This window comes from Schistocerca cancellata, chromosome 9 (assembly GCF_023864275.1).
Source record: "Schistocerca cancellata isolate TAMUIC-IGC-003103 chromosome 9, iqSchCanc2.1, whole genome shotgun sequence".
NCBI classification, from domain to species: domain Eukaryota; kingdom Metazoa; phylum Arthropoda; class Insecta; order Orthoptera; family Acrididae; genus Schistocerca; species Schistocerca cancellata.
The window spans coordinates 320,245,263-320,317,351 of record NC_064634.1 but is presented as its reverse complement, the minus strand read 5'-3'; positions in this window follow the sequence as shown (position 1 = coordinate 320,317,351).

Sequence of the window (72,089 nt, the reverse complement as noted above, 5' to 3'; positions counted from 1 at the left end):
GGGTAAAGTTGAAAATTTGCGCAGGACCAGGATTTGAACCCAAGTTCCCTGCTTGATCACTGTGTCATCCGTACACAGCAGTCGCTGCAACTGCTCTTCATTGTGGCATGCCTTCCAGCAGATCCAAATTCTCAACTTATCCACACACTATTGATGTAATGCCTCTTGCCCATTAACCTGATTAGTCGAGACAGTTTGCCGATTCCCGTAAGAGTTCGAGCATGGTGTGCATCTGCACTGAAGTCATCACTGGTCGTCCTCGCCTTAATTATATATATACTATGTGATCAAAAGTATCTGGACACCTGGCTGAAAGTGACATACAAGTTCGTGGCGCCTAACATCGGTAATGCTGGAATATCGTGTTCACCCACCCTTAGCCTTGATGACAGTTTCCACTCTCGCAGGCATACGTTCAATCAGGTGCTGGAAGGTTTCTTGGGGAATGGCACCCCATTCTTCACGGAGTGTTGCATTGAGGAGGGGTATCGTTGTCGGTCGGTGAGGCCTGGCAAGAAGTCGGCGTTCCAAAACATCCCAAAGGTGTTCTATAGTATTCACGTCAGGACTCTGTGCAGGCCAGTTCATTACAGGGATGCTATTGTCGTGTAACCACTTCACCACAGGCCATGCATTATGAACAGGTGCTCGATCGTGTTGAAAGATGCAGTCGCCATCCCCGAACTGCTCTTCAACAGTGGGAAGCAAGAAGGAAAGAAGGTGCTTAAAACATCAGTCTAGGCCTGTGCTGTGATAGTACCAAGCAACAGAACAAGTAGTGCAAGCCCCCTCCATGAAAAACACTACCACACCATAACACCGCCTCCGAATTTTACTGTTGGCACTACACACGCTGGCAGATGACGTTCATACCCACACCCTGCCATCTGATGGCCACATTGTGTACCGTGATTCGCCACTCCACACAACATTTTTCCACTGTTCAGTCAACCAATGTTTACGCTCCTTACACCAACCGAGGCGTCGTTTGGCATTTACCGGCATGATGTGTAGCTCATGAGCAGCCGCTCTACCATGAAAGTTTTCCCAGCTCCCGCCTAACTGTCGTAGTAGCTGCAGTGGATCCTGTTACAGTTTGGAATTCCTGTGTGAAGGTCTGGATAGATGTCTGCCTATTACACGTGACAACCCTCTTCAACTGTCGGCAGTCTCTGTCAGTCAACAGAAGAGATTTGTGACTTTTGTGCTGTACGTGTCCCTCACATTTCCACTTCACTATCGCATCGGAAACAGTGGACCTAAGGATGTTTAGGAGTGTGGAAATCTGGCGTGCAGACGTATGACACAAGTGACACCCAGTCACCTGACCAAGTCCTTGAGTTCCGCTGAGCGCCCCGTTCTACTCTCTCACGATGGCTAATGACTACTGAGGTCGCTTATATGGAGTGCCTGGCAGTAGATGGCAGCACAATGCACCTAATATGAAAAACATGTTTTTGTGGTTGTCCGGATACTTTTGATCACATAGTGTATGTGGTGTCTGTTCCTTCGCTCACCACGCTCGAAATCTTACGGGTGCCGGCGAAACGCCGCTAGAAATGAGGATAATGAGCAAGGGGGACTACATCAATAGTTTGTGGTTAAGTTGAGAATTTGCGTTTGACGGGAGGCGTACTAGGGACTTCGTGCAGTTGCGGATGGTGCAGTGGTTAGTCCATCTGTCTGGTAATCAGAAGATCTGAGATCAAATCCTGGTCTAGCATAAATTTCCAACTTTCCCCATTGTTTAAACTAATTCCTAGTGACAGCTAATGTCATTAATTCCTTCGTGTCATGGCCATAGTGGCTGCAAGACCAAAATGGTCTATCTTGTTTCAGAAAGAACTGACACCACATACTTATATATATTCACCATAAACATCACCTTTCTTGGCAGGGTTTCTCGCCACCGAGAGGAAACTCAAATGTTCAATTTTGTTTCACGTAATCGAACCAAACGTAAAACCAATACTCGCACACTATAATGAAATCACGTCACGTGTGCGCTGCACGCAAACACCTCCAGCTACGACTTTGTGGAAGTAACAATACATCCTGTAGTTGTTGCGTCTCAAGGTGAACTGACTTAATATAGTACCTTAAAAATTTGAGCACTCTCGCTTCTTTCTTTTTTTCTTTGGACTTTTGTATGTTTCTCGAATTTTTGTCATATTTACGACATTAAACAAATCTGTTTTTAGATTAAAAGCATACTGTACATAGGTAGTCGGTGCAGGTCGGATGTCCGTAAGTTGGTTCCTGATGCAGACTGAAGAGGAATGCAATGTCGTTGCACTGAGCACTCGAATCTTTGTTCCATGACCTGCGGAAGAAGGCCGTGCACTCTCATCGAAAGAAAAGGCTATGAGTAACCATTTAACATTTTGTGACGGCTGCGTTTCAAAACGTGGGTATTACGCAGTGCTGATTCGACTTATCGGGTAGTGAAAATATCTGGCAAAAGTGATAGGAAGACTGAGACACGGCGAGTCTCGCAACGTGGGTCGTTAACTTACATCGCAGCTCTTGTCCGCTGTATTGCTGTCCCTTGTCCCTTCTGTTTTTATCGCGGCTTTGCACTACGTCCCGGAGGACGCCATAAATCAAAGCCGGAATGGCAGGGACGTTACCCCGCTAGGGCACCGTGTTTATCGGTCAGTTTCAGCAAAAATAAAAAACCAAGCAGAAGTCTCTCACCCTCTGTTGCGCCACTTCCAGAAGGAAGTTGCAGGCGGTAAATCGTATGTTTGTTCTCCATCCGATAAAGGATAAAATGAACTTATCATAAACCCCTTATCATTTTTGTAAGTTCATTGGTCTTTTACATCTCGTTTGTCAGCGAAAAGCTCTCAAAGGAAACCCAAGAAAGACTGTAAAGAGTAAGAATATAAAGGAAATAACTCACGTATGCAGATCGTGATGAAGCGCTGAATAGCACCGCCGCTACAGCCGTCTGATTTCCTCATAAAATTTATGTCTTTTGGTACGTCATTTCTAGCTCTCAAGAGATTACAGATAATCAGTAGCTAAAGAAATACAGGTTTAAATCCACTGAGGATTATTTTTTTTATTAAATGGTTGGGCCCAGCTATGGAGCGCAATTGAATATATTTCGCTGACAGCTTACATTTTTCTTCTTCCAAAATCTCTTCATCTTGTCATTGTGGTGTTCCTTACCTTTTTTTTTCTTTATTCAGTTTCGATTCCCCCCGAAGGGGGCGTGCTGGCAGCAGCTGAGTGTGCCGCTCTTCGGCCTACAGGTTTTAAAAAGATAAATATCTACATCTACAAACATACTCCGCAATCCACCATAAGGTGCGTGGCGGAGGGTACCTCGTACCACAACTAGCTTCTTCTCTCCCTGTTCCACTTCCAAACAGAACGAGGGAAAAATGACTGCCTATATGCTTCTGTACGAGCCCTAATCTCTCTTATCTTATCTTTGTGGCCTTTCCGCGAAATATAAGTTGGTGGCAGTAAAATTGTACTGCAGTCAGCCTCAAATGCTGGTTCTCTAAATTTCCTCAGTAGCGATTCACGAAAAGAACGCCTCCTTTCCTCCAGAGACTCCCACCCGTCTTCCTGAAGCATTTCCGTAACACACGCGTGATGATCAAACCTACCAGTAACAAATCTAGCAGCCCCCCTCTGAATTGCTTCTATGTCCTCCCTCAATCCGACCTGATAGAGATCCCAAACGCTCGAGCAGTATTCAAGAATAGATCGTATTAGTGTTTTATAAGCGGTCTCCTTTACAGATGAACCACATCTTCCCAAAATCCTACCAATGAACCGAAGACGACTATCCGCCTTTTCCACAACTGCCATTACGTGTTTGTCCCACTTCATATCGCTCTGAAATGTTACGCCCAAATATTTAATCGACGTGACTGTGTCAAGCGCTACACTACTAATGGAGTATTCAAACATTACAGGATTCTTTTTCCTATTCATCTGCATTAATTTACATTTATCTGTATTTAGAGTTAGCGGCCATTCTTTACACCAATCACAAATCGTGTCCAAGTCATCTTGTATCCTCCTACAGTCACTCAACGACGACACCTTCCCGTACATCACAGCATCATCAGCAAACAGCCGCACATTGCTATCCACCCTATCCAAAAGATCATTTATGTAGATAGTAAACAACAGCGGACCTACCACACTTCCCTGGGGCACTCCAGATGATATCCTCACCTCCGATGAACACTCACCATCGAGGACAACGTACTGGGCTCTATTACTCAAGAAGTCTTCGAGCCACTCACATATTTGGGAACCAATCCCATATGCTCGTACCTTAGTTAGGAGTCTGCAGTGGGGCACCGAGTCAAACGCTTTCCGGAAGTCAAGGAATATGGCATCCGTCTGATACCCTTCATCCATGGTTCGCAAGATATCATGTGAAAAAACGGCGAGTTGCGTTTCGCAGGAGCGATGCTTTCTAGAACCGTGCTGATGCATGGACAGCAACTTCTCTGTCTCAAGGAAATTCATGATATTCCAACTGAGAATATGTTCGAGAATCCTGCAACAAACTGATGTTAAGGATATTGGTCTGTAATTTTGAGGATCCGTCCTTCTACCCTTCTTATATACAGGCGTCACCTGCGCTTTTTTCCAGTCGCTCGGGACTTTACGTTGGGCAAGAGATTCGCGATAAATGCAAGCTAACTAAGGTGCCAATGCAGTAGAGTACTCTCTGTAAAACCGAATTGGAATCCCATCAGGACCTGGCGATTTATTTATTTTCAACCCGTTCAGCTGCTTCACAACCCCAGGGATGTCTATCACTATGTCCTCCATACGGGAATCTATACGAGACTCAAACGGCGGTATGTTTGTACGATCCTCCTGCGTGAAAGTTTTCTCAAATGCTAAATTTAAAATATAAGATAATAAATAATAAAAACAGGCGACAAAATCGAAGACTTAAATGGCAACATGACGGAAAATCGTGGAACTTAAAACATAGAACAAAAGGTTGATCATGCTAATAAAATACGTATGAAGCAGACAGGTAAAATAATAGACAGACAATTTAAAAAAAAACACAGTGACAGTCTGGTTTCTGTTCTCAAGAGACATGAAATTCACACCCAGCGACAGCATGATTTCTGTTCGCAACACTTTGGAAAGACGAGCAACACTGAACATTCACTTGAACACTGCACTAAAAAGTTGGCACAAATATGACATACCACAGTCGAGGGCAGACGGGGGGAACCTGGACAGATGATGGGAAAGAAAGGGAGAGGGGGAAAGGAGAGGAAAAAGGAAGGGGGGAGGGGGGAAAAGAGCCGATGGAGGACGAGGACCCATAAAGAGGAGGGGAGGGGGTGCTGGGCAGACGCGACAGGGAGTGATGAAAGGCAGAGGAGGAAAATACAAAACGACTCAGGAGAAGGGAGGCAGGGAGAGGTTAGATGGGGAGAAAACAGGATTGAAGGGGGGGAAGAGGGATCCCAGGGAAAGGACAGAGGAAATGAGGGGAGGGGGGTGAGGATCAGAGGTAATAGGAGGGATAAATGGAGGGGGAGAGGCCATCATCCAGGAGGGGGAGTTGACAGAAGCCACCTTGGGAAAGGAGATGAAGGGTTTAGAGATGGAGGGAAGGGGGGACACAACAGTGAAGGCATGGCAGAGGGTGGGGATGGGAGAGGAGAGGAGCAATCAGGGGGTGATGGGGATCAAGGCGGCAGGAGGTGTGGAGTATGTGGATATGTTCGAGGAATAGGAGCAGATGGGGAAAGGAATGACGTCGTAGATGATCCGAGTGGGGGATGGGAGGCGTATACAGAAGGCGAGGCGGAGTGCATGGTGCTTGAGGATCTGGAGGGACTTATAGAAATTGGGGGGGGAGTACTTTTTTCTGTCAATGTTCTCTTAAATACAACACCTGGTTTAACTTTAAACTGATGCTTGTCAATTAAAATTTTGAATATAGATCTCTTCTGTAGAATTTTGTTTATAAAAGCCTGTTTCCTGAAGAGCTCTTTTAGTTTCAGGTATCCCGGTGTCTTTAACTTTCAAAATTCTTTTGGTCATTTTACACTCCCGGAAAATGATAAAAGAACACATTGACACAAGTGAATAAGACTTGTTATATTTGCATGGGACACTATGAGAGGGCAGTGCATGCGATGATCAATCGCGCCGCACTGCGGACGCACCAGGAATTGCTTTATCAGCCGTGGAATGTTGCAAGCTGCTCAGCGGTTGTTCACCGGCAGAGGCAGTGGCAGCCAGTTTGCCATTATATGCGGAGCTCCTTGTGTGTCTTCAGCATGCCACGACAGCGTGTATGTGAACCGTTTGTAACTCACGGAGTTTGAGCGAGGGCGTGTAGTGGACCTGCGGGAGGCCGGGTGGACATACCGCAAATTTGCGCAACACGTGGGGCGAGAGGTCTCCACAGGGCATCGATGTTGTCGCCAGTGGTCAGCAGAAGGTGCACATGACCGTCGACCTGGGTCTGGACAGCGGCGACACACAGATATATTTATTTATTTCATTAACAGTACAGAGTAACACACCGCCTTGAAATGTAAGGTAGGTCGGATGCTTCTGAATATAATAGCAAAGACTTGTCATTGTTACAATCTTATTGGTATACAGTTGTTAATGCTTTTTTAACATAATATAAAGAACATAATATATAAAGATTTCTCTGAGATTGCAGCGAATTGAATGCTTAACAATTGTTAAAATGGTTCCATATAATTAGTTACTTCCTAGTTGATGAGAATATAATTTATACGATGCAAATGTCAAAGAAAAATAAAGAAAAGAAAATATAACACAATGAGCGCTGTTAAGAATAATTTGTAATATATAGAGGGAAGTGATATGCTGTATTTGGATGAGTAATACAGTCCAAGTAGCATGTTGGTTAGTAATGGCCTATTTCTATTTCGGATGAGAAGGTCTCGGTACAGCTTCGAGCTATTCTCATCTGAAATGGTTTGCGCTAATGTATGTTTGCACAGATTATACAGATTAAATGCTGATTGAGCACTTCGTACATGGAATACATGATATTTAGCTTCACATGAGAAATACACTTATGTTTGTAACTTGTTGGTTGAAATAGAATATAGTTCATTGCTACTTGAATGCATTATTCCTTAAATAAATTAATACATTGATATACGAAATTCATTGATTATAACTTTGAATAGAGAAGAGCAATACATTACTGCTTGTGTGCGGTATAATTTAAACACTATGCAGGATGCCATTGGGGAGGAGGAGCCTCGGAATACAAGTTCTTCGATCCTTCTCCTCCCAAGCGACATTACCTTATTACTACAGTCTTAGTAAGTGGTGCCGGTGTTTATTTGTTTTATGATTGATGTGTTGTTTATGACTGTGTTGTGGCGTGCAGTATCATACATGTTGGTCCCTTACATGTTGACCGAGCGAGGTGGCGCAGTCGTTAGCACACTGGACTCGCATTCGGGAGGACGACGGTTCAATCCCGCGTCCGGCCATCCCGATTTAGGTTTTCCGTGATTTCCCTAAATCGCTCCAGGCAAATGCCGGGATGGTTCCTTTGAAAGAGTACGGCCGACTTCCTTCCCCGTCCTTCCCTAACCGAATGAGACCGATGACCTCGCAGTTTGGTCTCTTCCCCCAAACAGCCCAACCCCAACCCCTTACATGTTGATCCCTTCTGAGTCATGTTCACTTAGTGTTCCTTCCTCGGTTTCGGAATCTGTGGTTGTGTTTGTGTCCTCCCATTTGGTTTGTTGTGTTGTTTGTGCTTTTCTACGCCTCCTTCCGTATGGCTTTTGGTGCTTGTATTCTTCGTGCAGAGTGTTCGATACAATAACGGCTACGCTATTTATTGTGTTCCTGTCATCGGGATTACGCATTATTCTGGCGATGTCATTCTGTATAGGTCTCACTTGTGGTAGCGTGTTGCACAGCAGTGTGACATGTTCTGGTGTCCGAGTTTCTCCGCACACACATACTTCATCGTTAGTCCCATACGGTTTAAATGTACCGGATACGGCCTGTGGCCTGTCAGGAAATGGACCATCCCCCGGCTTGGGTCGACATGTTTCAGTTGTAGTCTTTCATGTACATCAGGAAAGAAAGATGCACACCAAGACCATCGCATCTTTCGAAGTTCCGTACAGGACAGCACCGTCACTTTACAACAAATTAGGGACACTGTTGCTTTGGGGGTATCATCGAGAAACATTCGCAACCGTCTCCGTGAAGCAGGGCTACGATCCCGCGTGCCGTTAGGGCGTCTTCCGATCACGCCCCAACATCGCTCAGCCCGCCTCCAGTGGCGTCACGATAGTCGTTTATGGAAGGACGAATGGAGACGTGTCGTCTTCTGTGATGAGAGTCGGTGCCAATGACGGTCGAACGCGTGTGTGGCTTGCAACGGGACGCCAAAATCTGAAGTGTGTACGACAGAGGCACACAGGACCAACACCTGTAATCATGGTGTGGGGAGCCATATCCTACACTGGCCGTTATCCACTGGGAGCATTGAACAGTGAACGTTACATTGAAACCATTATTCAAACGGTCTTGCTACCGTTCATGCACCAACAAGGCTGCTTTTCCAGCAGGACAATGCACGTCCACAGGTCTCTCGTGCCACCCAAGGGGCTCTTCAAGGTGTACGCCAACTACCCTGGCCAGCACGATCCCAAGATCTGTCCCCCGATTGAGCATGTTTGGGACCGGACGAAACGTCATCTTGCGCAGTCTGCACGACCGGCACGGAATCTGGCACACTGGGGCACCAGATGGACACTGCTGGCAGGCCATTCCTCAAGTCTACATTCGGCGCCTCTACCATCGTCTTCATGGAGAACTGCAGCCTGCATTGCTGCAAAAGGAGGATCTACACAGCGCCGACAATGCGCACGCTCTGTGGGTATGGCTCTGTCGTTGTGATCGTGTGTTGTATGTCCCCGCCGGCTGGAGTGGCCGTGCGGTTCTAGGCGCTACAGTCTGGAGCCGAGCGACCGCTCCGGTCGCAGGTTCGAATCCTGCCTCGGGCATGGATGTGTGTGATGTCCTTGGGTTAGTTAGGTTTAATTAGTTCTAAGTTCTAGGCGACTGATGACCTCAGAAGTTAAGTCGCATAGTGCTCAGAGCCATTTGAACCATTTTTTGTATGTCCCCAAGAGTGTGTGTATAAAATTTCCCTCTGCTCGGTCGACGAATTCATGGTGTTCTTTTTTCATTTTACAGGAGTTATGGTTCATCCTAGAACGTGGCCATAAAATTTCTGTCTTGTTTTCCTGAAAATATTTTTCACTTTCTCTAAATTTTTGTATAACTTTAGACATCCGACTCACCCAAATTCCGTCAACAGAAACCGGATCAAAATTATTCCTTAGTATTTCATTCTTTTTGTACGTATCTACATCCAATGATTACAGTCTCTGTTGCATATAACGCTTCAGTTTTAACTGCCTAGTTTTTAAATGTAGTGGCATGAGTAGGACTAAAAATCAATGTGTTCACTAATGTTAACTCTGATCATGCATACGTATCCTGTAAATTGACTGGTTACTCATCATTTGGATAAAGAAGTCGTTCAAATAATTTATGGAACACCTAATTAACTAACTAGCTCATGAAAAGGAGAACAACAACAAAATTATTGAAAAAATCTGTTGATTTATCACCAGACATGCTAATGCCACCACTTTACTATACGATTTGCACTTATTATTTTGCTATGCGGTGGCCAGCATTCAGATAAATGTACAGTGAAATGCTTAGTAGGTTTTGACATTGAACAGTAAAAGGAGAGAATCATCTGTAATTGGAATCACAAAGTTACTGGAAGCTTTTAGAGCCCAGAGACAGCTGGAATTTTCAGTTCCAAGGGGAACAGCCGCCAGTGGAAATATAATATAGAGATCTCAGCACAAATGGATCTGGGTATACTTATAAATAGTCAGTGTTCATTACATAGCCATTAACGAACTGATACATATGTCTGGTTCGTATAGGGGGGGGAGGGGGGGGGGGGAGAGGACGGTGGGAATTGGCCGCCACTCCACTGAACTTCACTGGCTCAGCTACTGCAAGTGCGTTGGTACACAGAAACGGTCGCCTCAACAATATATTTTTTGTTATGCTCATTCATTATTCTATCTGATACAAGATTTATTTCTGATAGGTGAACCCTAGCAGTATCAACAGAATTCCTGAATATTTTGTAGTTACGGAAACTACAGCTTAGAGTACGGATTGTTCCTGTAAAGAAATTTCCAAAAATTCTGCAAAATAATCTTAAAAATCCCTTTAATTTTTTTGAAAATGAATCGAAATTCTTCAAAGCTGCATTAACTGTACACAGGTTCGTTTATTAGGTGCTTCTTCACGTGGTAACTTTCCACTTCACAAGGCTAGAGAGAATATACGATCTCTCAACGCTCCAGTTGTGAAGAGATTAATTGCCTAACCTCTTAAAACGTTGATCATCGAATGGGTGAACTTGAAGTTAAGGTGAACATCGAAAGTTGTATTATAATTGGCTCAAGGTTTTAAAAAGTTAACGCCAGCTTGTCCCGCGACCAGTTCGCGTCAGTACATGAGAGACTTCTTCCGCCGGGCAACGGTAACAACAGCCCGTTATAATGGATGACATAAAAGATGGAATCTCAATGGGTTGGTGCGAGAACGGGTTACCGGGTGACAATTAAATTTTCATAGCTCCGTCACCACAGTGAAACAACCGTTTAAAAAAATTAAGAATGACAGTACTGGTAAACCTCTTACGTTATTTGATTTTCAAACAGCTGAGCAAAACTGAACGTACTCAGACATTTCTCTCTTCACTTATTCTGGTCAACAGTAAGCTGACACACCATTTTTTTTCAATGCAGCGTGTGCCAATACTGCCAGCTAAATAAAAGATTCTAACTACTGAAGGCACTAACTACTGATAGGCATAGTTAGCAAATGAAAGATTTTGATAGAGAACATACAATGTATTTACCTTAATAGTGTTCAAAAGTCATTATATATCAAATAAAATGAAATGATAATTAAATGGACCCCTAGCTGCAAAGAGGCGTTGATATACTTCATTCTAGCAAAGCTGCATGGTCATCAACGGTAACTGTTCTTTCGGGAACAGATACTAGCCTTATATATAATATATACTGGGTGATCAAAAAGTCAGTATAAATTTGAAAACTTAGTAAACCACGGAATAATGTAGATAGAGAGGTAAAAATTGACACACATTCTTGGAATGACATGGGGTTTTATTAGAACAAAAAAAAACAAAGTTCACAAAATGTCCGATAGATGGCGCTGGACAGCAAAACGTCAGTAACTGCTCCCGTGACGGGTGAGAGGTACACCGATATGTTATAGAATCGCATCAACCCCAGCCTGGCTGATAAACAGCTGCTGGAACGTACGGTGTTTATGCAGGATGGCGCTCCACGACATACTGCTAGATGCGTCGTTTGGTGATGATCGTGTGCTCAGCCGTCACTTTCGTCATGCTTGGCCTCCCAGGTCCCCAGACCTCAGTCCGTGCGACTATTGGCTTTGGTGTTACCTGAAGTCGCAAGTGTATCGTGATCGACCGACATCTCTAGGGATGCTGAAAGACAACATCCAACGCTAATGCCTCACCATAACTCGGGACATGCTTTACAGACATCCAGATCGTCCGTTATCAAAATTCTACCATCTCTCTCCCCACATCCACCACTGCTGGCAGCTCACCTCCAACTACACAACGCTATGCGCTGTTCACATCCAACTGCCCAACACTACAATAGCAAATATTCCAACAATGCAAACCAGCCACAGAATGCACACAGCACAAACAGAGATTTTCATCCAGAGTGCTACGTGGCGTTACCAAGATAAAAACCTAAACATCCTACTTACAACAGTTTTATTGGTAATCAACGTGAACTACTGTTTTATCCACCAGACGGAGATCTTGCATGTGCTAACTGCACTCTTCTTTCGATGTGGACTGCGTGTTAGGACTACGTTTGATAAGAAATCAACTTTTTAGACTTTGAGTCTATTATAACACAGCTTTGGTATTTTGTTAGAGCACGAATTTTGCGCTTTCGACGTTCAGCTTGTTTTTGCTGTGGTCTTCAGTCCTTAGACTGGTTTGATGCAGCTCTTCATGCTACTCTATCCTGTGCAAGCTTCTTCTTCTCCCAGTACCTACTGCAGCCTACATCCTTCTGAATCTGCTTAGTAGATTTTTACCCTCCACGTTGCTCTCCAATACTAAATTGGTGATCCCTCGATGCCTCAGAACATATCCTACCAACCGATCCCTTCTTTTCGTCAAGTTGTGCCACAAGCTCCTCTTCTCCCTAATTCTATTCAATACCTCCTCATTAGTTAAGTGATCTACCCATCTAATCTTCAGCATTATTCTGTAGCACCACATTTCGAAAGCTTCTATTCTCTTCTTGTCTAAACTATTTATCGTCCATGTTTCACTTCCATACATGGCTACACTCCATGCAAATACTTTCAAAACGACTTCCTGACACTTAAATCTATACTCGATGTTAACAAATTTCTCTTCATCAGGAACGCTTTCCTTGCCATTGCCAGTCTACATTTTATATCCTCTCTACTTCGACCATCATCAGTTATTTTGCTCCCCAAATAGCAAAACTCCTTTACTACTTTAAGTGTCTCATTTCCTAATCTAATTCCCTCGGCATCACCCGACTTAATTCGACTACATTCCATTATCCGTGTTTTGCTTTTGTTGATGTTAATCTTATATCCTCCTTTCAAGACACTGTCCATTCCGTTCAACTGCTCTACCAGCTCCTTTGCTGTATCTGACAGAATTACAATGTCATCGGCGAACCTCGAAGTTTTTATTTCTTCTCCATGGATTTTAATTCCTACTCCAAATTTTTCTTTTGTTTCCTTTACTGCTGGCTCAATATAGAGATTGAATAACATCGGGGATAGGCTACAGCCCTGTCTCACTCCCTTCCCAACCACTGCTTCCCTTTCATACCCCTCGACTCTTATAACTGCCATCTGCTTTCTGTACGAATTGTAAATAGCTTTTCGATCCCTGTATTTTACCCCTGCCACCTTCAGAATGTGAAAGAGAGTATTCCAGCCAACATTGTCAAAAGCTTTCTCCAAGTCTACAAATGCTAGAAACGTAGGTTTGCCTTTTCTTAATCTAGCTTGTAAGGTTTCCATCTGAGCCCTTGATATTCATACAAGTGGTTCTCTTTTCTCCAAAGGTCTCTTTAATTTTCCTGTAGGCAGTATCTATCTTACACCTAGTGAGATAAGCCTCTACATCATTTGTCCTCTAGCCATGCCTGCTTAGCCATTTTGCACTTCCTGTCGATTAATATGTAGTAGCTGCAATTATAAATAACATTGTAGGATATTAAGACCCACTAATCACTAAGGTGGTGGGTTATTCTTGTATAATTATTATGATTGGAAATAAAGGATTTCTTTTTTTTTTTTTATCTCTATGGTTTGGTGCTAGAACCGGTCACCGGATGACAGCTAAATTTTAATAGCTCCGTCACCACAGTTTTATTGGTAATCAACGCGAACTACTGTTTTATCCACCTGACGGAGATCTTGAATGAGCTAACTGCACTCTTCTTTCATTGTGGACTGCATGTTAGGACTACGTTTGATAAGGAATCAACTTTTTAGACCATGAGTCTAACACAGCTTTGGTACTTTATTAGAGCACGAATTTTGTGCTTTAGACGTTTCAGCTTACGGGTGTATAAATTCCGCGTCAAACTTCGCGGTGTGGCGGCAGTAATGAAGAGCCAGAAGCGGACGAGCTGGTGTTATCACTCACGGTAGAGAGTTCTGTTGTTTATTTACGCGGTGTCACTTTGTCGGCGGCGCCCGCGAGCGTGGTGCGGCGGCAGGCCGCGACCTTATCTGCGGCGCTAATCTATTACTGGGGCCGGGCTGGAGGCGCTACGTTGGTGTGTGTGTGTGTGTGTGTGTGTGCGTGCCAGTAATCCGGCGGCAAATTGTTATTGCTATCGGCGTTTTATGACGCGCCGGCGCGCCCGCGGGGAGCCCTAAAACTGGATTGCTTATGGCCCGCGCGGCCGCCCAGACAACTCCCAGATTGCTGTCGCCGGAGGAGGTCGACGGCGGTGTCTCGAGCGCCGCTGACAGCGCCCGCCCGCCTCGTCAACGTGCCACTGACTCGCCGGCGGCCTTCGGGGCGTCTTCCGCCCACTCAAGGCCGGTCCACTCGTCTCCGTCCGTTCTCTCTTGTTTCGGCTCTTGCGACGCTCGCATCAAGTTCAGAGGCGCCTGTGGTGACGAAGGCTGCCCCGCCTACCAGGGGTAGCCACGAAGTTCTAATCAGTTTTTGGAGAAAAGACTGAACCGCGAAATTTAACTTTCAAAATCTTTTCTTAAAGAATGTACTTTGTTTACTAGCGATTCATCAAGAGCATTAAAAACTATGTGAGCGTGGAAGTAGTTGCCAAGAAGTAGCTGATGGAAACAAATTAAATTTCAACCAATGGAAATTTCATTCATAAAAGCCTTGTCGAAAACAGATTTAAAATTTATAAGCAGAAAAGCACCCTCGAAATATCAAGTTACGATTTAACAATGCCAATTTTATTCCTAAAAGCTTTTTCAAAATAGATTTAAAATTATAAGCAGAAAACCACCCTCGAAATATCAAGTAACAATTATTCAGAGGTAGAATAATTTTTTTTTTTTTGTTACAGTAGGAGCCTTCGGGCTGAGAAGCTTCCGCTCCCTTTCAACAACCTCTGAAAGACTACACTGGTGCAAATCTGCAACACACCAGATTACTTTAAACTAAAATTTTTAACACCTCACACAAACACATTAACTGTTGTTGGTGTGGTCTTCAGTCCTGAGACTGGTTTGATGCAGCTCTCCATTCTACTCTATCCTGTGGAAGTTTCTTCTTCTCCCAGTACCTACTGCAACCTGCATCCTCCTGAATCTGCTTAGTGTATTCATCTCTTGGTCTACCTCTACGATTTTTACCCTCCACGATGCCCTCCAATACTAAATTGGTGATCCCTTGATGCCTCAGAACATGCCCTACCAACCGATCCCTTCTTCTAGTCAAGTTGTGCCACAAATTTCTCTTCTCCCCAATCCTATTCAATACCTCCTCATTAGTTATATGATGTACCCATCTAATCTTCAGCATTCTTCTGTAGCACCACATTTCGAAAGCTTCTATTCTCTTCTGGTCCAAACTAGTTATCGTCCATGTTTCACTTCCATACATGGCTACACTCCATACAAATACTTTCAGAAACGACTTCCTGACACTTAAATCAATACTCGATGATAACAAATTTTTCTTGTTCAGAAACGCTTTCCTTGCCACTGCCAGTCTACATTTTATATCCTCTCCACTTGGACCATCATCAGTTATTTTGTTCCCCAGGTAGCAAAACTCCTTTACTACTTTAAGTGTCTCATTGCCTAATCTAATTCCCTCAGCATCACCCGACTTAATTCGACTACATTCCATTATCCTCGTGGTGCTTTTGTTGATGTTCATCTTATACCCTCATACACATTAACTGTGCACCCCATAAGAGGGATGGAAATGGTACAAACACTCACACTAAGAAATTATTTTCCACCAAAAGTGCAATTTGTCTTAAAAAGGCCTCTTACGGTGGAAGAGTGACAACTTTATAAAAATGACTATTTAAATAAAACCCTTGAAATTCAAACTTACATAAAGTGTACAACATGCCCTATATTACACGTATACTGCCTCGTAAGATGATAGGCAAGATAAAAACATATTTCAGGAATTCGGCCTTTACCTTAATTCTACAAATTCGTTAACATAGAAACCGACAAACATGACAGAGGCAGCTATTAACGCATGGCAGACCGACAGACAGACAGACGGACACTAACTGCCTAACAAATGCGGACGAGAGACAAACGAGCAAGCTGGGAACGAAAGACTGACCAACAATACAAGTAGGATTCAACAAGTAACTGAAACAACGTATCACTAATCACTCAGCTTCTAATAACTGCGATTTCTGGCGAATACCAGACTCAGCACCCCCAAAACGCTCTCCCGAACCGTTCGCTGCCAGCCAGTTCAACGGACGCAGGAAGGCACGCCATCTCCCGTCTCACGGCGTCGCAGCTCGCCCCGGCCAGACCGATACCGTGGGTTGACCCCTGTTGCCGGCCGGAGTGGCCGTGCGGTTCTAGGCGCTACTGTTTGGTGCCGAGCGACCGCTACGGTCGCAGGTTCGAATGCTGCCTCGGGCATGGCTGTGTGTTATGTCCTTAGGTTAGTTAGGTTTAATTAGTTCTAAGTTCTAGGCGACTGATGACCTCAGAAGTCAAGTCGCATAGTGCTCAGAGCGATTTAAACCATTTTTTTGACCCCTGTTGCTCTCGTGTCGGCCGCGAAGCCACTACGCCTCGCTATACGGAGCGGCCACCCGGACTCACGTGGCGACCTCACATGTGCCGACGCTCCAGGTGGATAAGTCGTGTCCCAGTCTGCGACCGACCAACGAACAATCCAACCGCCAATGACCGTTGCCAGAGCAACTCGAGCAGACTAGCGGCCTAACGCGCAGACTCAAATGCAGGAACTCAGCGTCGACCGGGCGACCACTAGCTGAGTTCTCTTACGGGCGGAGTAGCCAGACTCTCATTTTCTGGCTTAAAGTTTGATCCAGACAACAGACATACTAGCACGCCGACGACAGACAGACACTAACTGCCGCACAAATGCAAACGAGAGATAGACCAGCAACTGCTGACGCGAGGTTGACCTAGCCTCACTCCGACTGACCGACCTACTAGACTCGCCGAGACTGACACACTGACCCTGGCGAGTTTTTTTCTTTTTTTTCTTTATTGTATTTCAATTCCCCATCGGGGCTGGCTGGCAGCAGTATATGCGCTGCTCTTCAGCCGAAAGACATAGAACAAACAATAGAAGACATTTAAAAATAACAAGGAAAGAATATGGTGAACATAGATATAAAAAAGGGGGAATATCATGGAAGGCAATAGACAAAACAAAAAGGGGTGACCGTAAAATGGAGATAAAAAACTGTGAAAACTGTTTAAAAGTAGCACACACAAAAGGCCACACACTGCGACAATTAAAAGAACACAAGGCACAGTATGACTGGAGCATAAAAGGTATCGACGGATGGCGTAGCACATAACAAACACTGACGGCGAACCTCAAGGCAGTAAACAATTAAAATCACACCTCTTGATGCACAGGAGAAACAGCACTGAACACGACACTGATGTGGCACACTGACGATGATCAAAACAGAGGATCTGCCAGGTGCAAGGAGATGAGGGAGGCTGGAAGAAGGGAGGGAGGGAGGGGAAGAGAGGGAGGTGATGAGTGGGGGGCGCGCTGAAGAGGGCCAGGTAGGGAGGGATGTGGGAAGGAAAGAGGCAAGTATGGGGTGCAGGGTCTCAGGGGAGGGGGGGGGGAAGGAGGAAAATCCGCTCTGGGAGAAGAAGGGAAGAGGAAAAAAGGGGGCCCTGGGGAGGGGAGGGGGAACAAGGCCAGGTTATAGTTGGAAGGAAGGGTAGATGTGACGGCGAAGTTCGTCATCCGGGAGGGGGAGGCGTTGGAAATTGCCCTGATGAAGGAGATGGAGGGTGTGGAGGTGGAAAGAGGGAGGGATACAGCGATAGAGGCGCGGCAACGGGCAGGGGGTGGAGAGGAAGGAGGAAACCAGAGGGTGGGGGGTATCTAGCCTGCGGACAATGTAAAGGATGTGCAGATGTTGGAGGAACAGGCGGAAATGGGGGAAGGGGATCAGTTCATACAGGAGCCGTGTGGGGGAAGGAAGGCGGATATGGAAGGCAAGGTGGAGCGCATGGCGTTCAAGGATTTGGAGGGTCTTGTAAAAGCGGGTGAGGGCGGAGATCCAGGCAACGCTGGCATAACAGAGGATAGGACGGATGAGGGATTTGTAGGTGTGGAGGATAGTAGAAGGGTGCAGTCCCCACGTCCGGCCAGACAGAAGTTTCAGAAGGCGGAGGCGGGAATGGGCTTTCTGCTGGACGGTCTGGAGATGAGGGGTCTAGGTGAGGTGTCGGTCAAGGGTGAGGCCAAGGTATTTCAGGGTGGGGGTACCCTGGAGAGCTTATAGCGTCCCTTAAATGCACGTGAATAGGCAACCTTTCCCCTTTCCCACCGGAGGGAGACACCAAAGCTGCGATTGCCACAGCGGCGCCACCGCCAGAAACGGAGGGCGACTGCTTCACACTACGCGCTGCGGCGCGCTCTTCAAAATAGCAAATTTTAGCACGGCCAAAGATGTTAAGAAATTACTATAATATTTTTTATTGTTTCGCTCTAACAGCTATGACAACGACATTATAAGAAAGACGAAGTAACGATTACTATCTTTACAACGTTTCTCATCGAGACATATACGTTATCTTGCATTTCTAGCTGCTTCTCCCACAAAAATAATGATAAAAATTCAGAAATTCAGGGTCGTCACCAGCCCAAGCCCTTCCTAACCATTTAGAAAAAAAAACGGAGCTGGATATTTATTAGTTTAACTACTTTAATAATTTAATTACAAGTATGCAAATTTCTTTAAGTAACCAGATAAATAGCACTCCATGTCGTGCATGAAGCAACTTGTTTAATTAAGGATTGGAATTCGGAGTAAGTGGGTAAGATCAGCACCTCAGGATTTATCTTTTACGTAGATTATTTATTGTATCTAAATATTTGGTTGCACATCCTAACTACACATGTCTGGTGCCTGACAAGAAATACACTACTGGTCATTGAAATTGCTACACCACGAAGATGACGTGCTACAGACGCGAAATTTAGCGGACAGGAAGAAGATGCTGTGATATGCAAATAATTAGCTTTTCAGAGCATTCACACAAGGTTGGCACCGGTGGCGACACCTACAACGTGCTGACATGAGGAAAGTTTCCAACCGATTTCTCATACACAAATAGCAGTTGAGCGGCGTTTCCTGGTGAAACGTTGTTGTGATGCTTCGTATAAGGAGGAGAAATGCGTACCATCACGTTTCCGACTTTGATAAAGGTCGGATTGTAGCTCATCGCGATAGCGGTTTATCGTATCGCGACATTACTGCTCGCGTTGGTCGAGATCCAATGACTGTTAGCAGAATATGGAATCGGTGGGCTCAGGAGGGTAATACGGAACGCCATGCAGGATCCCAACGGCATTTCTGCATTTCTTCTTGGCGTAGCAATTTTAATGGCCAGTAGTGTATTTAAGTAAGAATTACGTGAGAATGTAACATCACAGTTGAACTACAGCAAGAAGAAACACAGAAAACGGAGGTGAGAGACAATGATACTATCATCTCCTTTGCATTCATACCATAAAAATATCTCAGTGGGATTCGCATTAAGATTCTACGCATGCACTATTCTGGACAGAGGTTTAACCAATGCACGAGGTTGTGCGATAATTATTCAACATACTAACTGCGTCTGCTCTTTGCAAACGGCCGAACTAGAGCACGTGGTGCATTCCGAACCAAACTGTTGTGCTGCTTTGTAGAAAGCGCACGAAAGAACAGATATTCTTGCAGAAATTATAGCTCATTAAACAAGCAAACTGTTAAAATAAAGCCTATTGCGGTGCCGTGGTGGACCAGAAGGGTCATTGAATACCAAATACGTGGCACAAAGTCGACACACAAAGACAAAAGCAACTTCCACAAAATATAAGATTAAAAATCATACTCGCTTCGACACAGTATTACACTCACGTACGGTTGAGGTGACCCTAACCAGCTTTTCCTAATCAGATTTAACGTTTGAAATTCTACTTCATCGTTGTTCAAAATGAACAAAGTAACGTCCACACTTTTAACTCAAACACCCTTAAATCGCCTATTTAAAGCAATATAATTATGGCACATTCAGAAAAATAACTGCCTTCACACGCTTCAGATCTTAAGTATTTCAACAGTTAAACATAACGAAGTCCTAACTCAACCCGCTTCCTGTCACCTGAAATCCCCCCTTAAGAGCTACGATCCGTGCTCACCAAGTGTTCACCGAAGAGTGCCCCTTTCTCTTTCGAGATTACCTAGCTCCCCGTGCAGCGGAAGCTACCAACCTCACACACAAAAACAGCCTTCGACTAAGATGGGTAAACCTCTCTGTTCAGGTATTGGAAACCTTTGGTCATCCTGTGCTCTCCTTCGTACGAGAAGCAACATCGTCTGCTCCCAGCAGACGATGACCAACTCAGCGTTTCCCACATTACAAAACCGAAGCCCCACATTATAACACACATATAATATTCAACAGGCCTTATCTGAGTGTTCAGTCTTTCTCGAAGACTTCATGAATTGAGCTAAAATCAGGTAGTAAAGTGAATAAGTTGTATCGAATTCGACAAGCGTCTTATGAAACGACTTCACAGAGACGTTTCAACGACGCAGGCCAACCGAAACGAAACAAGAGAAGAAAGCAAGGAAGAGAAGCTTACGCTACTTCATTTCCATATGTGAAGTGCGTCAGTGAACGGCTAGGCAACGACGAGGTTTCAAACCGATTTTCCGCAGCAGTCACCGGATGAGGAACCTAAATACTGCAGTACTGTACGAACTACATCGTGAGTGTGCAGCTGCCTACATAGGGGAAACAGGGAGGCCAGTCAGCACACGAGTAGAACACGAATTCTACGTGCAATTAGCACAGCATAATGAATTGGCGATAGCAGAACGTCATCGTGACTGTGGACACCTTACCTTGTTCCAGGAAACCTGTGCGCTGGCGGAAGTAGTGCCACGACAGAATTCGAGAGGCGACTGAGATTATTAAACAGCCAGACAATATCAGTAGAGAGGACGGCTACAAACTTCGGCCGTCCTGGCTGCCGGTTATCTCAGTCCAACGGGCCGCGAACTGCCTCACCAAGCACGATCGCGACAGCCCAAACAAACAGCTACAGAGGGACTGTTAGTGTACTTCCGCGCACACCTGGAGGAAAACGTGCCCCGAGAAACCAAGCTCTGGTCTGCAGACTGTCACCAATCACTGACAAGCCTCTTAGTCCATGAACAGCTTCTTCGCTACCCTCTCCCTTTCGTCATGTCTAGACTATTATCACCCAGGGCCAATAAAGTTTCACAAATATGACGTTTTGACACCGATCGTCTGCAATAAATAGAGGCACATTTCCTTCACCAAAACCAGTCTTGCTCTGAGGAAGGCCGTTGTAATACGGTCGAAAAGTTAGTTTAACAGTTTATAAGTAACAACCGTCCATGCTGAGCTGGCCGAAATGTTTTGCCGCAGTCCACCGTCACATGACACAGTGTTTATGTTTCACTGTGGTGAGACGTGTCATAAGGGCGAAGAACGAAGTGGGAGATCATCTCTAGGTAAGGAAATGAGAATCGTTAAGAAAAGTAGAGACTCTGGTGCTTCAAGAAGGCGTATCACAATCAAGGCTTCAGTGAAAAAGTGAAACTCAATCACGGATCAGTTTTTAACGTCTTGCACATTTTGAACACAACAAAGGTCGCCGCCATCTGGGTTCCGCGACTTCTCACACTCATTCACAAAGCGAGCCGAATCGAGGCAATAGCGGAATTGTTGCAACGGCGTCACGCCAATCCAGATAATCTCCTTAGCCACTTAATCACGATGGACGATTGCTGGATATACCACTATCATCCAGAGACAGAGGAGCAAAACGAACAGTGGGGACATGTGGATTTAATACCGGCGAAAAATTGTTTATTGGGACTGCTACGGTGAGGTGCTAACAAATTATGTTGTGCTAGCTGAGTACCCGATGTTGCCCAGCTATGTATTTATTCTTCTCTTAGTCAATCCCTTGCCCCTCCCTCTGTTCATCTCCTCCTTCACCTTCTCACTGTCCACCACCGTCACCTTCCTCTCTGTCCATTTCCTCCTGCCCCTCTCTCTGTTAATCTGTTCCTCTCCTGTCTCTCTGTCAATTTGCTTCTATCCTTTCTATCCATCTCCTCCTTCCCCCCTCGGTTCATCTTCTTCTGTACCATGTAATTCCATCTCTTCCACCCCTCTCTTTGTCAGTCTCCTCCTTCCCCTCTCTCTGCCATCCCTCCTCCCCCATCCTTTTCATTTTTCTCCTCTCTTTTCTGTGTCTTCTCTCTCCCCTTCTCTTCCTTCTCTCTGTCATTTGCTCCTCGTCTCTCCCTCTGACGATCTCTTCCTCTTTCTATGTCCATTTCCTTCTCCCCACAGTATATTCATCATCTTCTCCCCCTCACTTTCACGCTCTCTTCCTGTCACACTCCCTGTCCATCTCCTCCTTTGTCCTTTCTCTGTCCATCTACTCCTCCTCCTACCTGTGCCTATCTGTTCACTCCATCTCACCGTCTATCCATCTCCTCCTCCTCACTTGTCTCTCCACGTTAACATGCTCATCCCAACAGGACGCTGGTGGTTCTTAACGTAACAGTATTTCTTTCCAAACTCTAACAAATATTTGTACCAGATTTGATTGAAATCGTTCCAGGGTTTTAGGGTTCCTTTGCATGCATACGCACATGCCAAATATATTTCACGTATAGCACTGAAAGACCTAAGTCGAAACAAGGCCCCGGGAGTAGACAACATTCCATTAGATCTACTGACGGGAGAGCCAGTCCTGACAAAACTCTACCGTCTGGTGAGCAAGATTTATGAGACAGGCGAAATTCCCTCAGACTTCAAGAAGATTATAATAATTCCAATCCCAAAGAAAGCAGGTGTTGACAGATGTGAAAATTACCGAACTATCAGTTTAATAAGACACAGCTGCAAAATACTAACGCGAATTCTTTACAGACGAATGGAAAAACTGGCAGAAGCCGACCTCGGGGAAGACCAGTTTGGATTCCGTAGAAATGTTGGAACACGTGAGGCAATACTGACCCTACGACTTATCTTAGAAGAAACATTAAGGAAAGGCAAACCTACGTTTCTAGCATTTCTAGACTTAGAGAAAGCTTTTGACAATGTTGACTGGAATACTCTCTTTCAAATTCTGAAGGTGGTAGGGGTAAAATACAGGGAGCGAAAGGCTATTTACAATTTGTACAGAAATCAGATGGCAGTTATAAGAGTCGAGGGACATGCAAGGAAAGCAGTGGTTGGGAAGGGAGTGAGACAGGGTTGTAGCCTCTCCTCGATGCTATTAATCTGTATATTGAGCAAGCATTAAAGGAAACAAAGGAAAAGTTCCGAGTAGGTATTAAACTCCATGGAGAAGAAATAGAAACTTTGAGGTTCGCTGATGACATTGTAATTCTGTCAGAGACAGCAAAGGACTTGGAAGAGCAGTTCCGAGTAGGTATTAAAATCCATGGAGAAGAAATAAAAACTTTGAGGTTCGTTGATGACATTGTAATTCTGTCAGAGACAGCAAAGGACTTGGAAGAGCAGTTGAACGGAATGGACAGTGCCTTGAAAGGAGGGTATAAGATGAACATCAACAAAAGCAAAACAAGGATAATGGAATGTAGTCGAATTAAGTCGGATGATGCTGAGGGAATTAGACTAGGAAATAGGAAATGAGACACTTAGAGTAGTAAAGGAGTTTTGCTATTTGGGGAGCAAAATAACTGATGATGGTCGAAGTAGAGAGGATATAAAATGTAGACTGGCAATGGCAAGGAAAGCGTTCCTGATGAAGAGTATTTGTTAACATCGAGTATAGATTTAAATGTCAGGAAGTCGCAGGGACGATAAATAGTTTAGACAAGAAGAGAATAGAAGCTTTCGAAATGTGGTGCTACAGAGGAATGTGAACATTAGATGGGTAGATCACATAACTAATGAGGAGGTATTGAATAGAATTGGGGAAAAGAGGAGTCTGTGGCACAACTTGACCAGTAGTAGGGATCGGTTGGTAGGACATGTTCTGACGCATCAAGGGATCACAAATTTAGTACTGGAGGGCAGCGTGGAGGGTAAAAATCGTAGAGGGAGACCAAGAGATGAATACACTATGCAGATTCAGAAGGATGTAGGCTGCAGTAGGTACTGGGAGATCTACATCTACATCTACATTTATACTCAGCAAGCCACCCAACGGCGTGTGGCGGAGGGCACTTTACCTGCCCCTGTCATTACCTTCCTTTTCTGTTCCAGTCGCATATGGTTCGCGGGAAGAACGACTGTCTGAAAGCCTCCGTGCGCGCTAGAATCTCTCTAATTTTACATTCGTGATCTCCTCGGGAGGTATAAGTAGGGGGAAGCAATATATTCGATACCTCATCCAGAAACGCACCCTCTCGAAACCTGGCGAGCAAGCTACACCGCGATGCAGAGCGCCTCTCTTGCAGAGTCTGCCACTTGAGTTTGCTAAACATCTCCGTAACGCTATCACGGTTACCAAATAACCCTGTGACGAAACGCGCCGCTCTTCTTTGGATCTCCTCTATCTCCTCCGTCAACCCGATCTGGTACGGATCCCATACTGATGAGCAATACTCAAGTATAGGTCGAACGAGTGTTTTGTAAGCCACCTCCTTTGTTGATGGACTACATTTTCTAAGGACTCTCCCAATGAACCTCAACCTGGTGCCCACCTTACCAACAATTAATTTTATATGATCATTCCACTTCAAATCGTTCCGCACGCATACTCCCAGATATTTTACAGAAGTTGCTGCTTCCATTGTTTGTTCCGCTATCATATAATCATATAGTAAAGGATCCTACTTTCTATGTATTCACAATACATTACATTTGTCCATGTTAAGGGTCAGTTGCCACTCCCTGCACCAAGTGCCTATCCGCTGCAGATCTTCCTGCATTTCGCTACAATTTTCTAATGCTGCAACTTCTCTGTATACTACAGCATCATCCGCGAAAAGCCGCATGGAACTTCCGACACTATGTACTAGGTCATTTATGTATATTGTGAAAAGCAAGGTTCCCATAACACTCCCTGTGGCACGCCAGAGGTTACTTTAACGTCTGAAGACGTCTCTCCATTGATAACAACATGCTGTGTTCTGTTTACTAAAAACTCTTCAATCCAGCCACACAGCTGGTCTGATATTCCGTAGGCTCTTACTTTGTTTATCAGGCGACAGTGCGGAACTGTATCGAACGCTTTCCGGAAGTCGAGGAAAATAGCATCTACCTGGGAGCCTGTATCTAATATTTTCTGGGCCTCATGAACAAATAAAGCGAGTTGGGTCTCACACGATCGCTGTTTCCGGAATCCATGTTGATTCCTACAGAGTAGATTCTGGGTTTCCAAAAACGACATGATACTCGAGCAAAAAACATGTTCTAAAATTCTACAACAGATCGACGTCAGAGATATAGGTCTATAGTTTTGCGCATCTGCTCGACGGCCCTTCTTGAAGACTGGGACTACCTGTGCTCTTTTCCAATCATTTAGAACCTTAAGTTCCTCTAGAGACTTGCGGTACACGGCTGTTAGAAGGGGGGCAAGTTCTTTCGCGTACTCTGTGTAGAACCGAATTGGTATCCCGTCAGGTCCAGTGGACTTTCCTCTGTTGAGTGATTTCAGTTGCTTTTCTATTCCTTGGACACTTATTTCGGTGAAGAAGCTTGCACAGGATAGAGTAGCATGGAGAGCTGCATCAAACCAGTCTGAGGACTGAAGACCGCAACAACAACATATTTAACGTAGTTCACACTTATTTGTACACACATTTCACTTGTATGTGTGGAGAATTTCTCACTGGGTTTTATTTTCAGGCAATTCAATGTTTTTTTCTAGGTGTATTCAGCGACGTACGTGGAAAAATCAATGAGGATTTGCAGAAAATAAATGCGTGGTGTAATGAACATCCGTCAAGTGTCTGGTTGTGACTATTCGAAATGATCTCAGATGGAACGATCAGATTACACAAGTAACGGGTAAGGCGAAATGTAGAATGCGGTCTATTGGTAGAATCTTGAAGCGATACAGTCCTTCACAAAGGAAATTGGTTACAATACGTTAGTTCATCCAGTCTTAGAGTATTGTTCGTCTGTAGGGGACCCTTACCAGTTGGAACTGATTCAAGAGATTGAGAAGGTCCAAAGAAGAGCGGCAAGATTCGTAACTGGTACATTTAGCCATCTCGAGAGCGTTACAAATCTCATAGAAAGTTTGAAATGGGACACACTTGTAGATAGACGACGCGCTAAACGGAAGGGGTTGCTCACTAAATTCCAAAATCCGATCTTCGCCGAAGATGTAGAGCATATGTTATTACCACCAACTTTCAAATCGCGCAATGATCTCCATTCAAAGATAGGGGAAATTAGAGCTCGTACTGAGGCGTTCAGACAGTCGTTTTTCCCTCGCGCGATTCGCGAGTGGATCAGAGCGGGGGAAATATGACTCTGTCGCGAATAGTACCGTCCGCCACACGCCGCTTGATGGCTAGTGGAGTATATATGTAGAGTAGATGTAGATGCTTTTGCGAAATGTGCTGCGAATAGAGTTAGCAGTACAGAAGTAAAACATTAGAACGTCATGCATGATGCGGCCGTTTTTCACGCATTTCACTATTGAGATATCTCCTGGACTATGTGTTGTACAAGAATATATTTTTGTAGTTACATTCAACGGCAGGTGAGAATACTGCCTGCCAAAGCTGTTACGAATAGATTTAGTAACAACGAAGTAACAAACTTCAACGTCTTGCATGATGCGGTAGCTTTTTACGCAGTGTTTATGATGTTATACAATGATGAACCACTGCCCACCGTAACGCTGGGTGGCGCCTGGTAGCGTTTGTAATCTCCCCACGGAAATTTACCCTCTACCACGCAATAATTAATAATGGTCAACCAAATCATCCACATTTATTCACTTTTGGAAAGTATCTGATCGGATTTCTAGTAATATATGCGCCGACAGCTCGTCGACGCCAAGGTATTTTTCTAGTAAGATTATTCTTTGGAATAACAGAGATACATAGATGTATTCTCCATGGTTATTATAGAGAGAGAAGGAGTACAGCTTCGGAAGTATCTGTTGGAAGATTGTCGGGTTGCTAAAAGAGACATATTTGCTCTTCTTCTCGCTAAAGCGAGCTATTAAAGTTTGTGCCACTAGCGGGTTATTGGTGGATAGAGAAAAACGGTAAACGAAAATTAAGTAAGACTTGGAATCAACAGAAAACGGAACATGTAATGGAGATGGATTGAATATACTATTTTCCTCAGAAATAAGGTTTGTGACCCTTTTATTCTAGAGTGAATGACGAATGAGTTCTCTGTCTGAATCATTGATGATTGCCTTGGCCCTGTAATTAGTGGGGAAGTTTCAGCTGTGACGAAGAGAGCCTGCAGTCACCGAGTTTTGATAAAATCGTCCAAAAAGGCTTCGTCCACATCTGAAATTCTAAATCTGTCGTAAAAATGAACGAATTGTTCAAACGATCGATTTTTCCCAACTGAATGCAGCGCTTAACAATAATAACAAATGTAAAGATCTTTTCCAGCAAACCAGCCGCTGAATATTACGACGAAGGGCTCCACCAGAGATTCTATTGGGCTGATTCCACGTAAATGAAATAATATATTTAAAACTGTACACAGATAATGGACAGAGAGAGAGAGAGAGAGAGAGAGAGAGAGAGAGAGAGAGCGAATGAAATTCGAGAAAATACTCAGAATCCTCCATTAGCATAATTGTTTGCCTGTCTTATCACGGATCAGCCTCAAGATAAAACAGGAGGCCCTAACTGTATTGTACCGATTTGAGTGTGAGAGTGAAGGGGTAATAAAGGCGACAGATACACCTCTGTACAGACAAAACATTACACCAAGTTAGCGGCAAGCTGCATTCACATACTTTCATCAATTACAGTAGAATTCATTATACGTTGTGGACACGTAACGCGGTAACAGAAGTTTGTAAGCGGAGCAGACACGAGCGGCGGATGGCCCTTGCGGAGATATGGGCTGCAAAGAGGGAAATCCATTGAGATATGCGACTTTGACAAATGATAGATTATTATTACACAGAGCCTGTGAACGAGTATCTCGAAAACGCCGAAGCTGGTCACGTGCTGCTGTCGTGTGCTTCTACGGAAAGAGCTAGAAGGACAATGAAACTACGACTAGGCGCTAAATGGTTGGACGTCCTCGACTCTCCACAGAATGTTGGGTTCGGAGGCTTGGCTGCTCTGCGAAGTATTGTCTGCTCCGTAAATTAAGATACATGGTAATCTGTGGTATCTCTGCGTAATGATAATGCGCGCACAAATGTTGCGGAACACACCGTTCATCGTACATCGTTGAACATGGGAATCCGCAATAGTCCACCCCTATTTGTTCGCATGTTGACCCAGCGACATTGTAATTACGTCTGCATTGGGCATTCGACCGTCGACCAATGGAAATGTGTCGGCTCTTCGGGTAAATCACATTTTTGCTATGCTAGGGCAACGGTCGTCTTCAAAAACGCCACCATCGTGGTGAAGCAGGCTGGTGGGAGCAGTATTATGGCATGGGTGACATTCTCCTGCGCTTGCATGGGACCTGTGGTAGTAATCGAAGACACGCTGACAACTGCGAACCGCCTGCATCCCTTCCTGCTTGATGTCTTCCCCGACTACGATGTCATCTTTCAGCAGTATAACTGTCTGTGTCTCGGAGCCAGAACCGCGTTACGATGGTTTGAGGAGGATAATAGTGAACTCACGTTGGTGTCTCAGCGACCAAATTAGCCTCATGTAAAGCCTATGGAACTCATCTGGGTCGCTATCGGGTGCCATCATTGCGTACTCAAATCAGCAACCCGTTATTTATGCAAATTACTTGGCCTGTGCGTAGACATCTAAGACATCTAATGCCACACACCTCCACAAAGCTACAACGAACTGTCGGATTCCTGATACGCGAAATCAGTAGTTTAGTTCCAAAGACGGTCAAACAAGCCATTAAGCAGGTGGTCATAACGTTTTGGGTCATCAGTGTATCACCTAAGTGTCGTTACGAATAAAGTTAATAGTAAAGAAGTAATATATTAGAATGTCATGCTTCGTGCGGTATTTTTACTGCACGAACAGCGAAAATGTAGTAAGCGATTTTCTATTTTCCTTTCACCATTTTGTGAAGTTTCTATGCGAGAAAAATTTTCGTATAGGTTTGAAATTATGTGTGAAGTTTGTTTCAATGCTCCATTCTCAAATACTGGATGACTACAGTATATCCATTTGTATATCGTGGGCCACACTCCATTTTCACTCCCATCCTTTGATAAGCGGGTGGTTCTTACGCCGAGAAATTTAGCGTCGGGATTGATGGTCATGAAGTAGATGAAATTAAGGAATAATATTACCTGGGCACCAAAATAAACGATGGCGGACGGAGCAAGGAGGACATCATAAGCAGGGCTAGCAATGATAAAAAGGCCATTCCTAGCCAAGAGTAGTATACTAGTGTCAAACGCAGGCCTTAATTTGAGAAAGAAATTTCTGAGAATGGACGTTTGGATCACACCATTGTATGGTAGTGAAATATAGACCTGTTGAAAAAGCTGGACAGAAGAGAATCAAAGCATATGGGATGTGGTGCTATAGAAGAATCTTGTAAATTATGTGGACTGATAAGGTAAGGAATGAGGAGGTCGTCCGGAGAATCGGCTGAGAACGGAATATATGGAAAACAGTGACAAGAAGGAGGGACAGGAAATTTGTTAAGAATAACTTCCTTGGTACTAGAGAGAGCTGTAAAGGGTAAAAACTGTAGAGGAAGACAGAGATTGGAATGCATCTAGCTAATAATTGAGAACGTAGGGTTGCAAGTGCTGCTCTGTGATGAAGAGGTTGGCACAGGAGAGGAATTCATGACGGGCTGTATCAAACCAGACTCATGATTCAAAAAAAAAGTACAATAAAAGATAAAAGGAGAAGATTTTCACCGGCGGCTTTGCATATCAGACATATTTCACACTTATTTAACATATGTCACGCGTATTTATATACATATTTCCCCTGTGCGTCTAGTGTCAAGTGCATTTCGCTCTGCAGTTTCATTTTCTTAGCTGTAGGAACAGCCAAAACTTTTTTCTTTCATCATTTTGTGTTGGCGGCCATGGAGAAATCATTTCGTGAAAGTTTCAAGTTATATGCAAAGTTTGTTGCAAGTCTCTAAATGCTCTCATTCTCAAATACTGGATAACTGAAGTATTGGCATTTGTATGTCGTGAACTACACTGATTTTTCACTCACACTCCCACCCCTTCGATTGGTGGACGGTTCTTATTATTGCCAGACAGTGAAAGACATGTATACCAAGTTTGGTTGAAACAGGTCTAGTAGTTTAGTAGGAGATGCGGAATTACATACACACATGGAGACACACGTAAATCAATTTTTATAATTTGCATGGGTTCACATTATCGATTTCAACTAGTAGTTGTCATCCTAAGATGTGTTTAATCCTCTAAAAGACTTCGTACAGATCCGTAAACAGACATCGTTAGGCGCTTCAAATGTCATGTAATCATTGAACATTTCGGTCAGTGTACGTAGAGCAGGGGCGGGCAGGAATCCTGGACATGTGCGGTGCACTTGCACGCGTGCAGTTAACAGGTGTTCCGCGTGCACACAGGGGCAAGCTGGCCACCCGCTTATCTCCCATCCCCACCATACCTTCTGTCCGCTCCTTCCTCTGTAATGCGTTTTGTTTCCTAGCTTGCTTTATTGAGTGAATGAATAAGGTTAGTAGGAGTGCTTGAAAGAAATCATGGTTTGAAAGAGTACCTATTACCTACGATATGTTTTATTTAATTATCACAGATGGAGTTTACAATACGTTTAATATCTGCAACAAAATTTGTACATACAGACAAAGACAAACAGTTACGTAAATTTTCATCACTGATGTTTGCTCTTAACCGAGACTTATTAATTCAGCAAATGGTTTTCCAGCTCTCGCTATATATAAGCGCAGTCTTATAACTTGCACATACCGCTGGGCTATTACTGTTGTCGTCCTGAAAACTTGAAAACAATGCTCCATAAAATGTTAAATCAGTTAGATGAGAGACCTGACGAAAGAAAGTCGCAGATCTCTCGTGACAACAGCAACTACGACAAATTCAAATGGCTCTGAGCACTGTGGGACTTAACTGCTGTGGTCATCAGTCCCCTAGAACTTAGAACTACTTAAACCTAACTAACCTAAGGACATCACACACATCCATGCCCGAGGCAGGATTCGAACCTGCGACCATAGCGGTCGCGCGGTTCCAGACTTTAGTGCCTAGAACCGCTCGGCCACTCCGGCCGGCCAACTACGACAGATTCATCTGGTATCGTCAGATCGCTCTTCTTAAGCTCAGTCAATTCCCCATCCGCTCAGAATCCGACAATAAATTGTACTCGTCCTTGTGAAATTTATTGTAATGACCTTCAATACTAAACTTCCGTTGACCAGCGAGAATACTGCCACATATTAAACATTTCGAATTTTCACGTTTTTGCACAAAGAAAAAAATGATTCTCCCATTACTTTTTAAAAGATAGCAAATCTCCACTTCTCCGTTTCTTGAAATGCAACGTTCACTACCTCCGCAGCTTAGCCTGGCAGTACACTACCGCAACCTGCCGGCTGTCGCCACAGCCCCGGTCGACGTCTGCACGCGAGCAGCACACGTGCAGCGCTGTGCGCTCATGAGCCGCGTGCAACGTTTGCCCGCCCCTGACGTAGAGTCACGCGATAAGTGACTGTCGCGTGTAGTGACAGGGCATCTCTCTGAAGACTCGGGAATATCAAGAGAATCGGAGACCCTTGTGCTAGAAGAGCGGTGTAGCACAATCGAGGCGATTGTGGAATGAAGCCGAAGTCGGCCACGGACACGTTTTCATCACGACCTTCTGAACGTGACAAAGGCTGCCGCCTACTGGGTTCCGCGGCTGCCCGCACCCATTCAAAAAGCTGACCGAATCGAATACAGCCGTCTCAGGCAAATCAAAACGATGTTTTTAGCAGCCTAGTCATTATGGACGGCTGTGTCACTACGACCCCGACTCAGAGGACAAAGCAAGCAACGGAAACATAAGCATTCACCACCGCCGGGAAACACGAAGAATCAATCATCACTGGGCAAATTAGTACTGGGTGTATTTTGGGTGCTGTGATGTGACGGTAACAGATTACCTTCGTAAAAGGCGAACCATCACAGGAGCATATTGCCGTAATCTCTCGACGAGGAGTCGTCCGAGCGCATTCTGCACGGGGTGCAGTTACACACAGTGCCTCCCTGGGCCATCAGATTTCTCCTAATCCGTCGGTCCCTGTTGCCCTCCAGTACCGCCTCCCATTTCCTTCCCCTGAAACGGCATCCAGTATCTTCTTTCTCTTTCCTCCGATGAAGACACAGTTGTGTAGAAGCCATTTTTAGAATGAAAACGAAGTGATTTTAGAGACTAAGCGTTCCTCCAACAGCGAAAATATAGATTTCTAAAAGAGAGGCCTCCGCCAAACGTATCTCTCATTGAGAAAAATGTGTCACATTCAAGGGCTAATATGGAGAGAAGGACTGACGCCGCTATCACGTTTCATGATCACAGGTTTATTTCTTCGATCTGATAGGGGACACAGTTAAGGAATAACGTTAATTATCTGGGTTACTGTCAATAGGAAAAAAATCATTTGCGATTTGTAATTATTAGCACAGTATCTACATGTTCAGAAAGCAACAGCAACAGACGTAATGGAATGAAATTTTCACTCTGCAGCGGAGCTTGCGCTGGTATGAAACTTCCTGGCAGATTAAAACTGCACAGAGCTTCTGTGAAGTTTGGAAGGTAGGAGACGAAGTACTGGAGGAATTACAGCTGTGAGGACGGGTCGTGAGTCGTGCTTGGGTAGCTCAGTTGGTAGAGCACTTGCCCGCGAAAGGCAAAGGTCCCGAGTTCGAGTCTCGGTCCGACACACACTTTTAATCTGCCAGGAAGTTTCAGAGACGTAATACTTTCATTGTACTTACATAACTATAAAAATGAGATCCGCCCTCTTTCCTTCAACTACGCTTAACAGTATACATAACATGCCTAAAGAATACGCATTCAGCAAACATTTTATAGTTGGCTTCTCATACTGCTCGTCCGGACATGTCTACTGTCGCTTCAGGTGTGGTAGGCCTATTGTGCTTGGAAGAAAAATGGTTCAAATGGCTCTGAGCACTGTGGGACTTAACTGCTGTGGTCATCAGTCCCCTAGAACTTAGAACTACTTAAAGCTAACTAACCTAAGTACATCACACACATCCATGCCCGCGGCAGGATTCCAAACTGCGGCCGTAGCGGTCGCGCGGTTCCAGACTGTAGCGCCTAGAACCGCCCGGCTGCTCCGGCCAGCGCGTGGAAGAACATGGCTTCCATGAAGCAACATTCCTTATGGAGCACGAGACCTCCTCGGTATTAGGCCAACCGAACAATTTTGTCTTGCCCCAGTAAGTGCCTTCATCCTGTTGGCCTTTTTATATGGAGACGATGTCTTGACCGCTGATCGTTTGGCTTGTCGCATCTTTATTATTCGTTCATTATTTGGTAAAGGAGAGATTTCTTCCAGAGATTTCGCTGTTTCCGTTGTGTTCTCCCTTCCCACAAACGTATTTTCTATCTGAGTCAGCCGGCCGGGGTGGCCAAGCGGTTAAAGGCGCTACAGTGTGGAACCGCGCGACCGCTACGGTCGCAGGTTCGAATCCTGCCTCAGGCATGGATGTGTGTGATGTCCTTAGGTTAGTTAGGTTTAAGTAGTTCTAAGTTCTAGGGGACTGATGACCTTAGAAGTTAAGTCCCATAGTGCTCAGAGCCATTTTTTGAAAAGCGTTGGATGTGCTAACGGGAAAGCTGTGAGGTGAGTGGCTTAGGTGCAAAAACGTAACCTCAAAATACAAGACAAAGTTGTGGATAAAATCATTTATCTGGGTCTCCGCTCTAGGTTCAGTTGAATATAGCATCTTTGTGGTAGGAGTTGTCCTGATTCTCCGTAATTCTGGGTTAGATCTTCCTGGGGTCGATCAGTTACATTAGACAGAAGAAATTCCTTCTACGAGAAAACCTCAGGGTACAATAGGTGTGTATGCACGTTGTACTGAAGGAATGTATCGCCTTCTGCTGAGTGGTAACCCGCTCATGGGCATTACGAAATACCAGGCAGAAGTCATTCTGCGTAACTCCAGTCCCTGGATGGTCATCCATCAATTGGACAGCTTCAGCGACGTATGCAATTACCAGCGGTCAAAAAATCCACCATCAAGTTTATGACTGGCATATGGTGGTATGGATAACAAAGTCATCTCACAACTTGCACAACAATGAACAGTTTGAAGTCTGCAGTGTGACATGTTATTGTCGAGAATCACGAGGTCTGGGCCATCTTTAGTTGGTTTGGCTTAGTCACCAAAGTGCTTTATCTGCTTGATGAAAAGATCAGAGTTTATGAAACCACTGTTTATTATGGCCAGTGGCTTGAAGAAGGCGACAAGATTCAGTTCACAGACAACTGTGACTGGTTGACCTCTTTCTGCTGACACAGCCTTTCCCATCGAATGTTCTTATATTGGACTTACGACGTCTGGGATATTGTTTGGATCAGAAGATATTCCCGTCTCGTCCTTATTGTAGAAGAATTACCAGAAATTTTCCGACAGACTTCGAAGGGTTGTGGAGGGTGTCTTGAGGAACAAATATCGATGGTAGGAACCCGTGTGTAATGTCTCTTGCAGCGGTCTCTCCGCGATATTTTCAGAAATTTTATAAATTATATAACTCAGTACATATCTCGAAATATCTCTTCTTATCTTACCGATTATCAGTGCAAAGTAGTTTCAAGCCCAATTATTCCTTGGAGCGTCCATTTACTCCATGGAATAGCTTCTCTGCTATCTATGTTTTCTCTTATGAAAAAAAAAGAGGACTTCTTGCCGATTAGCCGTGAAAGGAGGATGTATATATGATGTATTGTTGGGCTAGTCGCCATCTTGATGAGATTGTGTATGAGAAGGAATTTAATACATGAACTAAACTAAAGTAAGTGTGTTCGCGTATTATTTGTTTATTATTGTCTGCTTACTACGCTGTGTTGCACGGGATCAGTGGGAAACGTCTGATTTACACTGGACGAACCTGCCGTTTTGTATGCTCAAGATATCCAGTTACTTCAAATAAATAGGCTAACACGGTCTTACCAGCAGATCTCCGGTCTTCGCCATGTGATCACCGAAAGTTAATAATTATTACAAATGTTTCCAGGAGATCGACTGACAATTTTCGTCGCACCGAGACTTCGAAATTGCTTCAATGCCTTATGGAATTTAAGTTAAGCTCAATTTAATCAGGATAGGACAGTATTGAACTGTGTGAATGTGATAAGCCTGCTTTGTCAATGAAAATTACCTTAATATACGCATGTTTTGCTATCCTGATCAGTGAAGCTAAATCAGACCGGTGTGAGAGAGGTTTTTAAATTTTAGATCCCACACAAAAAAATATATTAAACGTGCCCGGTAACGTCGTCCAACTTCAGTAGCCGCACGGGAGTAGCCGAGCGGTCTGAGGCGCTGCAGTCATGGGCTGTGTGGCTGATCCTGGCGGAGGTTCGAGTCCTCCCTCGGGCATGGGTGTATGTGTTTGTCCTTAGGATAATTTAGGTTAATTAGTGTGTAAGCTTAGGGATTGATGACCTTAGCAGTTAAGTCCCATAAGATTTCACACACACAACTTCAGTTCAGAATTGGAAGTTATGGGCGCTGGCGCCTGACACTAGGCCGCCCCTTCGGCAGCAAACGTGACTTTGTACGCTGGCGGACCCAGTCGGAACGTCTCGCAATGTTGTTTGTTATTCAGTGATCGCTACTGACGGCCACGATCACCGGTGTAGAATATGGAGAGAGCTACTACGTAGGCAGGCCTCGTCGTCTACGAATATGATACCTTCGCCGATGTAAATTTCAGACACAGGTTTTCACCCGCAGTTTATTTTTCTCCTGGAATCCTCTAAAAGCTCCTGTGTTTTTAACTATACTGGAGAAAAATAAACTGAGGATGGAAATCTGTGTCCGAAACCGTCATACACCAAGGTAGCAGACTATCACACTCATAGAAGACAAGGCCCGTTACGCAGCAGCAATTTGCATTTTCTCCACTGGCGAACGTGACAAGTAGTCTCATTGCGAAACGTTCCGCCTGCGGCCTGTCAGTGTAGAGCGTGCGGCCTTGAGGCAGATGCCGAAGACAATAACATCGACGCTTTGTAGCGACGTTGGATGCCGTTTCTGGACACGGTTTTCTATCCTTGGTATTTGTTCCTCAAGACATCGTCTACAACACCTGGAAGATTGTCACAGCATTTCTGGGACGCCCTATAGATGGCAATGGCGAGCTGATCAGTTTAGCCAACTGTCAGGATCACAAACTGCACTGTCTTTGGAATCGCATCCTTTGGTTCGTTTACCTCAGTTTTTGTGACTGCCCTTAATATGAACAGGTTGTAACTAACCTGTTTCTACGGGTTATTACGTTATTATTGGGAATGGAAATGCTTATTGATTCTGAAATTAACGTGAGAAGATTAGGGTCGCCACTGAATCTAACAACTAATCAAAGGTTTGGCCGAGTCGGAAAATAAATTAATTTGTTCACAGACCAAAAACTCATGACAGTGCATACATTGTGATGTCGCTCATAGGAAACGCGATGTAATTAATAGTATTCCCCGTGCCATGTTCACGAGAATCAACATTTAAAATGAAATAGAAAGTGCATGAACATTGTGCATAAGATCAGCTCCCAGCAACACACCTGAAAATAAGACTTAATCTGAAGCATTTGTTTCAAAATAAAAGGGGAAACTAACCACTGGATCTGTGTGTAAAGAAAAGCGTTGGATGTGCTAACGGGAAAGCTATGAGGTGAGTGGCTTAGGTGCAAAAACATAACTTCGGAATACAAGAGAAAGTTGTGAATAAAATCATTTATTCCTAAGATATGGATGTGAGGCATGTACACAATTCCTGATAACATTAATTCCTAAAACATTAAAGAAAAGCATTGATACATTCACCGTTATAATGTATACCTAAAATCATTGGTGTGAATCGCTCATACAACTGCTGTTGCCTGATAACTGATTACAATAACTCGTGAAACGGTACACGTTTGTCCGCAGCTCGTGGTCGTGCGGTAGCGTTCTCGCTTCCCACGCCCGGGTTCCCGGGTTCGATTCCCGGCGGGGTCAGGGATTTTCTCTGCCTCGTGATGACTGGGTGTTGTGTGATGTCCTTAGGTTAGTTAGGTTTAAGTAGTTCTAAGTTCTAGGGGACTGATGACCATAGATGTTAAGTCCCATAGTGCTCAGAGCCATTTGAACCATTTGGTACACGTTTCGCAGAACACCCGCGTACCCACGTGCTTTGTGGAGACGCATTTCTAGGTATCGTGGCCAAGTTGCAACAATATCACATCACACAATCATGAACAGTTAACATTCTTTAAAACAAACATGAGATCGGACAGTGAGTGATGACGGTAGCCCAACAAACTCTAATGTTCAACCACGTTGTCGGCTCCCCACGGACGAAAGATATATGAAGCAAGGAAAATTTACGAGAAGGCAAAGCTATTAATATTTAGAAAAATAAAAGCTTATACAGGCACAGCTGAAGGCAAACAGACATTCATACAGAAGCTAGCGCTCACTTCTTATCGACACCTTTGTGTGGCGCTCTTCCGGCAGATCCAAGTCTGCTATAGAAATTTACTAAAAGAAAAATCTCCCAAAGTTTTGCACTCCTTGCTGCGACAAGACAAAGCAATCGTTCAGAGTTGAAAAGCGAGACCAAAAGATAACAGCTCTGCTCCCGCCAATCAAGAACGCGCCACGCGGTCTGTCTAACTCACCCTTCTTCGACTGGAGCACAGCTGTGGACGCTTCTCGTACCGACGGAAGACTGGCTCCCTTTTTCTCCAGCCCCTTACACGCTCCGCGTGGCCCGGAAAACCCAAAGATGCCATTTTCGCCACTAACCTAACGCAGGTGGATTTCTCACAAGTAGCGCAAACCACTTTGCCTGCTTGACCACTACGAGAGTTGGCTACTCTGTACAACTGCTGCTGAATCTGTATGACTATCGCAGACTTTCTGCAGCAGACTACGCCACCGTCTAGCAACGTGACACGCAACCACATTCATTCAATCACACCACTATGAGAGTTAGGAGAAAAGAGAAACAAGGAAAAGAAAGAGAAATGGTAGTGAAAATGGGCTACCGGACTAATGAAAGGTGGTTACAGGACCCTTTCAAGGTGTCAGAAAACATATTTCCACATCCACATTTATATTAGTTACTATTTTTATAATGTATGTATTGTTAACAGTAACGGGCCTGTAACATCGTCTTGGGGTGCTCCCGTTGACACTCTTACACCTGGCAACTTCGTCCCGTGTTACGGAGGGGTAGGACGTCAAACGGGCCGACTTGGAGCAGGAGCGGCACCACACGACATTTTGATTTCCACTGTCTATACTTTTACAAATAAATTCATAAAACTTTGTCAACACGACCAGGAAGGATTCACGATTCAAACTCATAGCAATGTAAGTTCAAAAGTATAACAAAATAATTTTTTTTACGTGTATTATTTCATCATTTTTTCACTTACTATTGGCTGCATTTGTTGCTATAGGTACACTTTTCTTCACAAGTAAGAGAGATTCTGCGATGAATTTTTGCACAGCATACAAACCATACTTACAGGTGTATGAAACTCTAGAATTTATTTAATTAATGAAAAAAATGAATGAGCTGTTACATTTTAAACTTCATGTTCAGAAAAAACTCAAATTTTATGGTAAATTATCGCAATTTTTAGCACAGTTTTTAATAGATTTGGAAAATTCTAGAGTTTCATACACCTGTACGTATGGTTTTTATGCTGTGCAAAATTCATCGAAGAATCTCCCTTACTTACAGAAACGTGTACCTATAGCAACGAATGCAGCCAATAGTAAGTGAAAAAATGATGATATTTCACATGTAAAAAAATATATTTTGTTATATTTTTGAACTTCCACTGCTATGAGCGTGAATCCTGAACCCTTCCTGGTCATACTGACAAAGTTTTGTGAATTTATTTGTAAACGTATAGACACTGGAAATTAAAATATCCTGAGATGCCTCTCCTGCTACAAGTCGGCCCGTTTGACGTCCTACCCCCCCTTAAATCGATTAGATGGACGACATGAAGCGAATGTCTTAACTGCAGTTGTGCGGAGTATAAACGAGTCGGCAGAAGGGGGCAGAGAGGATGGATAAACTGCCCCCGGGGGCAGCTAATCGCAGTAACTAGTGTGTGCGTGGGTGGAGGGGGAGACGGTCGACACTTTGGCACGAGACGCGGCCCACAGCAGAGCGCACAGCAGTGCCGGGTCATCCGTCGCGCTGCAGCCGCGGCGCCGTCTAGCCCTACTCATTTAAGTTGAGCCGGCACTAAACACACACAGCCGCGCCGCGCCGCACCGCGCCTCACACCATATTCTGCGCAATCGTAAAAATAAAACCGCCCGCCATTATTCAGAAGCGTCCGCAGTATCGTAAAACAATAAAGCTCAAGTCCGCGCCGCTGGGGAAACGAACGGCGCAGAGCGTCTACTGCTGTCTAGCGCTCCGGCAGCGGGCGCTGGCGCCGGCGGCAAAACCGCGGCCGGCCGCGCCCAAAGGGACCGCCGAGGAGCAGTGGCCGCTGGCTGCACGGGTACAGCACCTGCGAGGTTCTGCCTGAAACAAGCCGGCAAACCCTGCTCGTATTGTAAGTGGTGCGCCCAAACAGTAACGGCAGTCTGCTTCAGGGGCGGCTTAAGATCGCGCTCGTAGCTCGTAATATCGATGAACTGCAGGGCTCTTAGTCAGAATATTTACACTACTGGCCATTAAAATTCCTACAACACGAAGATGACGTGCTACAGACCCGAAATTTAACCGACAGGAAGAAGATGCTGTGATATGCAAATGATTAGCTTTTCAGAGCATTCACACAAGGTTGGCGCCGGTGGCGACACCTACAACGTGCTGACATGAGGAAAGTTTCCAACCGATTTCTCATGCACAAACAGCAGCTGACCGGCGTTGCCTGGTGAAACGTTGTTGTGCTGCCTCGTGTAAGGACGAGAAATATGTACGTACCATCACGTTTCCGACTTCGATAAAGGTCGGTTTGTAGCCTATCGCGATTTCAGTTTATCCTATCGCGACATTGCTGCTCGCGTTGGTCGAGATCCAATGACTGTTAGCAGAATATGGAATCGGTAGGTTCAGGAGGGTAGTACGGAACGCCGTGCTGGATCCCAACGGCCTCGTATCACTAGGAGTCGAGGCGACGGGCATCTTATCCGCATGACTGTAACGGGTCGTGCAGTCACGTCTCGATTCCTGAGTCAACAGATGGGGACGTTTGCAAGACAACAACCATATGCACGAACAGTTCGACGACGTTTGCAGCACCATGGACTATCAGCTCGGAGACCATGGCTGCGGTTACTCTTGACGCTGCATCACAGACAGGAGCACCTGCGATGGTGTACTCGACGACGAACCTGGGTCCACGAATGGCAAAAAGTCATTTTTTCGGATGAATCCAGGTTCTGTTTACAGCATCGTAATGGACGCATCCGCGTTTGGCGACATCGCGGTGAACGCACATTGGAAGCGTGTATTCATCATCTTCATACTGGCGTATCACCCGGCGTGATGGTATGGGGTGCCATATGTTACGCGTTTCGGTCACCTCCTGTTCACATTGATGGCTCTTTAAGCAGTGGCCGTTACATTTCAGATGTGTTACGACCCGTGGCACTACCATTCATTCGATCCCTGCGAAACCCTACATTTCATCAGGATAATGCACGACCGCATGTTGCAGATCCTGTACGGGCCTTTCCGGGTACAGAAAATGTTCGACTGCTGCCCTGGCCAGCACATTCTACAGATCTCTCACCAACTGAAAACGTCTGGTCAATGGTGGCCGAGCAACTGGCTCGTCAAGATACGCCAGTCACTACTCTTGATGAACTGTGGTATCGTGTTGAAGCTGCATGGGCAGCTGTACCTGTACACGATATCCAAGCGCTATTTGACTCAATGCCCAGGCGTATCAAGGCCGTTATTACGACCCGAGGTGGTTGTTCTGGGTACTGATTTCTCAGGATCTGTGCACCCAAATTGCGTGAAAATGTTCTAGTATAATATATTTGTCCAATGAATACCCGTTAGTCATCTGCTTTTCTCCTTGGTGTACCAATTTTAATGGCCTTCAGGCAGTGTTGGCTTCGGTCACACAGCTTGAGGCTGTTGCCAACGGGCATCACTGTGAGGGTCCGGATGGGGGTTTGTCGGGGACGGCCAGCTCGTCCCACGCATCCCCCGATCGGGCTACAACTGTGGTTGCCCGGGATACTGCCCGCATTGAGGCTGATCCCTCACCTGTGGTAGAGTGGGAGGTCGTCTCAAGGTGTGGCAGGGGGCGAAAGACATTCCGGAGGGCTGAACAGAAGGCCTCTCCAGTTTGTCTGACGAACCGGTTTCAGGCTCTGTCTCAGGCTGATACTGATCTTCGGCCTGACATGGCTGCTTGTGCTGTTCCAGAGGTTGCCCCTCAGTCTGGCGCGTAATGGGGCCCCTTAGGGATACGGCAGCAAGGGAGGGGAAGAAGACCAAAGTGCACTCCGTGTGCATACCGGGGGGAGTCATTCCAGATGTGGAAAGGGTCCTTCCGGATGCCATGAAGGGTACAGGGTGCACCCATCTGCAGGTGGTCGCTCATGTCGGCACCAATGATGTGTGTCGCTATGGATCGGAGGAAATCCTCTCTGGCTTCCGGCGGCTATCTGATTTGGTGAAGACTGCCAGTCTCGCTAGCGGGATGAAAGCAGAGCTCACCATCTGCAGCATCGTCGATAGGACTGACTGCGGACCTTTGGTACAGAGCCGAGTGGAAGGTCTGAATCAGAGGCTGAGACGGTTCTGCGACCGTGTGGGCTGCAGATTCCTCGACTTGCGCCATAGGGTGGTGGGGTTTCGGGTTCCGCTGGATAGGTCAGGAGTCCACTACACGCAACAAGCGACTACACGGGTAGCAGGGGTTGTGTGGCGTGGGCTGGGCGGTTTTTTAGGTTAGATGGCCTCGGGCAAGTACAGAAAGGTCAACAGCCTCAACGGGTGCGGGGCAAAGTCAGGACATGCGGGGACCAAGCAGCAATCGGTATTGTAATTGTAAACTGTCGAAGCTGCGTTGGTAAAGTACCAGAACTTCAAGCGCTGATACAAAGCACTGAAGCTGAAATCGTTATAGGTACAGAAAGCTGGCTGAAGCCAGAGATAAATTCTGCCGAAATTTTTACAAAGGTACAGACGGTGTTTAGAAAGGATAGATTGCATGCAACCGGTGGTGGAGTGTTCGTCGCTGTTAGTAGTAGTTTATCCTGTAGTGAAGTAGAAGTGGATAGTTCTTGTGAATTATTATGGGTGGAGGTTACACTCAACAACCGAGCTAGGTTAATAATTGGCTCCTTTTACCGACCCCCCGACTCAGCAGCATTAGTGGCAGAACAACTGAGAGAAAATTTGGAATACATTTCACATAAATTTTCTCAGCATGTTATAGTCTTAGGCGGAGATTTCAATTTACCAGATATAGACTGGGACACTCAGATGTTTAGGACGGGTGGTAGGGACAGAGCATCGAGTGAAATTATACTGAGTGCACTATCCGAAAATTACCTCGAGCAATTAAACAGAGAACCGACTCGTGGAGATAACATCTTGGACCTACTGGTAACAAACAGACCTGAACTTTTCGACTCTGTAAGTGCAGAATAGGGAATCAGTGATCATAAGGCCGTTGCAGCATCCCTGAATATGGAAGTTAATAGGAATATAGAAAAAGGGCGGAAGGTTTATCTGTTTAGCAAGAGTAATAGAAGGCAGATTTCAGACTACCTAACAGATCAAAACGAAAATTTCTGTTCTGACACTGACAATGTTGAATGTTTATGGAAAAAGTTCAAGGCAATCGTAAAATGTGTTTTAGACAGGTACGTGACGAGTAAAACTGTGAGGGATGGGAAAAACCCACCGTGGTACAACAACAAAGTTAGGAAACTACTGCGAAAGCAAAGAGAGCTTCACTGCAAGTTTAAACGCAGCCAAAACCTCTCAGACAAACAGAAGCTAAACGATGTCAAAGTTAGCGTAAGGAGGGCTATGCGTGAAGCGTTCAGTGAATTCGAAAGTAAAATTCTATGTACCGACTTGACAGATAATCCTAGGAAGTTCTGGTCTTACGTTAAATCAGTAAGTGGCTCGAAACAGCATATCCAGACACTCCGGGATGATGATGGCATTGAAACAGAGGATGACAAGCGTAAAGCTGAAATATTAAACACCTTTTTCCAAAGCTGTTTCACAGAGGAAGACCGCACTGCAGTTCCTTCTCTAAATCCTCGCACAAACGAAAAAATGGCTGACATCGAAATAAGTGTCCAAGGAATAGAAAAGCAACTGGAATCACTCAACAGAGGAAAGTCCACTGGACCTGACGGGATACCAATTCGATTCTACACAGAGTACGCGAAAGAACTTGCCCCCCTTCTAACAGCCGTGTACCGCAAGTCTCTAGAGGAACGGAAGGTTCCAAATGATTGGAAAAGAGCACAGGTAGTCCCAGTCTTCAAGAAGGGTCGTCGAGCAGATGCGCAAAACTATAGACCTATATCTCTGACGTCGATCTGTTGTAGAATTTTAGAACATGTATTTTGCTCGAATATCATGTCGTTTTTGGAAACTCAGAATCTACTATGTAGGAATCAACATGGATTCCGGAAACAGCGATCGTGTGAGACCCAACTCGCTTTATTTGTTCATGAGACCCAGAAAATATTAGATACAGGCTCCCAGGTAGATGCTATTTTTCTTGACTTCCGGAAGGCGTTCGATACAGTTCCGCACTGTCGCCTGATAAACAAAGTAAGAGCCTACGGAATATCAGACCAGCTGTGTGGCTGGATTGAAGAGTTTTTAGCAAACAGAACACAGCATGTTGTTATCAACGGAGAGACGTCTACAGACGTTAAAGTAACCTCTGGTGTGCCACAGGGGAGTGTTATGGGACCATTGCTTTTCAAAATATAGATAAATGACCTAGTAGATAGTGTCGGAAGTTCCATGCGGCTTTTCGCGGATGATGCTGTAGTATACAGAGAAGTTGCAGCATTAGAAAATTGTAGCGAAATGCAGGAAGATCTGCAGCGGATAGGCACTTGGTGCAGGGAGTGGCAACTGACCCTTAACATAGACAAATGTAATGTATTGCGAATACATAGAAAGAAGGATCCTTTATTGTATGATTATATGATAGCGGAACAAACACTGGTAGCAGTTACCTCTGTAAAATATCTGGGAGTATGCGTGCGGAACGATTTGAAGTGGAATGATCATATAAAATTAATTGTTGGTAAGGCGGGTACCAGGTTGAGATTCATTGGGAGAGTCCTTAGAAAATGTAGTCCATCAACAAAGGAGGTGGCTTACAAAACACTCGTTCGACCTATACTTGAGTATTGCTCATCAGTGTGGGATCCGTACCAAATCGGGTTGACGGAGGAGATAGAGAAGATTCAAAGAAGAGCGGCGCGTTTCGTCACAGGGTTATTTGGTAACCGTGATAGCGTTACGGAGATGTTTAACAAACTCAAGTGGCAGACTCTGCAAGAGAGGCGCTCTGCATCGCGGTGTAGCTTGCTCGCCAGGTTTCGAGAGGGTGCGTTTCTGGATGAGGTATCGAATATATTGCTTCCCCCTACTTATACCTCCCGAGGAGATCACGAATGTAAAATTAGAGAGATTAGAGCGCGCACAGAGGCCTTCAGACAGTCGTTCTTCCCGCGAACCATACGCGACTGCAACAGGAAAGGGAGGTAATGACAGTGGCACGTAAAGTGCCCTCCGCCGCACACCGTTGGGTGGCTTGAGGAGTATAAATGTAGATGTAGATGTAGATCTGTCTCCAATGGAGCAAACATAGGAGATTAGCGGACGACAACTCCAGCGTCATTCACAACCAACACTAACCGTCCCTGTGTTGACCGACCAAGTGCAACAGGCATGAAACTCCGTCCCACAAACTTACATTCGGCACCTGTACAACACAACAAATCCACTTTTGCTTTGGTTTGCGCGTTTGCATGCTTGCATTCAACGTTCTGCCGATTACACCGGTTATTAATGTGCCAACATTTCAAATTTGCAATGGCTTATCTCGCGCTTACATCAGCCTGTGATCCTGCAATGTTAATCACTTAAATATGTTACCTAGACAAATTTATTCCCGAAATTCATTGCTGTACATTAATTACCCTTTGACGTTGCGATTTTTCCCGTCAGTGTATTTTGATACAGGCGGAACGTGTGGTTTTATTGCATGTCTTCAGATCTTCGCTCTCAGTGTAGGCAACGGTTAAATCAGCTATTGTGTGTGTTATGCATTACAATGTCAAGTGAACCTCAGAAGGAAGCGAGTACCGTTATCCCTGTGTTTTCTAGTGACGCGCACATATGGTAATAATTATTTGTGGATATTGTACTCAATCAAGCACATGCAATGTGACATTTTAGTGCAGTGCAGGTTGCAAGGACGGTCTGTTTGATAAAAAAAGGATCGATTTCTCATTGTGTTGCTGCAGATACCAATACCTCTCCATGAGTCATCCATAGGTTCAAATGGCTCTGAGCACTATGGGACTTAAAATCTGAGGTCATTAGTCCCCTAGAACTTAGAACTACTTAAACCTAACTAACCTAAGGACATCACACACATCCATGTCCGAGGCAGGATTCGAACCTGCGACCGTAGCAGTCGCGCGGTTCCGGACTGAAGCGCCTAGAACTGCTCGGCCACCGCGGCTGGCTCATCCATAGGTTGTGGACGCGCTACAGAGACAAGTCAGTACATAAGGCGAGATGGACAACGTCGTCGATGCATTACAACGCCACGTGAATACCGACATCTGGCAATTTATGCGTTGCAGCACCGTACAGATACCGCCAGACCATTGCAAGACGATCTCAGAACCACTACTGGAACCGTTGTGTGTTATCAGACTGTAACGAACGAGTTAGAAGAAAGAACCCTACGAAGACGTCCAGTTCGAGCACTCCGCATGACACGACATCTTGCAGCTCGCCTTCAGTTCTGCGTCCTGTGTCAACTGGAAGCTTCGTCAGTGGCGAAACGTGTTGTCCGCAGACGCCTCTGACGCGAGGGGATGACAGTGTTTGTGTGTTGAGACCGGTGGTGAGTGGTATCTGAGAAGTGTTGTGCATGATTACTTTGCAAATGGGTTAATGTGTTAAACGTTTGACATGAAGCAAGTAAACAAGAAAAAAATTAGGGAAGATTTGAAATTAAGCTTAGTTTGGTCGCTAAGCGCTCTTATTACGAAACATTGGACGAATATAGTATGGGTAACTTGCGCTCCGTTTTAAGCAAAAGCATGTTTTCAATCACGTCAGTGTTTACGGCGTCCGCCACGATAGCGGAGTTCCGGCACGGTAACTCGGCGTGTTCGCTCAGGGGGTTAATTGCCCTCTGTAATGAAAAAGACGAGTTAATGGATCAACGAGGAACTTGAACATATGTCATGATAAGTCCGCCCCGAACAAATACAGCGACTAATAACGAACAAAATGATATCAACAAAAAAAAGTCATCAGCGCGACGGAATGCCATGCAAAGGGGCCCGAGTTCGATTCCCGGCTGGTTCGGGGATTTTCTTTGCTCAGGTACTGGGTGTTGTGTTGTCTTCGTCACCTCATCCCCATCGACGCGCAAGTCGCCGAAGTGGCGTCAACTCAAAAGACTTGCACCAGGCGACCTGTCTACCAGACGGGAGGCCTTAGCCACAGGACATTTCTCCTTCAGTGTTTACGTCATATCTTCTGAACTAAGTGTCGCACACTGATGTAATTTTGAAGCTAGATCCACTATTACAAATAGAGTCGGCAGCAAGAAACAGTTACTTAAACCATCATGTCTAATATGAAGTTTTGTTGTATGGAGAGCGAAAATGTACGAGGGCAGTTCAATAAGTAATGCAACACATTTTTTTTCTCGGCCAATTTTGGTTGAAAAAACCGGAAATTTCTTGTGGAATATTTTCAAACATTCCCGCTTCGTCTCGTATAGTTTCATTGACTTCCAACAGGTGGTGACGCTTACGGAGCTGTTAAAATGGCGTCTGTAACGGATGTGCGTTGCAAACAACGGGCAGTGATCGAGTTTCTTTTGGCGGAAAACCAGGGCATCTCAGATATTCATAGGCGTTTGCAGAATGTCTACGGTGATCTGGCAGTGGACAAAAGTACGGTGAGTCGTTGGGCAAAGCGTGTGTCGTCATCGCCGCAAGGTCAAGCAAGACAGTCTGATCTCCCGCGTGCGGGCCGGCCGTGCACAGCTGTGACTCCTGCAATGGCGGAGCGTGTGAACACACTCTTTCGAGATGATCGACGGATCACCATCAAACAACTCAGTGCTCAACTTGACATCTCTGTTGGTAGTGCTGTCACAATTGTTCACAAAAATCTGAACGAACTTCTCCTTCTTCATGACAACGCAAGACCTCACACAAGTCTTCGCACCCGAGAGGAGCTCACAAAACTTCAGTGGACTGTTCTTCCTCATGCACCCTACAGCCCCGATCTCGCACCGTCGGATTTCCATATGTTTGGCCCAATGAAGGACGCAATCCGTGGGAGGCACTACGCGGATGATGAAGTTATTGATGCAGTATGACGTTGGCTCCGACATCGACCAGTGGAATGGTACCGTGCAGGCATACAGGCCCTCATTTCAAGGTGGCGTAAGGCCGTAGCATTGAATGGAGATTACGTTGAAAAATAGGGTTGTGTAGCTAAAAGATTGGGGAATAATCTGGTGTATTTCAATGCTGAATAAAACAACCCCTGTTTCAGAAAAAAATGTGTTGCATTACTTATTGAACTGCCCTCGTAGTAAACGACAACCTTTTTTATTTTCATCGTTCTATTGAAGACGACAGGGGGCGGGGGGGGGGGGGGGGAAGTTTCGTAAATATGTGAAACTATGTATCAAGTTTGTTGGAAGTCGCTGAGTGCCCTCATTCTCAAATACTGGGTCCGGGTATTTGCGTGACGTCAGTTACTCTGCCTCAAGGCAAACACACAGTTTCTAAATCTAATACCTGTCTTACTGTCTTAAATTCTTGGCAGAAGAGTGTACTACTTAATGAGTACAATATGACAGCATTTAAAATTCAGTCAATAATAACGCGAAATATTGAGAATCAAATTTTTCTTGTCGCTGGAAGCCTTTAGATATAAAACCTGCAACTCTTATAAGATTCTGGTTTAGATTTAGATTTGTCTGGAGTGCATCTTTCTAAGGAAATGAAACTTGAACAACATGTAATTCGTACAAGAAGAGAATAGAAGTTTTTGAAATGTGGTTCTGCAAAAGAATGCTGTTTTAGGTGGATAGATCTAATAATAAATGAGGACGTACTGGGTCGAATTGTTTGAAAGAAGAAATATATGGCACAACTTGACTAATGGAAGGGATTAGTTGATAGAACATGTCCTGGGGTATGAAGGAAATGTCAGTCTGATAATGGAAGGAAGTGTGGAGGGTAAAAATAGCACGGGGAAACAAAGGTTTGAATGTGCAGGTTCAAATGCGGTAGTTATACGGAAATGAAGAGACTTTGTAAGTTGGGCTTCCACCTCCACCGACTCAAGTATGTTACAATTTCGTTACCAGAATGAAGATTGTGGTCTCAGATGGATGTCGGGAGCTTCACAACTGAAGATGTGGACCGACTGAATTTTACGAAATATAATTTGCATATTACAATTTGGTAGTCGTTCTGTGTTGTATGAATGATCTGAAAAAACTCTGACTTATTGCAGGTTCCATACAGAGAAAGGACATTGAAAATTAGTAATGAAATCACGTAAATGGCGGATCGGTGCCACATATAACAGTTGCATCTTCCCTGCTAGAAATCCTGAAAAATAAACTATCTGCAATGGTAAGTCGTAGGATTTTCCCCAAGGTTATCTTCTATCAGTTTTTTCATACTTCTGTAAAGAATTCGTGTTAGTATTTTGCAGTCATTAAGCTAATAGCTCGGTAATTATTACGCCTGTCAGCAACTAATTTCTTTGTAATTTGAATTATTACATACGCCTTGGGGTCTGAGGGTCCCCTGTTGTATGAACACGAGATGAAAGAGTTTCGTCATGGTCTTCTCTCCTACCGCCAGCAGTAGCTCTGATGGATTATCGTGTACTCCCAGGGGTCTTGTTTCACCTGACATCTTTCAGAGCTCTGTCAAATTATTCTTTCAGTGTCATATCTGTCATCTCGTCTTTATCTACGTTCACTTCCTTTCTGTAACGTTACGTTCGAGTTCATCTTCCTTAAACAGACCCTCTTTATACTCCTTCCACCTTTCGGCTTTCCCTTCTTTGCTTTGCTTCTCGATCTGAGCTCTTGATATTCATAGCCGCCGGCCGGTGTGGCCGTGCGGCTCTAGACGCCTCAGTCAGGAACCGCGTGACCGCTACGGTCGCAGGTTCGAATCCTGCCTCGGGCATGGATGTGTGTGATGTCCTTAGGTTAGTTAGGTTTAACTAGTTCTAAGTTCTAGGGGACTGATCATCACAGATGTTAAGCGCCATAGTGCTCAGAGCCATTTGAACCATTTTTATTCATAGCCTCCTTCTTTGTCCTGTAGGTCCTATCTGTCTTTCGCCTAGTGAAATACGCTTACAAATCCTTATATTGTTAGTACACTGTGAAATTGCTATAACTACAGCCCACGATGCTTACATGTTAAAAGCTGAAGGCAAACGGACAAGGGTAAACAGCCAGGCTTCTCCTAGCTGCTCTCAAAAAATTTGAAGACGCGCCTTCTTCTATTCTACAGATAATACAAACATAAACATCGACTCTGTGGTTCTAATCTTTATACAAATGTTTCACACAAACTAGAGTTATCTTGTAAAGGGCTGTTACAGTTTGCACAGCACAGATTACCATGGAGAGCTGCATCAAACCAGTCTCCGGACCAAAGACCAACAACAGAGAAAGCCTAATTGGATTTTATTTATAGAATGAATTTGGACTCTGCAGCGGAGTGAGAGCTAGTTTGAGGTTTCCTCAGACCTTAAAACACTGTGTCTCACCTAGATTCGAAGCCGGAACGCTTGCCTTTCGCAGGCAGCTGCTCTGCCGATTGAGCTATTCACGCGTGAGTCACGACCCGCTGACACACCAGTACCTCACTCCCAGACATCAAACTTCACAGATGTACTCTTTCATATCTTGCGGGAGTAGCACTCGGGGATAAAACAGAAATTTCAGATAAAAGAGATACTCACGGAAGTGAACTTGAGGGAGTGCTTCCTGCGTCGTGTCTGGATAGCTCGGTCGGGAGGCAATGATTCCAGGTTCGAGACCCAATCTAGCGCACAGTTTTAATATGCTGCAAATTTTCTTGATTTCAAATGGTTCAAATGGCTCAGAGCACTATGGGACTTAACTTCTGAGGTCATCAGTCCCATGGAACTTAGAACTACTTAAACCTAACTAACCTAAGGACATCACACACATCCATGCCCGAGGCAGGACTCGAACCTGTGACCGTAACGGTCGCACCGTTCCAGACTGTAGCGCCTAGAATCGCTCGGCCACTCCGGCAGGCTTTCTTGATTTCATTTCTCCAGGTTAATCGCTAGATAGCTTCTGTTAATCAGCAGACTCTACATCATAAGTAAGATGAATGGGAACAGTAAGATAACCGCTGTATCAGATTTTTATCACTTCTCGCATCATCGGTAAGAAGAACTGACAGTTGGCCGCCGTTTCAGGTACTGACATACACGCTGTATCAAAGTTAGTTACAGATCACACAGAAAGGTAAAGCGATTCGTCCTATACAAACTTATGTTGTCTTCCAGAAGATACGGGGCACAGCCTTATATAAAATGCCGATCTGCCTGCAACTTAGTCGTAGCTCACAGTCAGATCAGCCTCCACTCGATAAAACCTATTTTATGCTACCGCCTTACGACACTTAGTCTAGTTTCGAAGGGGACATCCTCTCGCAAGATGCGGATATAAGCTTACAGAGGACTCCATTCACAGAACATCAGCCCAGCAGGCAGCATCAGCACAGTGACAGCGAGTGTCTGGGCTCATCTGCAGGGTGGTCCATTGATAGTGGCTGGGCCAAATATCTCACGAAATAAGCATCAAACGAAAAAACTACAAAGAACGAAACTCGTCTAGCTTGAAGGGGGAAACAGATGGCGCTATGGTTGGCCCGCTAGATGGCGCTGCCATAGGTCAAACGGATATCAACTGCGTTTTTTAAAATAGAAACCCCCATTTTTCTTACATATTCGTGTAGTACGTAAATAAATATGAATGTTTTAGTTGGACCAATTTTTTCGCTTTGTGATAGATGGCGCTGTAATGGTCACAAAGGTATACGTACGTGGTATCACGTAACATTCCGCTTGTGCGGACGTTATTTGCTTCGTGATACATTACCCCTGTTAAAATGGACCGTTTACCAAATGCGGAAAGGGTCGATATCGTGTTGATGTATGGCTGTTGGGATCAAAATGCCCAACGGGCGTGTGTTATGTATGCTGCTCGGTATCATGAACGACATCATCCAAGTGTCAGGACCGTTCGCCGGATAGTTACGTTATTTAAGGAAACAGGAAGTGTTTAACCACATGTGAAACGTCAACCACGACCTGAAACAAATGATGATACCCAAGTATGTGTTTAGCTGCTGTCGCGGGTAATTCGCACATCAGTAACAGACAAATTGCGCGAGAAACGGGAATCTCAAAAACGTCGGTGTTCAGAATGCTACATCAACATCGATTGCACCCGTACCATATTTCTATGCACCAAGAATTGCATGGCGACGACTTTGAACGTCGTGTGGAGTTCCGCCACTGGGCACAAAAATTACGGGACGATGACAGATTTTTTGCACGCGTACAGCGGGAACGTAACCCGCCATAAAATGCACTATTGGGCAGCGGAAAATCCACCATGGCTGCGACAAGTGGAACATTAGCGACCTTGGCGGGTTAATATATGGTGTGGCATTATGGGATGAAGGATAATTGACCCCCATTTTATCGATGGAAATCTAAATGGTACAATGTATGCTGATTTCCTATGTAATGCTCTACCGATGATACTACAAGATGTTTCACTGAATGGCAGAATGGCGATGTACTTCCAACATATTGGATGTCCGGCACATAGCTCACCTGCGGTTGAAGCGGTATTGAATAGCATATTTCATGACAGGTGGATTGGTCGTCGAAGCACCATACCATGTCCCGCACGTTAACTGGATCTGACGTCCTCGGATTTATTTCTGTAGGGAAAGTTGAAGGATATTTGCTATCGTGATCCACCGACAACGCCTGGCAACATGCGTCAGCGCATTGTCAATGAATGTGCAAACATTGCGGAAGGCGAACTACTCGCTGTTGAGAGGAATGTTGTTACACGTATTGCCAAATGCATTGAGGTTGACGGACATCATTTTGAGCATTTATTTCATTAATGTTGTATTTGCAGGTAATCACGCTGTAACAGCATGCGTTGTCAGAAATGATAAGTTCACAAAGGTACATGAATCACAGTGGAACAACCGAAATATAATATTAAAACGTACGTTCTGTATTTTAATTTATACACCTACTACCTTTTACAAACTGTTCCTCTAAAACTGTGAGCCATATGTTTGCGACTATTACAGCGCCATCTATCACAAAGCGAAAAAAGTGGTGCAACTAAAACATTCATACTTCTTTACGTACTACGCGAATATGTAAAAAAAATGATGGTTCCTATTTAAAAAAAAAACGCAGTTGATATCTGTTTGACCTATGGCAGCGCCATCTAGCGGGCCAACCATAGCGCGATCTGGTTTCCCCCTTCAAGCTAGACGAGTTTCGTTCTTTGTGGTTTTTTCGTTTGATGCTTATTTCGTGAGATATTTGGCCCGGTCACTATCAATGGACCACCCTGTATAGTCGATGCCAAGACGAGTCAAAGTGGGAATGCTACAAGTGACTTTAGTCGTCGTTCACTGGATTCACGGCCATACCAGAGTTCAAAGATAGATCAATGCAAGTGAACTTTGAACTTCATTGCCATGTGTAATCTTCATACTCATTTAAGTACTGTAAAGCTCTCTAAAGAAGTTATTGCAGATTGCTGCTTATCTTTGTTGCCTAGTGCACTGCGTCGGCTCATTACCACCCCGACGACGAACTGTGAAATGGACCACTAGAGGCCTACTACTTGGGATGAATCAACGGAGTAATGCACTGAACAGTGCATGGAACAGGTACCAGTCCAGAGCAGTCGCAAGCGTATTTTGCGCACCGCAACTGACACACAACTTTCTTCAGCTGCGAGTGGGGGTGGATTCATGAAACCACTCCGGAAGATTGTTGCAAAGCGACAGACAGTTCCACGACCTCAGTCCTAAGAGACACAGAGCAGATGCAGTGTTATTGCTCCTACACATGATCAGCTTGCTGCAGAGGTAGTACAGCCACAGGAAGATCCGAAGCAGAGGCTACCGCCTGTTATCCTCCAGTAGCCTGAGAAGTTATACGAATTGCTCAAGAACCACTGCAAGTTCTCATTCACAGCGAAGCACTGCGGTGGGTGCCTGAAATTGACGCTTACTTTTATGAGGGCTACGTTACGATTGTGAATATGGTGGGAGCAGCAGGATATTACCTGTTATACTTTTCACACTGTCAAGTTGAAGCTGATCAAAGCAGTTCTCCTGGGGACTCCGCTGAAGATGACGGAAAACGAGTTTAAGGAAGAACGTGTAGGTTTTTGCGTTATATCCATCAAGTAGTCCGAATGAAGTAGCTATGGCTTCAGCGCCAAATGAACGAGATAATTGTCAATCAGAATTTCACAGCAGAATATCGAACAGTCTTCCAGATGGAGAGACTTTATTCACTCTCGTCAAGTCGAGAAACTTAGCGTCTGGCGCAGCCCAACTAAATGTTTTAAATGCCAGGAGCCGGAACATGTTGAAGGCACTGGGCTATACTCCATCTACATCTACATCCATACTCCGCAAGCCACCTGACGGTGTGTGGCGGAGGTGTGTCTAGTGTGGGATCAATCACGACAGCAGAACGCGAACTTCCGCAGGACAAACATGCAGTGTGTGCTCTTTGTGGGCAAACGCACCTGGTGAGCTACAGAGGTTGTATGCATCACAAGAATACAAGTCTCAGCCAGGGAGGCCTGCGACCACTTTCCATCAGCCTCTGGACCCTCAGTGACGACTCGTCGTCGTCTGGAACGCGCTTCACAAGTGCCTACTGCTCCTCCTACGTGACAGCCTGGGCAGCTACGCATGCAGACCCTCCGATGTGGGCTACCGTACTCTGTGCTTGGTCGGCGGCGCCTCTGGCTCCAACGGACGTAGCCACAGATGCAGATCTCCTACCGCAGCCGTGCCCTCACCTGGCGCTAGTGGCTTTACTGCAGGAGCCAACCCTCCCTGCTATTCTCCCTAGGCCTGAGATGGACTACGTCACAGCCCTACTTCATGCAGTAGCCGAAACGCTTAGCATGGTCGACGCCGAAGAATCATCCGCACGCCAACACCATCACAGTCGCTGTAGCCTTAAGATGTTGTTGTTGTGGTGGTCTTCAGTCCAGAGACTGGTTTGATGCAGCGCTCCATGCTACTCTATCCTGTGCAAGCTTCTTCATCTCCCAGTACCTACTGCAACCTACATCCTTCTGAATCTGTTTAGTGTATTAATTTCTTGGTCTCCCTCTACGATTTTTACCCCCCACGCTGCCCTCCAATACTAAATTGGTGATTCCTTGATGCCTCAGAATATGTCCTACTAACCTATCCCTTCTTCTAGTCAAGTTGTGCCACAAATTTCTCTTCTCCCCAATTCTATTCAGTACCTCCTCATTAGTTATGTGATCTACCCATCTAATCTTCAGCATTCTTCTGTAGCACCACATTTCGAAAGCTTCTATTCTCTTCTTGTTCAAACTAGTTATCGTCCATGTTTCACTTCCATACATGGCTACATTCCATACAAATACATTCAGAAACGACTTCCTGACACTTAAATCTATACTTGATGTTAACAAATTTCTCTTTTTCTGAAACGCTTTCCTTGCCATTGCCAGTCTACATTTTATATCCTCTCTACTTCGACCATCATCAGTAATTTTGCTTCCCAAATAGCAAAACTCATTTACTACTTTAAGCGTCTCATTTCCTAATCTAATTCCCACAGCATCACCCGATTTAATTCGACCACATTCCATTATCCTCGTTTCGCTTTTGTTGACGTTCTTCTTATATCCTCCTTTAAAGGCACTGTCTGTTCCATTCAGATGCTCTTCCTGGTCCTTTGCAGTCTCTGACAGAATTCCAATGTCATCGGCGAACCTCAAAGTCTTTATTTCTTCTCCATGGATTTTAATTCCTATCCCGAATTTTTCTTTTGTTTGCTTTACTGCTTGCTCAGTATACAGATTTAACAACATCGGGGATAGGCTACAACCCTGTCTCACTCCCTTCCCAACCACTGCTTCCCTTTCATGTCCCTCGACTCACAACTGCAATCTGGTTTCTGTACAAATTGTAAATAGCCTTTCGCTCCTTGTATGTTACCCCTGCCATCTTTAGAATTTGAAAGAGAGTATTCCAGTCAACATGGTCAAAAGCTTTCTCTGAGACTACAAATGCTAGAAACGTAGGTTTGCCTTTCCTTAATCTATTTTCTAAGGTAAGTCGTAGGGTCAGTAGTGCCTCCCGTGTTCCAACATTTGTACGGAATCCAAACTGATCTTCCCCGAGGTCGGCTTCTATCAGTTTTTCCATTCCTCTGTAAAGAATTCGTGTTAGTATTTTTAGTGTTTTGCAGCCGTGGCTTATTAAACTGATAGTTCGGTAATTTTCACATCTGTCAACACCTGCTTTCTTTGGGATTGGAATTATTATATTCTTCTTGAAGTCTGAGGGTATTTCGCCTGTCTCATACATCTTGCTCACCAGACGGTAGAGTTTTGTCAGGGCTCGTTCTCCCAAGGCTATCAGTAGTTCTAATGGAATGTTGTCTACCTTGTCTGCCTTAAGATATGATAACACAATCCAGCAACTACCAGTGCCGTTTTTTAATGGATGAGTCTAGAAGAATCCGTGAACTTCATTCCATGAGATGCAACGCAAATGGCATTTTTCCATCTCTGTTGGAAACGAAGTAAGCACTGACTTGGTCAGTGAATCTGACCTCGAGCCCATAACTCTGCTTGTGGCCACACTGATAGTCTGACAGATAAGGGCAGTACTGTGATATATGTAGGACTTAAATCCGTCACTCGACAGCTCGCTAACACAGGGACTGCTGCTGCAGTGGAAAATGCCCAGGGACATGTCGCCTTTGTAGCAGTCAGTCAGCCACCAAGGGGACACAACACTGAAGGTGCCATGACGTTGTGAGAAAAGCTGTTTGTATTTGGCGACATGAGTGCGAAGAACCGAACGTGAAACAAGTGTATCATGAACATCAGTGGATGGTGGCTTCTCTGTGCTGTGGAAAGAATTCTATGGACTGGCGTATCTAAACTGGAGGCCTCCCTGTTATCACCAGCATTGGGATAGCTAAAGGACCCAATTGGTCCGTCGCTGTGGAGGTCATACAAGCTTTACTATCTCATCATTGGCCAGTTTTATTCCACCTAGCCACTAATCCGATTTCAACATGATCGCCTTTAATGTGAGAAGAATGAAGCGGCACCAATATCAACAGAGGGTAGCCCATCGCCTCTAGGGTGCCCAACTTGACATTGGTGCTAATGTCGATGATGCTGCACTGCTCTTCTAAGAAGTAGTCGCTGAAGCGCTCCATTCAGCTACACTGACTAAATGTTCTACGTGGCGTGCTGTATCGCTGCTGTCTTCAGAGATATTGCAGCTCATCTGCGACCAGCTCCTAACCAGAGATCCACCCACCAAGAGGCAGACCAATGTCCTGCATTGACAAGTGAAAACCAGCCTAACAGACGTTATCAGGACAGACTCGCCACAGTCGAACATGATCCCCAGCCTTGGGAGGTGGTTGGTCGCTTCACTAAACAACGCCCTTATTCCCTATTTTAGATTTGCTGCAGGGCACTGCTTATAGTCTGTAAGGCAAAGTCAGAGCCATGGCTGATATTTTCGAACTCCATTTTCAACCTCTCGAGCGACCAAGCAACATTCAACTTACGTATCTGTTTGAAGGCAGGCTTCAGTCCTTTTTGCGGAAGTCTACCCTGAAGACGCAGCTAGATTGCCTGCTGAGAGTGAAAAATCTCGCGCATGATAACATCAAGGGCCAGACCCTCAAAGCACTACTGGTGGTGGCGATTGCCTACATTACGAGGTTCTTCATCTTTATCGTCACGCAGAAGCACAAAGCTTGGAAACACGCAGTTGTGGTGGCCACGCCGAAGCCTGGTATAAAACAGGAAGCATCCTATTATTTATAGCCCCATAAGTCTTCTCCTGATGATCAGCAAGGTTTTCGAGAGTATCTTCCTTGCATGCGAATGGAGCACGGCGGCACATTACCTAATGAGCGATTTGGCTTCCCCTGGCAGCACTCGACCACTCGTTACACGTTATTGAGAAGGCTATCTCTTTTAACAATACTGAGGACTGTGGAGCCATATTTTTGAGTGTTCCGAAGGCGTTGACAGCACCAGGCACAGTGGCTGCTGTGTGAACTGTTCGTAAAAGACCTCCCGCCAGCGTTTGTCGACCTCATCTGTATTTATCTTGAACAACACACCTCCTTCGTTCGTGCTGGAGAGGGAATGTCTCCCTGACAGAACATTAAGACCAGGGTGCCACAGGGCTTCATTTTACGTCCAGTACTGTATGTTACTACGGTCTATGGTCCCTTAGCGGTGTAAAAGATGTTATCAACAGATACTACCATTTATCTCACAAATTTTGATGCTCGCAAACTCACTCATCAACCTGTAGGGTAATTTCCTTTGGCAAGAAGCAAGATTTCACAGTGCAACTAAAGGGAAAACTCCGAAATTCTTAATCTGTAGTTACATCACATGAAAAAAGTATTTTTTTGTCATTGTCGAAAATCTTAGAATTCGTGTGACCTATCTCTTAGTAGTATCGATATCGATAACAGTCAAAAATTTCGAGATTCTCAATTCCCGGAATAGATGAACTGTCTGTATACATAATTAAGTATCGACGGAATTCTCGGTGTGCGAGTTCTACCCGTCATTATCCGCATTCTTTTTCTCTTCTTAAATTTGAACACCCATTTATAATTTCCTGCTTCCGCTTTTGCCTATTTTCGTTAAAATGGAGAATAAATCCTGCAGGCAAACAAAAGATAATAACAAGAGCAGACAATACCCGCCTCAACTGCGTAATGCAATACTGCAGAGCGGGGTGAAGGCCGTGGCTACTGACTAAGAGGCCTGTGTCAAGCTCTACGGCCTGCATGAACTTAATCAAATGGCAGGCCCCAGTTGTGGCAGTGCAGCTGCGAAACAAATGCAGCTATGTAAAAAAAGAAATACATATCAACAAGGACTTAACTCCATTTTTGACTTGACGAGCATTTTTTTTCTGCCCATTGTGAAGAGGCAGTCTTCTATTGCGACGATTTCTGCTTTTTTTTTAGAGTCATAGCAGTAAACCCAACTTTCGTCAGCAGTGACAACCTTTAGAGGAAAATTCGGATCGTCTTGAAGCAGTTGTTTAAGTCCCCTGCAGAATGTTGTTTCCGATGATCTTGGAGCAGTCAAGGCACAAATTTCGGCGCTATCCTTCTTGCGTTCATTTATTCTTACAGAATAAGTGAACGTATACTATAGCGTGTTCCCAATGCGTCGTAAATGTTTCGGGCGGTCTGCCTACGATCTCACAGAATCGGATTCCTCATTTTCTGAATGTTTTCTAAAGTGATGCCGTCTGACAGCCGCCGGATGAGTCGTCACGTGCACACGTTTTTCAAACACTCATATCACTCCTAAGAATATGTCTGCCCCAAAGCGTTGTCTCCAAACACTTGCTTCCACATTTGGTGCGTTTCTACAGCGGTTTGCGCACGCTTAGAAAAAAAAATATTCATTTAGGCACGCTGCTGTTTCAGGGAAACCATCGCAAGTTGACGGAAAGGTAACAGTAGAAATTCGCTCAACGTCAACTGACCGAACTCATATCTTTGCCATCGGCAGATGAGGACGCATCGATGGCAGAGACCCCGGACATGGTATATTGGGCGAACAGTGCAGGTGGAAGATTGGTATCTTCGGGCAGCCACCTGAAACGGATCTTCGCGGGCTACATGGGGCCATTGCCTTCCCAAACCACTGCCGCTGGACTCACAGACGACGTGATAACGCTCCGCTGCACTCTGACCAACTCGTCCTCTCGCCCTGCCGTTCGCCGCGGGACTTTTCGTAACAAAACAGAACCTCACACATCGAAAACATTACGGAAAATAGCATAATACAAAAAAATACGCTCCTGAAAACGGGAATGATTCCCCGAAACGCATCGTATAAAACATAAATAAAAGAAAATCTTGACTGGTAGCAGAAAGTTATTTATAAACAAAACCATTGTTTTCACATTGGCACGCCTTCAAGAAAACCATTTTTAAAGGACAGAATGAGGAGAATTTTAATTATTTTTCAATTATAATTCTGTAACTACAATAAAATATTCATGCAAAATTCCAAGCGCTTTGCCCCATATCTTAGGTTGCATGCAGAATTTCAAAATTTTCTCTTGAGACATCTACTGAATTTATGGAAATAAGTGTGCAAAATTTCGTGACTGTAGCCTTCATGAATTCTGGGAAAAAAGAGGTACAACACTACTATCTAAAACACATAATCTTCAGGAAGTTCAATTTAAAGCTCAACATAACGTTTCTTCCAATGCCACCTCTTCAGAAGGCTTCAGATTTGTACTCAGGATCCTCTTTTCCTCCAAGGATTCTCTCCTGGTTTCTTGTTTTCTGCCTTCTTTTTGAAACGGTGAGTATTACAGCCTCTTATTTCAAGCAGTGGGAAATTTACACACTTTATTCACTGGTAAGACAGTTTTTATTTTACATAGTTTTAATCGCATAGCATCCAACTGAGCTTTTATTTATTTCTTTAAAATTAATTACGGGATCAAGTAATAAAATTCGTTTAAAATTCAGTTCCAATTTAAATAATTTACAGAAAATTTGAAGTTAACCCAAGATGACTTAATAGTCTTTAAGGCAAGATACGCACTATGTAAGGCACAGAATGCAATAGAGCTAAAGCCGCAACAAAGGGAGACGTAAATCGAGACAACAGTACCAGAACAGATCAGTACGGCCTTAATTATCAAATGTTGAGAATAAAACATGATTCAGACTTGAGCAGTTAAAAAAGGAAAATGTAAAACCATGCTTAAAGTAGTGAAAAGCAACTTAACACCATTACCTAGGCAAGATAATTTTAAACACAGTAAAACACATCAATTGAAGAAAACACATTTTCTAATAACAAGAAGAATTAAATTACAACAGATGAAGGTATACTTTGGTACCCCAACGCACATGAAAATTTGCTAAAGAAGCCGACAAGGCGTGAGTAAGTGGGGTCCGATCCTGGGTGACACGTACCAACTGTGGAGTACAAGAGATTATTAACGAAAGTTTCCTGCAGCACCAATAATTGTAATTAGATTGAAATCCAACACACAGCCGTGCATCAAATAAATAACTCTTAGGGTAGAATTTATTAATCTGAGCTCTTACAAAAAAACATGAAAATTTAGCTGTTTCTTTAATAAGCTAGCAAAAAGATTAGAAACCAGCTATAAATATGTAACAATCATAATAAATAATAAAATTGTAATATCAGAAAAAATTTCATCTTTAGCAAACCATTAAAGCAGACACAAGGCTATTCGCATGACATTCAAAGTCTATCCGTGCACACATTTGTCCATAGCAGTTAGGAGGAAACAAATGCGTCCTGGAATAGAATAATATTTATCTGAGTCACTGTAGTTAAACAGACGCACTACATAATTTCTTAGACAGCATAGGACTTTAGTATTAGCTTCAAGTAACCACAACAACAAAATGAAATTATAAGTAGGCCAATAAAATCACAAGACCGTCACACATTGTGACATGAACAATTAAATATCCGTGGTTGCTGATAATACTAACATTTCACAGGTCCTACTATTCAAAGTAACATGACCAATTATGTACTTTAAAAATCAGAAGAATTAATGGGAGACGGACAAGGAAAGGTAACGCATACATTAATGCTCACCGAAATTTTTCACAATAAGCTTTCTTCTGGAACACGGAGCTTTACACTAGCTTAAGATCAGAAGCACCACGGATACATAAGGTTAGCGCATAAAACAGATTATAATGAGATATCAGCCAAGGAAGCAGTCTAAAATGTCTACTAGATCTTGCAATCTCATTGTCCTTCGAACACCATGGAGACACGGGCGTCCGTACCCAGCACACGGGATATCACGGCCCAATATTGGTGGAGCGCCAGCAGCCAACACCGCCGCGAAGAGGCCCCACGGAAAGCTCGATACAGCCTCGTTGCTCAGCTCTTACTGCCGCCCAAACCGGCCACCACGCCAGAAGCTGCCACGCCAGAAGGCGCTGCATGTTAGTCAAACATCATAAGAGTAGTGATATCGTTACATTGTGAGAAAACTACCATGGCTCACTTTCCTTTACAGATCTTCAACTCACTTTACAGCTGCAAAGAGGCACTGTAAGTTTTCCTCAGGGTCTCTTGAGTGACATTTCCTCTCTTACAGCTCATTCTCTCTAATACATTTATCTCCCCTACGTTCCCATTTGTAAATAAAAGAACTGCATCACAACTTACAATCCTGGCAACTGTAGCAGCTGTAAACATGGCAAAACAAGAATTGCTTCTTCCTAAACAAAGCACCTGGTTTATTCTTGTTTGTAAGATGCGGAACGGATTCACAGATAATCCGGATCCCGCCTCTCTTGGAGTACTATGTATAAAAAAAAAAAAAAAAAAAAAAAAAAAAAAAAAAAAAAAAAAAAAGCCTCCCAGACGAATCCCTTGCAAATCTGCTTGAAAGTAATCCATAGAAGCGTTGTTCCCCGAGCTGGCATTAAAGTGTTGCTTCAAAAATAGACTTGGCAGTAAGGTTGCGTAACACATTTAATTATTTTTCAGGCACTTTGGATGCGATTTCATCATTGAAACTATGGGACCTTATTGTCCATGAATTCTAATACTAAATAAATAATAGAGTGAAAACTGATATTTTCGGTCAATTTCATGAACGTGACCTCTTCAAGATTCTCTTACTGAAGGCGAAAGAAGAAAGTGCAAAGACTGGACTGACGTTGAGCGAAAATGGTGACAAATACCTGTTACTTCATGGCATGTAGGGGGAAAAACAATGGAGGTAGTTTCTATTGTCAGCTATCTGCGTTCTCAGAATTCTGCTGGTTGTGACTATAGCCACGAAATAAACGCAACGCTTGTTACTTCGTTGTGATGCGGTGTCTAGCTTAGACAATGTTCCAAGGAGTAGAGACAAAACTTTCACAATAATAAGGGTATTGATCTTTCCAGTTATGATGCACGTCTGTGAGGCGTCAACCACAAGAAAGACTGAAAGCCGTAGAATAAACTCCTTAGTGTTCCACGGACTGTAAAGAGAACAAATAAGGCAGTATTACAGCAAATAACACTAGATTTCTCTTTGCAGAGAAAAAGAAACTGATCTACTTTCAGCATGTAACGAAAAACTTGACTCGCTAGAAGAGACCTTAATCATGGAGGAGGTCAAAGGCGAGAGGAGACGGATTGATGGCATCACAGAAGTCATGGATTCTAAACTTGGAAAGTCTTCGTTAGGTAGTATATGAAAGTAAGTACTCGCTTGCTTTAGTTTATTGTGTCAAGCAGAGTCTGAATCGACTGAACGACTGGAGAGGAGAGAGAGAGTTAGAGAGAGAGAGAGAGAGAGAGAGAGAGAGAGATAGTAGACTGCAAAAATGTTTGTATGTTGCTGCACTCTAGAGCAAAAACCACAATGCTCTCAGCGACACTCTACTCAGGTTTAAGATGACTTTGTAGGAAGACGCGTTGTACTCGTAACCATGAGCAAAAAGTCCAAATTTCGGGAATTCTTGGCTACCACCTCGCACATCGTCACATCGTGACGTTCTAATTAAGCTGAAGAGCAATGGGAATGACGTTTGGCTCCAGATGGGCCATTTAAAAACATCGTGTCCGTAAAAATGATGTGTGGTTGATGTCGTTTCGCGTCACTTTCAGAATGGCTCTTCGCGCTGTCGTGGCAGGTGACAGACCATTGAGTATAAATGTCCACTGCGTGTGCTCCGAATGCGCAGAACGAGAACTCTGTTCGCAACATCTGCTGCAGCTCAGGTCACGCGATTTTCGAACGGCGTATTTTGGCCCGTATAGCACCTTAGCGTCTTTTGAGTGTTACTACTTTGCTGCCAAAGTTAGATATCCTTCGGAAGTACCGCGAAACACCGTATTCGCGCTTTACAGACATCTTAACAATCTGATGTCAGGAAGTAAAGTAGGCTTAAAGACGCGAAGAGCAGTAGTATTGTGCTTTTTCGCCACAGTATCATAGCTCAGATTCCGCTTCATCTTTTTTCGTTAACGACAGAAGTGACAGTTAACAATTTTTAAAAGTTTTTTGTACTAATTCATACTATCGAATCTGTTCTAATTAATTACGTCACCACGACACTGTATAGGAAACTGTCTCATGCAGAAATACTTTGGTAGTAACAAGGGTTTGAGAATCTGCATAAATTAAAGGAATTTAATCAGACTGTCATGTATACATTTTAACTGCATATGAACATAGTACCGATGTGTATTCACTGACTGGCGGTTTACTCAAACACATTTGCAAATTTACCAATCAAATGGTCATAAAATCGCAGAAATTATCTCTACAATACAAGACTATACTACAATGTCTCGATATTTTTCAACATATAAAGTGTCTCATATAAATATGACATTTACCATTGTACGTTTGTTGCACATACGTATGAAAAGTAACTGATTCTCCCTTCACATACTTCTCTTCACATCCATGGCAACGACAATACTACACAATAATTGTTTCTAAATATCAAACGTGCTGATAGGTGGTTATAACAAGGCGAATACGTGTAATATTCAAGTTTCACTGTTTCAGAACACTAGATACGCAGCGTCGTCCCAAAGTCACGTGATTAGCCCGGTGTGATGTTGAGAACATGCACATTAAGCTATGCTCACTCCATACGACTGACGAGTGGCCCACAGCCAGGGCTGCCAACGCGCAAGTGTCCGAGAAGGTGACTCAAGGCGGATAGACCTCTGTGTGTCGGGCCGGCCGCCCCTGCCGGGGTTATGAATTGTAAATATTGCCGGCGGCGGCGGTGGGGGCGGCGGGGGCGGCGGTCGTTAGGCTCGCAGACCATATTCCCGCCCCCGCCGGCACCAGAAGCTCGCGTCGCAGAGATTGATGCCGCGTTGAATATTAAAACCGAATACATTACGCCAGAATCTCGGACAGAAAAAAAAGGGGGAGCAAAAGAAAAAAAAAAAGGCGTCGCGATTCCTTGGAGGTCCGCGAGTGTACACATCCCGATCCCCCCTCCAGCTGCCCCATCCCCACACAGAAACTGTGCTCCTCCCACCCCCAACCACCCCCGCCCCCTCCCCCTACAAGACTGGCGATAATGCGACGGAAGGAAACCGCCAGCAGAAAAAAGCGACGCCGTATTAAATATCCTCGCGCTGCGGCGGCGTCCGCCTTGCTTGCTTTCTCGGACGTACACCACTTATTCTTCCTAATTCCTTTTTATTTAACAAAAGCCGGGCGCGCCGTTGTCGTTACTCGTAATTTAGTGCCGCCCGGGGGCTCATTATGCAAAGCGCGGTATGTCCCTCCCCCCCCCCCTACCGTACTCCGCCTCTTTTGGAGGAGTATAAAAAAAATAAGGGCCGCGGGAGGTTCTGGTGCAGAACTGGCGGCTTGCGTTGCGCTCCGTCCGCGACCATCGAGTTTTATTTCCAGGAGCTCTGCCGCCGCAAACAGAGAGCCGCTAGCTAACCTCACTCCCCCTCCGTTCTGCTCCTGTTTTCCCGCAGCGTATGATGCGTAATAGAAGAAGAAAATAGGGCGAGGAGATGGAAACATTATTGTTGCTCAGAAGAAAAGAGACCTATCCAGAATGAGGACACAGTGCAAGAAGACGGTAGGGGGCAGATTCTAACTAGGCCCATCTTTGGTCGAATGTGTAGGTGGCGTACGGAATTCACCCATACCGACGGTGTACGCTTTGAGTATAGTGAAATGGCCACTCTTGAGAAGCATGATGAAAAGCCAAGAATTTTTCAACACTTCAGCATTATCCTTGAGATTACGCAACGCTTGGACCTACATCGCGGAATCGCGCCACTAGTAATACTAGGTGGCGGCGAAGAACTTTCTAACGAGGCTCCCAATGGGTGGTCACTCGCAGGGGATGCCCCTGCAGTTCCGAGTAGGTACGCTGGCATGCGCGACAGCGACGCTTCCTATCCGTCGTCAAATTCAGGCTGTGTAACATCTTCACTTGGCCGGTGTTCCGGTGTAGAATTAGTAATGTTACGTTCAGAATCTTGGGTTGATTGGTGATTATTGGTAAGGGTTTCATAGTCTGTTCTTATGAATCCCAGAGCGGAACGAAGGTTGTACGCCATCCTGAAATGTCCAACAAATAATACAAATGTGGTAATAATAACCGCCTCAAATGCAAACAAAATTCATTAGAATATTTAGAATGCCAATGTGGCTTCTCTTTGGATAACTTGAGTACAAGCCTATATTTTTTTCTTCCCTGATCAGGAAAAGGCTTGAATGAACTCTAGCTGTTGATGAAATACTTTTATGCCGGCGAGCCAAAGACCTGCAGAAAAGTATAAGAGATCGTGAGCGAAATTCATTATACTGGGGAAGTTCTATCTGATTTTGGAAATGCTATATTAGGTACTCCCTCCCCAATTGTGCTAACTTTTACTTACGTAGCATTGCAGATTTCAAAAAAGTTATTTATGCCTTTAAGAATACCCGCAGGTCAACGGCCTTAGCGCAGTGGATACACCGGTTCCCGTGAGATCACCGAAGTTCAGCGCTGTGGGCGTGGTTAACACTTGCATGGGTGTCCATCCAGGCCGCCATGCGCTGTTGCCATTTTTCGGGGTGCACTCAGCCTCGTGACGCCAATTGAGGAGCTACTCGACCGAATACTAGCGGCTCCGGTCAAATAAAACCATCATAACGACCGGGAGAGCCGTGTGCTGATCCCACGCCCCTCCTATGCCCATCCTCCACTGAGGATGATATGGCGGTCGGATGGTGCCGGTAGGCCACTTGTGGTCTGAAGACAGAGTGCTTTTTTTAAGAATACTCGCAAGTAGAGGAAACAATTTTAAAGGATAACATGATCCGAGTGGAATAGTGTCTCAGAGGGCAAACTTACCCAAAAGCAGAACAACAACAGGTAAAATCATTTATCAGTAAAACCTTTCTGAACATTAAATATGGATTGTGAATTGTGAGTTGCTAGTTTCACTATCTTAAAGCGAAATGAATAGCATGTAAATAGATTCTGTAAACTCCGAAAATGTGCCTTAATATTAGATCCTTATCCTTGATTAACAATTCGCAAAGTCTTGCTATTTGGCCAATTTTCATATTTGCAACTATTTCGTTTGCACCGCCTGACCTCCAAGAAAACTGCATTAGCGTCAGACTTACCTTCCGATCTGAAAATAACTTACGAACAACGGGAACACACTGGTGCAACGTGCCCCTTACATACCAGGTTCTATGCATTATACACTGTGGCGACAGAACTCAACGGATATCTCCTAATATCATGTCGAACATGCTGTCTGGCACAGTGCCACAACTCGACATGGCATGGACTCAACAAGTCCACGGACGTCCCCTGCAGAAATATTGAGCCATACTGCCTCTAGAGACATCCATAGTTGCGAAAGTGTTGCCGGTGCAGAATTTTGTTCACTAACTGTCCTCTCGAGTCCCATGTCGGGCGATCTGTGTGACCGAGTCATTCACTCGAATTATCCAGAATATTCTTCAAACCAACCGAGAACAATTGTGGCCCAGTGACGTGGTATATTGTCATCCATAAAAATTGTTTCGGAACATGAATTCCATGAGTGGCAGCAGATAGGTTCAAATGGCTCTGAGCAGTATGGGGCTTAACATCTGAGGTAATCAGTCCGCTAAAACTTACAACTGTAAATAGGCTGTTTAGATTTTTATATTGGTAATGCCACGTAGCGCTCTGTATGAAAATCACTGGCTGTGCTGTGTGCAGCCTGTGGCTAGTTTGCATTGTTGTCTGCCATTGTAGTGTTAGGCAGCGGCAGCTGGATGTGAACAGCGCGTAGCGTTGCACAGTTGGAGGTGAGCCGCCAGCAGTGGTGGATGTGAGGAGAGAGATGGCGGAGTTTTGAAATTACGTATATTATGACTTTTGATGATATTAAGGTAAATAAAGTGTTTGTTCTCTATTAAAATCTTTCATTTGATAACTATCCCTATCAGTAGTTAGCGCCTTCAGCAGTTTGAATCTTCTATTTAGCTGACAGTAGTGGCGCACGCTGTATTGCAGTAGTTCCAGTAACGAAGATTTTTGTGAGGTAAGTGATTTGTGAAAGGTATAGGTTAAAGTTAGTCAGGGCCATTGTTTTGTAGGGATTATTGAAAGTCAGATTGCGTTGCGCTAAAAATATTGTGTGTCACTTTCGTGAATGTTTGAGTACGTTCAGTTTTGCTCAGCTGTTTGAAAAGCAAATAGTGTAAGAGGTTTATAAGCACAGTCGTGTATAAATTGTTCTAAGGGGACGTTTCATGTTATTGTAATTATGAAAAATTTTTACAAATCATTATTGGCCACTGGCCAAAAAAATTTGTAAAATTTTTTGTGGGGAGCATGGGGGCTACGTAAGTAGGCTGTTTAGATTTTTATATTGGTAATGCCACGTAGCGCTCTGTATGAAAATCACTGGCTGTGCTGTGTGCAGCCTGTGGCTAGTTTGCATTGTTGTCTGCCATTGTAGTGTTAGGCAGCGGCAGCTGGATGTGAACAGCGCGTAGCGTTGCACAGTTGGAGGTGAGCCGCCAGCAGTGGTGGATGTGAGGAGAGAGATGGCGGAGTTTTGAAATTACATATATTATGACTTTTGATGATATTAAGGTAAATACAGTGTTTGTTCTCTATTAAAATCTTTCATTTGATAACTATCCCTATCAGTAGTTAGTGCCTTCAGTAGTTTGAATCTTCTATTTAGCTGACAGTAGTGGCGCTCGCTGTATTGCAGTAGTCCCAGTAACGAAGATTTTTGTGAGGTAAGTGATTTGTGAAAGGTATAGGTTAAAGTTAGTCAGGGCCATTGTTTTGTAGGGATTATTGAAAGTCAGATTGCGTTGCGCTAAAAATATTGTGTGTCACTTTCATGAATGTTTGAGTACGTTCAGTTTTGCTCAGCTGTTTGAAAAGCAAATAGTGTAAGAGGTTTATAAGCACAGTCGTGTATAAATTGTTCTAAGGGGACGTTTCACAACTACTTAAACCTAACTAACCAAAGGACATCACACACATCCGTGCCCCAGGCAGAATTCGAACCTGCGACCGGAGCGGTTGCGCGGTTCCGGACTGAAGCGCCTAGAACCGCTCGGCCACACCGGCCGGCTGACTGCAGATAGACTCCAAATAGTCGAACATAACCATTTCCAGTGAATGATGTGTTCAGTTGGATGGGACGTAAATACAGTCCACACTGGTAATGAGCTACCAGCAGATTCCATTGTAGCTTGTTGACAACTTGCGTCCAGAGCTTTGTGAGGCCGCTACACACTCGAACACCGCCATCAGCTCTTACCAACCGAAACTGAGACTCAGCTGACTAGGCCACGGTTTTCCAATCGTCTAGGATCGAACCGGTAAGGTCCGGAGGCCGGGAGAAGCGCTGCAGCCAATGTCGTGCCATTAGTGAAGGTACTCGTGTCGGTTGTCTGCTGCTGTAGCCCATTAACGCCATATTTTGCCGCACTGTTCTAAAGGATATGCTGGTCGTACGTCTCACATGGATTTCTGCAATTATTTCTCGCAGTGTTGTCTGCCAGCATTGACAATTCTACACAAATGCTGCGGTTCTCAGTCGTTAAGTGAAGGTCGTCGGCCATATGGCTACTGCGCTGGCTGTGGTGAGAGGTAGTGCCTGAAATTTGGTACTCTCGGCACACTGTTGACCCTATGAATCTCGGAATATTGAATTCCCTGTAGATATCCGAAATGGGATGTCCCATGCGTCTAGCTCTGACTAACATTCCACATTCATAGTGTGTTAATTCCCGCCGTGTGACCATAAGCAACTTTTCACGTGAATCACCTGACTACAGATGACAGAACCGCCGATGTACTGCCCGTTTATACTTTGAGCACACGATGCTACCTCCATCCCTACATGTGCATATCGCTATCCCATGTGTTTTGTCACCTCAGTATATGAGCTCGTTGAGCGGTTTCATTCACAATTCTAATACGGATGCCGTACCACAGGGCAAGTTTGTGCCTCCGGAAAAATGAGATGTAAACTAATGATAGTATATAGGCAGATTAAACTGACAGAAGCTACAAAAGACAAGTGCTTAATTCAACCCTGGTGGGTGTGCTCAAACATGAAAATAAAATAACTTTAAATAGTTCGAATAAAAGAAGAGTGAGTATTCCACATCGAATAAATACCGCATTTAAGGTGAGGTAAACCATATGTAAGGAAGCTGAGGTCTAGAATTTCTACCATTGAAATTGACTGCGGATCACAAGCGCTAAGTCGGACAAAAGTAAATTTAGCACACGAAATTACAAATCTTATACTAATCTTGTATGGTCCGTTTCAAAACGTAGCTAGATGATACGTAGGTATTGATGTGGGTCTCACCATGCAACACCGAACTGTACTGCTCAAAATCTTTCATCTTCTACACTACAGGAAGGTCTGAATAAACTACGGCGTACTGCACAACAGCAAGGATATTAGAATCAGGGCGCCTGCCTCACCGAGCCAAGACCAGCCACGTAGGAGAGTAGAATCGAATACAATGAAACGTCTTGTGTGCTACAAGCCGCGTGACCAGAAAATTAGTCGAAACTAGTGCCTCACGTTCCGTTTAGTCGGCTAGGGTTGAAATATTGGGTGGTTATTCGAGGGCTACTCGGAAAGTAAGTTCCGATCGGTCGCGAAATGCAAGTCACTGAAAATCCGATGAATCTTTGCACAGATTGTTGAACTGTGTCTCTATTATGCCCGCCGATGGCACCACACCGTTTCTTTCAGTTCCGAGTGCACAGTGAGCACTTAAAGATGCTTGGAAATAGCATCTCCCTCCAAGTACAAGGGCCTGGTGAGAGATGTACTTCTTTTGCCCTGGATATCTCCACTGAACTGTTTTTTTTCTCTGCTTTTCTCTTCTTAGCAGACTTTCAATGGTTAATTTTCCGTTTCATGGTATCCCTACGAAGTCATTACGAAAGCCTTAATTGTATTTTATCAGCTTCTAGAGGGAAGTTCTGGCATCCGATACATGTTTTTAGGTTCACATTCCTTGTAAGTGACAATTTTCATGCTTTTTCGTCGTCATTGAAATACTTCTCGATGTTATAAGCTACCTCTTTCTTATTAACGCTGTCTTGGCGAGGTTTACAGCAGTGTACGACTTCCGCTGTAGCCGTTAGCTGACTATAAGTGCAGCTGGATCCCAGTTTCCGGGTTGAAGGAGGAGCAGAATAGTGTTTAACGTCCCGTCGACAACGACGTCATTAGAGACGGATGTCCGCCGCTCGTGGTCTCGCGGTAGCGTTCTCGCTTCCCGAGCACGGGGTCCCGGGTTCGATTCCCGGCGGGGTCAGGGATTTTCACCTGCCTCGAGATGACTGGGTGTTTGTGTTGTCCTCATCATTTCATCATCATCCAGGAAAGTGGCGAAATTGGACTGAGCAACGATTGGGTAATTGTACGGGCGCTGATAACCACGCAGTTGAGCGCCCCACAAACCAACCATCATCATCATTAGAGACGGAGCACAAGCTCGGATTAGGTAGGGATGAGGAAGGAAATCGGCCGTGCCCTTTCAAAGAAACCATCCATGAAACGATTTAGGGAAATCACGGAAAAGCTAAATCAGGATGGCCGGAGACGGGTTTGAACCGTCCCCCCCCCCGAATGCGAGTCCAGTGTGCTAACCACTGCGCCATCCCGCTCGGTGATTTCACCGTAATTACAAAACATGCTACACGTCAGATTTGCATTACTAATTGTTACTCACGGGAAAGCTAGAACTAATTTACAGGATTACACTGTATTTCGAATCACTTGCTCATCGTTCTCTTTCAGGAAACAATCGACCACTTTTTGCTGTCTCTGTTTTGCATTCACTTTTTTTCTTAACGACGTTTCTCTCATTTTCTGGAGAGACAGAATATTCGTATAATGAAATAAATTTTGTCCTGTTTACTTAATAACTGATTAATATCGTTCTGTGTCTCGGTGTTCGTGATAGTGGGTTCCTCTATCGCCTCAAGACCCTTCGCACTCTTCGTCTACGAAACACACTTTGTTCACTGCGTCCGCGCTACTTCATCTACATCTACATCTACGTTATCAGTCTGTTATCCACAATACAGTGCCTGGCAGAGGGCTCAATGAACCACCTACATGCTGTCTCTTTACCGTTCTACTCTCGAACGGGACGCGGGAAAAACGAGCACTTAAATTTTTCTGTGCGAGCCCTAATTTCTCTTATTT